General features: G+C 45.8%; 5 protein-coding genes across 11 annotated transcripts in view; all 5 read right to left on the reverse strand.

Annotated features, from left to right (window-relative positions):
• Window positions 1-3,352, reverse strand: part of LOC136946267 (rho-related GTP-binding protein RhoA-C-like) — a 3,693-nt gene extending 341 nt beyond the window's left edge. The window contains exons 1-5 of the mRNA XM_067240558.1: window positions 3,309-3,352; window positions 2,296-2,451; window positions 2,015-2,135; window positions 1,588-1,718; window positions 1-1,492 (exon numbers count right to left, since the gene is read on the reverse strand). The exon at window positions 1-1,492 is cut by the window's left edge and continues 341 nt beyond it. Coding sequence (XP_067096659.1) covers window positions 1,319-1,492; window positions 1,588-1,718; window positions 2,015-2,135; window positions 2,296-2,451 — 582 coding nt within the window. The 5' untranslated portion in view covers window positions 3,309-3,352 and the 3' untranslated portion in view covers window positions 1-1,318. The remainder of the gene's footprint in view (window positions 1,493-1,587; window positions 1,719-2,014; window positions 2,136-2,295; window positions 2,452-3,308) is intronic.
• A 692-nt stretch (window positions 3,353-4,044) lies between these two features.
• usp21 (ubiquitin specific peptidase 21) lies at window positions 4,045-9,471 on the reverse strand. Of its 3 annotated transcripts, none has more exons than XM_067240555.1 (12): window positions 9,246-9,471; window positions 8,160-8,216; window positions 7,837-7,954; window positions 7,403-7,517; window positions 6,587-6,706; window positions 6,417-6,481; window positions 5,990-6,177; window positions 5,596-5,674; window positions 5,295-5,402; window positions 5,014-5,128; window positions 4,810-4,893; window positions 4,045-4,657 (listed from the first exon to the last, which is right to left on the reverse strand). In XM_067240555.1, exons 1-12 carry the CDS (start codon window positions 9,399-9,401, stop codon window positions 4,459-4,461), a joined length of 1,404 nt encoding a protein of 467 aa, XP_067096656.1. In that variant the 5' UTR covers window positions 9,402-9,471; the 3' UTR covers window positions 4,045-4,458. The 3 variants fall into 3 exon arrangements, with proteins under 3 accessions (XP_067096656.1, XP_067096655.1, XP_067096657.1); XM_067240554.1 differs by having other exon boundaries at window positions 4,045-4,660; XM_067240556.1 differs by having other exon boundaries at window positions 4,538-4,893.
• A 1,961-nt stretch (window positions 9,472-11,432) lies between these two features.
• arhgef3l (Rho guanine nucleotide exchange factor (GEF) 3, like) lies at window positions 11,433-17,822 on the reverse strand. 2 transcript variants are annotated; one of them, XM_067240552.1, is made up of 13 exons: window positions 17,635-17,822; window positions 17,183-17,234; window positions 17,020-17,055; window positions 16,054-16,116; window positions 15,753-15,860; window positions 15,419-15,577; window positions 14,693-14,755; window positions 14,414-14,510; window positions 13,328-13,404; window positions 12,881-13,138; window positions 12,634-12,804; window positions 12,268-12,460; window positions 11,433-12,016 (listed from the first exon to the last, which is right to left on the reverse strand). In XM_067240552.1, exons 1-13 carry the CDS (start codon window positions 17,673-17,675, stop codon window positions 11,769-11,771), a joined length of 1,566 nt encoding a protein of 521 aa, XP_067096653.1. In that variant the 5' UTR covers window positions 17,676-17,822; the 3' UTR covers window positions 11,433-11,768. The 2 variants fall into 2 exon arrangements, with proteins under 2 accessions (XP_067096653.1, XP_067096654.1); XM_067240553.1 differs by lacking the exon at window positions 17,020-17,055.
• A 575-nt stretch (window positions 17,823-18,397) lies between these two features.
• On the reverse strand, window positions 18,398-34,741 carry uba1 (ubiquitin-like modifier activating enzyme 1). Of its 4 annotated transcripts, none has more exons than XM_067239724.1 (26): window positions 34,548-34,741; window positions 30,862-30,978; window positions 30,513-30,571; window positions 30,137-30,305; window positions 29,116-29,250; window positions 28,123-28,229; window positions 27,945-28,035; window positions 27,666-27,798; window positions 26,526-26,623; window positions 26,256-26,402; window positions 25,891-26,067; window positions 25,384-25,491; window positions 25,210-25,290; window positions 24,806-24,958; window positions 23,812-23,977; window positions 23,339-23,535; window positions 23,191-23,255; window positions 22,828-23,023; window positions 22,632-22,706; window positions 22,321-22,522; window positions 22,100-22,188; window positions 21,914-22,006; window positions 21,594-21,785; window positions 20,066-20,167; window positions 19,829-19,929; window positions 18,398-19,662 (listed from the first exon to the last, which is right to left on the reverse strand). In XM_067239724.1, the coding sequence occupies exons 2-26, from the start codon at window positions 30,976-30,978 to the stop codon at window positions 19,527-19,529; spliced, it is 3,189 nt and encodes a 1,062-aa protein (XP_067095825.1). In that variant the 5' UTR covers window positions 34,548-34,741; the 3' UTR covers window positions 18,398-19,526. The 4 variants fall into 4 exon arrangements, with proteins under 4 accessions (XP_067095825.1, XP_067095826.1, XP_067095827.1 ...); XM_067239725.1 differs by lacking the exon at window positions 34,548-34,741 and adding an exon at window positions 34,321-34,339; XM_067239726.1 differs by lacking the exon at window positions 34,548-34,741 and adding an exon at window positions 32,734-32,914 and having other exon boundaries at window positions 22,333-22,522.
• Window positions 34,742-36,666: 1,925 nt separating this feature from the next.
• camkvl (CaM kinase-like vesicle-associated, like) lies at window positions 36,667-46,165 on the reverse strand. Its single transcript, XM_067240940.1, has 10 exons — window positions 46,068-46,165; window positions 44,617-44,748; window positions 43,812-43,886; window positions 42,926-43,064; window positions 40,927-41,047; window positions 40,439-40,514; window positions 40,012-40,148; window positions 39,691-39,769; window positions 39,492-39,579; window positions 36,667-38,196 (listed from the first exon to the last, which is right to left on the reverse strand). The coding sequence occupies exons 1-10, from the start codon at window positions 46,163-46,165 to the stop codon at window positions 36,667-36,669; spliced, it is 2,475 nt and encodes an 824-aa protein (XP_067097041.1).
• Between the last annotated feature and the right edge of the window lie 23,573 nt (window positions 46,166-69,738).

The following is a 69,738-nucleotide window of genomic DNA, read 5'->3' on the forward strand; positions in this document are numbered from 1 at the left end:
AGGCACTTTAATACAAGCCTGTGGAGATGTGACAACCAGATACTATCACCTCCTCAACTTCGCCCACTTACCCCACATATAGACTCACCTGATCAAAATGCATCGCAAAACCTTTACACAATACAGTCAACTTAAAAATGAAAAATAAAGGTGGGGGGGAAAGGATTCTCAATGTTAACTTGCAACAAGCAAAAGAAAATGCTTTGAAGATGACAAATTCACTATGTGGTTGAGTCTTGTTACCCGTTTGAGCCCTATGCCAGACTGTGGCTGTGTAAAGGGGGGCTTTGGCATGGGGCCAGGGTCTGGGAGACAAAATAGGTTGTGTGTGTGTGTGTACAGTACATGGACGATCAAGTGTATCACAACAACAACAAAAAAACACATGGATATCATGGATACAAACATACACTAAAACACACATGCATCCACATGGACGAACATGCAGACTCTCTCTCAAACAGACACACGCTGGAGTTACAAAATATAGGCACACGTACAGAACTAAGAATCTCAAGCGGGTTATTTTGTTGTGGGGGAACACACCTCCGTACAATCTGGTCTATAGACAAACTGAGCACAGTGCCTGAGTTCAGTACATGGGGCCTGAGGAAACTGAGCCAATGATGAGACAGGATTCACTGAAGTGGCACATACGCAAAGGGAAACACCTAAAGATCTGTGATGACAGCAGAAGAGTCCACCCCCCCACCCCCGTCCCCCCCCCCCCGACACACCCCGCGACACAGACTCTTGACCCACCTCCCCGCTCCAGGCTCTTCCAAGCCACTGTTCTGAAGGCACAACGTTTAGGCTATATAAGATCACTTAGATATGGCCTTTATTTTACCCATCTAACCTGTATTCTAGCCTTGACATTGTCTTTGTCTATCTCTCAAATTTACCAATTCCATGTCCCCCCCTCCCCCTCCCTCCCATGTATGAACCTTTGGCCCGGCAGGGATCACTTGTGTCTTCATTTTCTGCTTGACACAGTTCTATATTATACGTCCTGGCCCAATTCCAATTCAACCATTTGTCCCTAGCTTACGTAACTTTACACCTGAAGGGAATTGAGAGATGTTAACGCTGTGTCGAAAAGGAGGACTTACAGCTATAATGTGGATGCCAATCTAATCTTTGCAGATCTACAGGAGTGTTCAAGAGGACAGGGGACGATTTGGAATTGGGCAGTCCTGCACCTGTTCCTGGCTCTAACCACCCTCCCCATTCCCCCTCAAACCCCAAGCCTCTAGAAAAGGGCAGAGGGACGAAGCTGTCCGAGATCTGTGCTTGAGGACAGCTTCCCAGCCAGAGCTTATAGGAGCAGACAGCCGCTCTTCCTGCTGCGCTTCTTGGCCTGCAGCGCTGCCCTGGTGGCCATCTCAAACACTTCCCTCACGCCATCTTTGGTTTTAGCAGAGCACTCTTGGTAACCATAGGCACTGATGCGGTTCGCCATGTCCCGGCCTTCCTCTGGCTTCACAGGCTCCTGGGCAGAGACGAGCAGAAAGGGACAGGGTTGAGGCAAGGACAGACACGCCAACACGCCATGCTTCTTCAGACACCAAGGCACCGCGGCGTTACCTGTTTCATTTTGGCGAGTTCCCGCCTCGTGTGCTCGTCGTTGCGCAGATCCTTCTTGTTGCCCACGAGGATGATGGGAACGTTGGGGCAGAAGTGTTTCACCTCAGGGGTCCACTTCTCTGGAATGTTCTCTGTAAAGAGTGTTTTCAAGATCCACATCGATCATTTTAAACCGCAATGGAAATGTTCATTTATTGACAAAGAAGATAATAACTGATTTTAAAGTTATACTGTAGAGTAAAGTATTTAACCTGATAAGTGAAACTTTTAAATGTCTCTTTTTTTGGCAATTGGTAAAGCCGCTCACTTACAGTAAACATACATTTGGAGGTAAAACAAAATAACTGCCTCATTGGCATATATACTCTTTGATGTACCAAGGCAAAATGTGTGTGTGTGCAAGAGAGAGAGATTCAGTGTGCAGTACCTAAGCTGTCGGGGCTGTCTACGGAAAAGCACATGAGGATGACATCTGTGTCCGGATAGGAGAGAGGCCTCAGCCTGTCATAGTCCTCCTGACCTGCAGTGTCCCATAACGCCAGCTCCACCTGAGAGACACAGAGACAGGGAGAGAGAGAGAGATAGATAAGAAGTGAGAGCGAGGCATGAGGAAGGATCCTTTGTCATTAAGGGTGACCAGTATGAAGCGAGGGCAATGTGGTGAATATTTGGGTATTATAATCCAGTCACTGGCTGGCGTAAACTCACCTGTTTGCTGTCCACCTCGATGTCGGCCACGTAGTTCTCAAACACGGTGGGCACGTAGACCTCGGGGAACTGGTCTTTACTGAAGACGATGAGCAGACAGGTCTTCCCGCACGCTCCATCCCCCACAATCACCAGCTTCTTTCTAATGGCTGCCATCTTCAGAGAACAGAATGACAGGCAAAATTAAGAGTTCTCAAGTTAATATTATTGTGATGAATACATTACATACTTTATGTATGGCACACAAAACAGGCCTTAAGAAAAACTATAATAAACCCCAAATTGGCCTACTTATCACACCTGTTTAAAGTTTAAATACTTAGGACTACGTTTCCTGACGTGGACCAAAAGAAAAGGACTTTCTAGTACTCATTGCTTAATCTATCAATGGAAATGCGTGTATATGATTTGCTATTTAAAAATAAATTATTTCCTTTACTTGAACATTGCATTTGGCCATCACAGTAAGATAAATGACCATGGCAGTGTCCTAGAATTACCTCCAGCTGCCTGCTGCTTTTTAAAACAAAATAACTAACTAGTGTTAGATGTTCGCTACTTGTTGGCAACTAGACCATACTGTAGGGCAGCAACAAAAAATGTTGGCTAATCTCTATTGTACCCCAAGTCGTTAACGACTTAACGTTACCCCACCTAGCACTACCTAGCTCACTGAGAACAGTGTTGTAAGAATAAAATATATTTTGTCTGTGAGTAATGATGAAGTTACCCATGCTAACGTTTACTGCTACGTGTAGTTAGCTAGCCAGGATAAAGTCGCTATTAAATTAGCTAGCAAAACTAGCCTAGCTTATGTTAGCTAGCGGTGTGCTAGCTAACTTGGCTGTCAAAACCTTTCACTATTACTTGGTTTGGCTAGGTAGTTAGCGCTCATTCTACGTCAGAATTTGGGTTTGCCAAACAATTACATACTATTCCTGATCTAGGAGTCCTAAATGTGTAAGCAGAATTTCTTTAAACGTATAAAATTAACGAAAAACATAGCAAGCTACCGTATGTGTCCGCTTTCCTCTTCTTCCTGATTTACGAAGACTCCACCTACTTCTCCACTCGGCGTGATGACGATGACGTCGACTAAACCCATCAACTAAACTGAATATTTTGTTAACTAGACTAGAGGGTTTAACAACAACAACAAAATATCCCTTCAGTTGCATGGACTTGGATATCAACTGTGCTTCTCATGTAAATAATCCGAAACTTTAATGCATTGGTTTTCGATTTTGGACTGAATTGAGCCCACATACTTCATCTTCGTCTCAAGAGAAATGTATTGAATGTGAATAGATACTACGTTATTTCTCAAATGGGAAAAAAGCTAGGAAATAAATAATGTGAAACAATTATAATAACAGATTGTTTTTTTCATGAAAACAAATATTTGATTTATGTATTATGTATAAAATGTATTTTTTTCATTAATGTTTAATTCATTACAGTGTATGAATAATGACCAAATGTTAACTATTTTAAATGTACTATTGTGATGTATGTCTTTTTTTCTTAACTGTGTAGTGACCTTTTTATTTTTGAAAAATGTATGTTTGGATAGATATATCATTACTGTTGTGTTTCTGAACATTTGATATGATTGCTAAAAATGTAACGAAAGAGTGTTGTTGAAAAGGGCCAAACAATGAACACAGTATCTATATTTTTATTCAACATTTAACAGATTACAGTTTTATTCCAACCAGTATCATGATAGCAAACATTAAGAAAGCATTGCATTCTACTGAGTAGAAGCCACATCATCTGCAAGTACATTTCTTCCTTTAATAATCTTATCAGGAGCTGTTAGTAGAAAATAAAGAATACTGCTTTGTATAAAATCATATTTTAAAACCATCTTATGATGGATTTGTACAAATTCGCAACCTCACACAGAGGGAAAAGAATCAAAGCAAAGAAAAGATACAGAGGTGTCAAATAATTACGAGATTTGAAACTGTGAATTATTCAAACTCCTGAGGCTTTGGACAACAAATTTCTTAGAAAAATATGCCTTCAAGTGTAGCTACTCTCTTTCTACAATGTATATTTGCCTGCTTCGCTGTATAAGCCTACTTAATCCAAATATTTGCATCGATTAATAATGTTGTTATGATTTTCCATGACTGTGTGGACACAAAATCTATAGCTTTATGAAGTCTGCCAAGACAATAACAGTCTGCAAGTCTCTGTAAGTGCACTCTCACAATTGTTTGTTCTCATCCTTTTCTTGAACCCTTTCCAACCGAGTCCAACGCGTTTCTTCTCTTGCTTCCTCCATTTTCTTCTTCTATCTGGACTAAGTCCCACAATGCCATTATAGCCAAAGAGTTCCAACTCTTTGAGTGAACTGCTGAGACAATGAGATACATTAGCTGGGGTTTTGCTGTAAGTAACATCCCAGCTGACAGGTAAAGACATTTTAATACAGCTTCCCCAATTTGCTGAAACGTTGCATGTTTGATCTGATATGGTCGATCTGATTGGCTGGCTGAGTCTCACTTCCTGACTGTGCTGTTTTTGCGCTGGTAGAAGAGTACATAGGCCTGGTTGGACTGCAGCTGGTTCTCCGACACTGGGTAGACACTGAGAGATGGGGGAAGGTTATTTCATCAGACATATTTTTAGAATGCGACAACAATAAGTGTGTGAGGGAAAAGTGTGTGTGTGTGTTCTGTCAGTGTCGTAATGTAATCCAGGTCTCACCTGGAGTCATTGTAGCAGCACCATCCGTTGTCTTCCAAACAGGAAGCAGTGTAATGGCCCATGTTCACTGTCCCCGAGTGGTTACACATAGCATACAAGTCATAAAGAATAGGACCTGTGGACGGACAGACAGCAACTTTATCATTCTGGTTGTGCACTCACACACGCACTCGAACACACCCACACTTGCAACACATCCTTGCGACACTCTTTTACGCACGGCGTAAAAAACACCCCCACTCACATTTGAACACACTCGGTAAGTAAGAGAAATATTTTACCGCAGTCAGCAGGTCCGTAGGGACCCAGGTTCAGGTTGGTGAGCGGGAAGGAAACACACACTGTGCTCTTACAGATGGAGTATCTAGACATGGCGAAGCGATTCAGATCTGGAAGCGTCTGTTAAGTCTTCATCATCATCACCATCATCATCATCCCCCCAAACCCCTGCACCACCATCATTATCATCACGCTCCTAATTATCGGCCTCATCATAATTACCATCATCATTACACTGGACAAAGAAGCCACTGTCATTAGTCACAATGTAATGAGTTACTGGTCGTTTGCTGGTGAGGATACGGATGACGATGACCTGCGGGAATCTCTGGATGGACAGTCTCTTGGTGCTCTCCGTGCGCTTCTTACACCTCTCGCACATCTGGACACACACACACATACATAACGTTTATATTAAAACTGTTTATATTTAACCTATAGATTCTGGTCTTGAAAATGTACTTGCAGTATCTCTTACACACTACTACACATGCACATACATACGTACACCCACCCACAAACATACAAATAACGGTCGGATGCCCAGCGGTCTGTAATGTTTGAACTAAACACCTGCTGGAGGTGGGTCCGACTTCTGAAATTTCCAACGTCCCCCAAGACAATCTTCCACTCCCTCCCCCCTGAACATGTCTTTTCATGCATCTCCAACAACCCATGTCAATGCTGACACACTTACGGGGGCGTTCTCTTTGTCGAGCTTCTCCTCCTGGGAGAAGAGGTCCAGGCACTCCTTCAGGGAGACCCCCCCAGCCGTGCTCCTCTTGGGGATGGGCAGCGACAGGTCACAGAAGACGTCGAACGTGGTGGAGTAGTGAGAACACACAGAGCAGTGTAGGGAGCTGCGTAGTTGACCAGCGAACAGGTCTGGAGTGTGTGTGTGTGTGTGGTGGAAGGGTGTGGAATTATTAAGTAAATGGGGATAAGAGAGAAAGGGAATTCGATGGAGAAAGATGGGGGGTGAGAGAGGTAGCAGAGATAAAGTGCAACAGAGAGAGAGGACAGGAAAATGGAGAAAGGGAGACTGAGGTTATTAAAAAATAATTGTATGTAAGACGAAGAAAAACAAATGCGGAGAGGCCCAGACATAGTTTCACCGTCCTCACCCACAATTCTGCTGTCGTCCCTCTCCAAGTGTCGCTTCCACATGGCAGAGGCCTCCTCTTCCATCCTGATGGAGAGAACGGGAGAAAAGAGGGATCAACAATGAACTACAGGTCGCTGTAGGCCCAAGTCTTCCCACTGTGACAATGACGAAACAAAAACACACATGCACCTGATTTTGGCATATTTTTGTTCGGGCTCCAGGCCGTTTCTGCGGACATACGGTCGTCGGTTTATTTCAGTGTGCAGCCTGTCCAATAGGAACCTCAGAAACTCCTGGGCATCCTGCTGACTGAGAGAGAGAAACAGAGAGACAGAGAGACAGAGAGACAGAGAGACAGAGAAACAGAGAAACAGAGAGACAGAGAGACAGAGAGACAGAGAGACAGAGAGAGAGAGAGAGAGAGAGAGAGAGAGAGAGAGAGAGAGAGAGAGAGAGAGAGAGAGAGAGAGAGAGAGAGAGAGAGAGAGAGAGAGAGAGAGAGAGAGAGAGGTCAGACTTCTCCCTGACTTTGATGGTGAGATCACACCTCAGGAAAATCATAGAGAGGGTGTGGAGAGAAAGAAAGCACTTTTAACTGTGTCTTTTGGGGTATACATGATAATCATGAGTATATTAACTCTCCAACTTTTTGGCTGGTATCTTGATTCACCGCCTGCAACGAGCTAACAGCAAACAAATCTGACGCTAGATATTTGACATGCCACCTCCAGTACGTTTTGTGTAGCCTCATAGTAAGTGAGCATGCTATAGGAGTGTCAGAAGGAGTTTGAACATAGTTCTTATTAAAACTTAAAATTATCCTTGCTATGAGATTGATCGTTGTCTCCCTCTATATTAGCCAAACACAACTGCTAATAACTGTGAACATGGGCTGAGACAATCTCCCAAAATCTATTTCTGCCAACTTTGACAGCATTAGTCACGTGAGGCATTGTCAGCTGCGGGTCTTGTCACCGAGACAGAGTCGCCCTCGCCCACACACACCTGTAGCCGCTGAAATAAGGCACGGCGTCTTTGAAGAGGGTGTAAAATCTCCCGGGATTCACCACGGTGTCCCCTCCGTTGATGTCCCACAGGCCTGCCAAGACCTTGGAGAAGGCTGAAACCGAAGGAGAGCATGTGAGTGGACGGCGAGAGGGAGAGATGGAGGGAGAGGGAAATATGAGGAGGGCAGGGGGAGGGAAGGGTGTGTGGACAGAGAGAGCTGAGGACATACCAGAAGGACAGAACAGACTGGGACAGATGATAGAGGGGGGGGAGAGGAGAGGAGATATGACGAGGATCAGGCAGGACTGACGAGGAGACGTGGAGGACAGAAGCTGTGTCGTCTGCATGTTAATATTGTCAGGGTGCACTTGTGTGCAAGACTACGTTCAATGTCATGACACACATGAAGGAGTGTGGTGATTGGATCGTACCCTCCATGAGTTCTGGCTCCTCTCTGGAGTGCTTCTCCTGGACGTAGGCCCTGAGCAGGCAGTAGTCCCTCAGTCCTCGCGTGTGGGACAGACACTGCACCACCGAGTTGAGAAAGCACTTGAGAGAGACAAGATGGAGAGATGGGGGGGGGGGGGAGAAAACGTATGTAATAAAGGAAAGAAAAAATTGTGTATAGGCTATGTGTGTGGCCCCCTCCCTTTAATATATGCACGTGTACAGGATAGGTGCATGTTCACACATGTAGGATGCACGTGGGTACAAATGTAAATACAGACACACACACACAAACCCACAGACTCACTGTGTTCCCCACGTTACGCAGACCAACTTGTCCGTTTCCTATGTTCAGCTGCTCTTTCTGTCGGAAAAAAGGAATTCAAATAGTTGATCTACCAAGGGCATGTTACATCATGACACCACATCCATCCATCCGTCAACAGTTTTTCAAAACATTGTATTTCTACCTTTTTCTTTTCTTTCTGTGGGCCATGGACACATCCTCCTTACCCTTTTCACCCGTGTTTAGTACTTGACATTTGAGTCTCATTGCCGGTGTATGTTCCGACCCCTGCATGTCACGCCTGTGTTCATGTGTGTGTCCACTGTCTGCTGTACAGATTTAGCATGTTTATCCAATTAGCCTGGCAAGGGAGGATTAAAGGAGGTCAACACCAAATGCTGATCCTATTAGATACGGGGACTGCTGACAGGTGCTGTAGCATGTGTGTTGATGTGCATTTGTGAAATGATTATGCATAATGAAAATGTAATAATAAATACGTGTTTTTTACGTCACGCCTAAACGCACAATAACACAGAGCATGCTGGGTAGGCCTTCATTCTAGACAACCGCTGACAATTGTGATGGACCTATGTTGAGCCTTGATGACATGAGGCAAGGAAATTAGGCGTACTGGTGTTTGTTGGTGCTGTTCAGTGATAAAAAAAAAACATAAGTGGTAGAAAAGATTTAAATAGAATAGAATATGTATCTCTACTGTGCACACAGGGGATGGTTTCCTTTGGTTGTCGTGGCATGTAAATCAGTTATAACTCACTTATCCACCTAAAGACCTCATTGGAGGATCTGAAGACACTTCTGGTTTACTCTATAGCACATGCTTACTACATGTTCATGTTACCTTTTGATATAGTGGATGGTTAGATTTGCTATTCGTTTTAAGTGTGTACTGATAGAGTCATTTTTCATTCTTCGGAGCTCTGTTGATAATCTAGAGACAACTACTATCACCTATGATACGATGGATGAATGCATAATATGCCACACCATTGCTACATTGAGAGCTAGTTGTCTCCAGTGACAGATTGCTGAGTAGACAATATCTCAAATGGGCCCTTCAAAAGACATTGAGAGGTGCTTCCCCACCTCTTTATCGGCTACCAGCAGCAGCCCCATGAGGGAGGTGTAGAGCACCGACTGTGAGATGTCCGCCGTCTCCCTCTGAATGGCCTTCTGGGATACCAGGGTCCGGCAAAGGGCCTGGCACGTTCCCTCCATGGTGGCGCGGGTCGCTCCTGGCATCGGGACGATGGAGCGCTGCGTCTTCGACCAATTAGCCTTGACGTTACTGGTGAGCTTACACGGTCACTGGCCGGTGTCCGTTTCTGGTTTAAAGTCCAATAGGTTTAACTCGTTTTTCTACCCCAGGATCAGTTATGTAATGCAGGATCCGGGATGGGAGGAGGTAGAGCCTCTTCAGGTTTGCACTCGGTACCTGTAAAAGAGCAATCCTGCTTGAATACGATGGAAGCCTGCTGTCATTATCTTTAGGCTACTTCTTTCATTAGCCCTACTTTTCTTTTGGACAATTTGATATAGGCCTGAAAGTGACTGTTGAATGCCGATTAGAAATCTACAGGTTTAAACCTATCCAGTCGTGTTACATCTCTTCTAGGAAGTTTGATTACAGAAATTATGCCTGCCTGGGACACACTGGCTACGAATGGCGCGAGGCTGTTCACACCAGACGCACATTTCTCCGCGCCGGTCACCAAGCCAATCACCTTCTCTAAGCTGTCATTTTCACATGTAACGCTGACATGGTACAACAACTTGACATAGGCCGTGTTCACACTTGACTTCTTTTTTCAACTGCCAGCGCGCTGAAACCGCTCAAAAGGCGCTGAAGGCAGCGCTTAAAATATAAAAAAAGGAGTCAAGTGTTAACATGTCCATAGCTAGGCAATATTTAGGAAACGTGTTATTCCAACAGCCGTTGCAACAGCATCCCAACATAACGTGTTAGCCAAACATTTGTCTTTTTTGCCGTCGTCTTTGTAAAATACGTGCTGTGGTCCATGTAGGCCTAGGCTAGGCTACTTCTCCACCTCGACGATTAAGTTTGTGTCGTCAATCTTCCCAAATTTCTCCGTTGGTTTGTGGTGTAGCCTGGGGTTCTGTGTCTCTTCTGCTTGATGTTCAGGCTAAATTTTGAGAATTGATCGGATATTGTTTTTATCGGCGTAGCCTTGGCCGTTTGTTACCAACGTAGTGAAGTTGAGTGTTAATGGGCTATAGCCTACAACTAACGTAGTAAAATCTTAACATGTTTTTTTTATTCACATATATCAAATAATATGGTGTGTTTTATCATCCTGCAGCCGATTTCGCAAGCGTCTCGCTGAAAAATTTGACCAGCTGCCGTAACGCCACTAGGTCTGCGAGCAAGGCAGCCCTGGTTCGCTCACCTGTGAAGGTCTGCTTTCACACTGACTTGGATGTGTCTGTGTCGTTTACCAACCTCTTCTAACCACATCCAACTCATAAGGATAACGTGGCATCTTATGTGCAAATGCTGTCAAATCCTAGATTCAGTTTAACTTTTGAAATAAAAACCTTGGGAAATAAACTATTACAGCCTACCCCAAAATGCAGGGCATGGCAACAAAATACTTCCACCTGCTTAACAGTAATAATAAACCAACAGATTTACAGATGCTTGGAATGCAACACTTAGACTGACCTGTCCCCAAAGGAAGGACACTTACATAACAGGACAGCGCGAAAGGTTAACTTTGGCACGCAAAACACACATTCTTAGTCTTTGCTTGCACGAATGACTTGGTTCACCAAGCTAAACCAAAGCAAAATAAAGTCTAAAAGAACTAAATGACCACCCTGAATAACCAAATGGTGTCATTAGCCAAACGGTGAACGAGCACAGCCAAGGAAACAGACTCACCTTGTTGACTGGTCCAGTCTGTCTGTCCTCTCCAACAGAAGGAGCGAGCTGTTCCCATCCCCTGCTGAGCTGTTAAAAATGCATTAGAGCAAACCATCTATGGTTTCACTGTCAGTGTCTGTTGGGCTGCCTCTGTAAGGCTAGCTCCCTTTCTCTCGTGTCCTCTCACTGAAGAGAGAAAGATAGTGAGGGACAGAGGGGGAGAGTAAGAGAGAGGGAGGGGGGAGAGAGGGACGGAGATAGACACCTGAAAAGAGTGTGAGAGGGTGAAAGAGAGAGAGAGTGAAAGAGAGACGTAATCAGCACTAATCTTTTCCTCTAGATCTGGTTGACTATACTTAGCCCCTACCCTGCGAAGTAGTGACGCATAGGACTTTCAATGTCAGTTTATTAAGAAAAACCAAAACAATAACATCAAATTGTTACATTCATTAACACTGTTTTCTGTACATAAAACCCATAATGTATAGTTCACTTTAAAGTGGAATGGCTCAAGTGTAAAAATAGGCACACCCTTCTGGTGCATGTGTGTAGGTGTGTGTGTTTGTGTAAATATATGTAGGTGTGTTTGTGTGTACACATATGTATATTTACACGTGTAAGTGTGTGTGTGTGTGTGTGAGAGAAAACATTTTCTTCAAGTCGATGGAATTAGTCCTTAAGGTGAGACACTGAATGCTACTGTGCTGTCATCTGTCGTTGTTCGGTCATTGATTGCTTCTGTCTGTCATCTCTGTGTCTGAGCTGAGGCTCAGCCCAGCGATGTGAGCCAGGTCAGGGGAGAAGCGGGATGACGGCTGCGATTGGCTGGTCTGGGCTCCCCTGTCTCGTGATTGGACCATGGCCTGGCGCAGGCAGGATAGCCACTGCTGCTTGTTGAAGGAGTCGTTGGCCTGCAGGCTGTGAGACTGGGCCTTGCTGCGCCCTCCCACACTTACACGGAAACAGTTCCTCACTGTGTGTGTGTGTGTGAGAGAGAGAGAGAGAGAGAGAGAGAGAGAGAGAGAGAGAGGGATAGAGGGAGAGTTTGGGTAAAAGTGGAAGAGGGCAATAGGTAACGAGATGAGAGGACGTTGAGCCAGCATGAGTTTCCAGGTACAAACATTCGCCTCTCCCCTTTCATCTATTCTCGTTTCTTTCGAAGAGGGCGAACCACCCAACCATGACGTTCATGAACCCACACACAAAAGAAAATGGCAAGGATACCTTTGTCGTTCCCGGACGAAAAGGCTCCCCTGAAGGCTCCGCCTCCGCCCCCCTCGCTGTCGGGCAGGTCCTCCACGTACAGCTGGGCGGCTGGGAGGGGCTGGCGGTAGACCTGGAAGGCCTCGACCCCCTCCTTGTCCTCTATTGGTCGAGTCACCACCAGGGCCAGCTCAAACAGGAAGACGTGCAGCCGCTACATGCATGCACACACAGACAATGTTAAAGATCCGTACAATAGCTGTCATAAACACACAAATCAGAGACATTCGTGAGAAGAGAGGAGAGGGGAAGAAAAGAGAGGAGAACAGAGAAGAGGAGAGGAGAGGGGATGAGAGGAGAGGGAAGGGGAGGGGAGGAGAGGCGAACCTGTCCCTTGTTGTTTTTCAGCTCTCCGTGACAGTAGAGGAAGCGAGACAGCTGGATCTCCGAGAGTCTCTGGCCGTCCTCCAGGTAGATCAGGCCTCGTCTGTAGAACTGACACTCTGCCTCCCCAGTCTTCCTGTCCACCTCAGACACTATACTTTGAATCATCTCCAACTGAAACCACAAATTAAAGCGTGAGAAGATGTGTGTGTGTGTGCATGCAGGTGTGTATTCCTTTTTGAGGACTCACCGCATCGGGCAGTGTGTCTTCGTCCGGGTGCTCAGATGGAGTGCTCTTCAGGATCTCCCGCAGCAGCAGGGGGTACTTGACCAGGCGGCTCCGAGGGCGATCCAGGAAGTTCCACAGGTCTAACTTCCTGCTGAAGGAGGACTCTTGACAGAGGCGCAGGAACTGCTCCACACGCTTTTCCTGTTTCTTCTGGTCGAGCAGGGCCTTGGCCCCCACCTGGTTACAGCAGTAGGTCACATAGGCCTCTAGACAAGGGAACTGTGGAGAGAAAGGGATGGAGAGAGAAAGGGATGGAGAGAAAGAGATGGAAGCAGAGAGAGACAGAGAGAAAAAGTTACAATTTGACATTATAGGTACAGAGATGAGAGAGAGAAAGTGACAGATATGCTCTCTGTCACACTCACACACCAGCTCACCTGAGGTCTAGACTAGAATGGTGGTACTCACCCAGTCCATCAGAGTGGGCCCCACCTCACCAACAGTCTTCTCTGATCCTCTCAGCCCCTCCAGCCGGGTCAAGAGGTCTGGAGAACAGACACGGAACAGAGTAGAACAATTATTTAGACTAATATAGAATAGAGAAACATTATAAGAAAACAAGAATAAGCAATAAAATAAATAATATAATTTACAGCAAATTCCAGAAAATATAGAATTAAATGAATATCCTAGTCCATAAATATTACATCTGGTAAGGAGTAGGAAGCAAAAACTTTCCACAAATACACAAACACTGATTCTATGATCCAACTATGGATTGTCAACAGAAGGATTTTTGGAGGCAAGTGTTTCATTGTTTTGATCTCAAAAGACTATTATTTTCGCCTCCGCAGTAGGGAGGAGGAAATAACGCAGGCTCAGAAGGTAGAAGAACTACCACGGGTGAGTCCTCTTAGTCATAACGTCCCCCCTGTCCTCAAACACTAGACTTGCTTCCTCCGCACGTACAGAACGAGTGCAAAAGTCGTTCTGCATATCGATGCTGCAGTCTCTGTACAGGAGAGACGTAGCTGGTTTCGTGGCTGATAAGTCTTCTTCCTCGGTCATTCCCCTCCACTCCTCTCCTTCCATCGTATCCCCTCAAATGTTTATCATTATTTCTGAGAAGCGATCGGGTGCTAGGGATCGAAGGGAAGAGTAGCAAGAAAACTTTTTGGGGATGTGCCCTAAGTGTTTTGTTCTACCCGTGCACCATAATGATATACTATTACTGCCCGCTGATGTCATTGTTCTACTGTGTGCTAATCAGCAGAGGTGACGGGCTCAGCTCCATGGGTGGAACAAACACACGACAGCACTTCTACTTTCCGGACCGGCACTTCTCCACTTGCGCTCATTCTGTCACTTGGAATCTTCTGGAACGGCTTGTGTCTGCGTGCGTGTGTGTGTGTGTGTGTGGGGGCGAGGAGGTTGACGGGGGAAGCTGAAATTCGCAGAGGTTTCATAAACCGTGGGTGGGAGGTGCTGAAAGCTGCCACCTGAAGTTTTTCGGAGGAGACTTTTCTAGACGTTTTCTCCGGAGCGGTAGCATACCTTCGTGGAGGGGTAGGAGCGAGTCAAGAGTCCCAAAGATTTGCCCCAGCTCGCTCTCTGTCATGATGTGTAGAGTCAGCATCGGCTCATAGTACACCTGTAGCACCGCACACACACACACGAGTGCAAAAGAGAGGACGAAAAGGAGGCGACTCGTTTTGGATTAAGGAATCATCACAATATTCTGTTTTATTTGCACCAAATAACTGGAAGCACTGTTTGTTTGGTTTAGAATGGTTGCCAATACTGCCCCCTGTTGTTCACAGGGAGGAGTCGTACCTTCTTGACAAGTTTGAAGTCGTCGATCAGCTGCCTCTCTCCCTCAGTCAGCTCATAGATCACCTGGAGGAGGGAACACAAGAACTGCTGACATCTTCCTTCTGCAAAACACTGCATAGCCTTTCTACCAGCCTCTCTTCCTTCTACAATATCATGCCAGTGTTTTGGATTCAGTCCCAAACTAGGTCCAAACACCTTTCCCCAGACAACCACACCGCCTGCACATTTTGCACTCCACACTTACACACACTTAGTGAAGCAAGTATAAACACACACACATACAAAGTATGTACAGCTGATTGTTCAAAAACAGGAAGTACATGGCCTCTGTGTGCCAGCTCACATCCTCTTTCGAAATCCAAAGCTTTAGAGAATTATGACAGACAATCACTGATTACAGTAAATCATCAGTCATCAGAGATTAAGACCCAAACCCCACCTCACGTACCCTAGACCCAACCACATCCTGACCCACTACACCCACACAGCCAATAAAAAACACTCTGAAAAACCTCAGAACTCATCGGCCTACTATTCCATATGCTACAGACCTGCAGCTTTTTGTCCTCACAAACCTCACAAAACCCAACACAGCGAACGGAGACCACACAGACCTGATCCTATGGCCAGCTGATCACCTTTCCTCCTCTGGGATTTCTAGAGAATATGGGTCTGGAGTTCAACACATGACTCTTAGTCGACCTATGACCCTTCACACCACAGTACCTCCTGCCGTTTGATCTCCTTGGCCGTGAGGTCGTGGCTCTGCACCGTGTCGCTCCAGCACTGGCTGCTACGTCGCCTCGGGAACGAGGCCGCCTTCTGCCGCGAGCGGAGGGGGACCGGGGTCAAGGGTCGCGCCTCTGTGCGGAAACTTATGGAGCGCTAGGGGAGGTGGATTATGAGCGTGTTACAAACACAATGAAGCACACACACACACACGTCTGTGCGTTTGAAGGCACACAACACAGACCGAATAGCTGTCGTAGTATTATCGAGGTTTGACTGGGACTGGGATTGTATGGGTCTGGACGCGTGTGTCTTTGTGAAAGGGTCTTACTGTGATGGACTGTCCCAGGCGTTTAAGGGCCGGGGTCTTCACTGGGGTGATGATGCCTGTCATGCTGTTGGACTTCCCCACTGGTTTAACCCTTTTGTTGCTGGGCTCCTGCAGTGTAAACAAATAAACACCACTAACACTACTGCTGTAGGACCTTTCATGTAGATCGGAAAGGTTGAGATGAGGTGGAGGAACCGTTTCCGTTTGCGTGTGCACAGGTGAGAAACGTAGATTTGATGTCCTGCAAAGTAGTGCTAGAGAGAAAGGACCTTGGGGGTCCGTGGATGGGGCGGAGTCTCACCTCAGAGTCCTTGATCATTGGAGATGTCTTCTCGTCGTCGTCGTCGTCGTACTCTTCGTCATCCTACAGGGAAGAGGAGGAGCAAAAAAAAACAAAAAAGGGTTATCAGGGAAACCTGCTAGAAAAACTGAAGGGAGGGAGAAACGAGACAGAGTAAAAAAAAATAAAAAAAAGGGGGGGGGGGGGGGGGGTTATCAAGGAAATAGGTGCCACTGCTGTGGTACTCTCGTTTCCTGCGTGATGTCTATAAGAGGAAGTAGAATGTTGTGTGTTGTAAAATGTCTGCTGCAATCCTGCTTACGCTTGGCCAACTATTAGAAGCCATGTGCTCTTGGGTTTACATGTCCTCTATGCTCCATGTGCATACAAACAATTTGCATTTAATTATTAAATCAAATAAAAAGCTGTCAATAAACTCAGTTTGGGGAAACTGGATGTCAGTTTCATTCATTTTTGCATCCTTTCCACGAGAATTTGTAACTGTGAAAGCAAGTGAACGTACAGTGAGTGGACAACATGTTAGTTCAAAACATTAGAAATAATTAGTCAACCGAGTTGATTGCTTCACAGGGACGAGGAAGTACACAGCATGATGATTGCACGCGGTGTTTGTTTCCTAATCTATGCAACAGTAGTTTCTCTCCTGCCACTTATGGCAGCTCCGAAACAGCATTTGACTGCAAACATGGGGACGGTTATCATTTACTCAGCTTCAACAGACGTAAACCGAAATGATTTACAAATAACGTTGAACACATTTGGGATTTATGCATTTCATTCTATGGATTTGGCCCGCTTCTTGCGTGTACCCAGTTTTTGCATGTGCGCTCGCTCACGGTTTTCCTGTGCTCTGCACTGAGCTGCGGCTACAGAGGTGAGGTGGAGCTTCCGCTTGATGCTGAGACAGAGAGCCAGAAAAAAGAAGAGAGGAAGAAGGTAATGTCTGAGAACAAACATGAAAATCACCTCAATCAGGGGGCCAGGATCCTGCTTTCTCTTTTTCTGGAAAAGCCACAAAAAAAACCTCACTGAACAGCTGGCAAACCAGTCAAATCATTAGCTGATGTGACAGTTTAAGTGAGGGAGAAACCAGGTGGGGGGGTGGGGATTGAAAGATGGAGGGACTTACACCAGGATGGTCAAGAGAGTTGGAGTACATGATGTCCCTAGGCACTGGAGAACTGGAAAAACACCAAGAAGAGACTGTTACAATAAGAAGCAGTCACAGCCATGTTGGGTATTTGGCTGTAGGTCAAAATAGTCAAATAATGATGGTACTATCATTGATGGACAGTTCATGAACAAAACCTAAGGCTTTTGTGCCCTTTAGAGAAGCAAGGTTGAGATATGACTAGTCTTGGTTTAGATAGAAGTGTGGAGAGCAGCCAAACTAGGAGAGGAAGGAAGGGTGGCAGATGGGTGCATAAAGACGAGCCATACTAAAACATTGAAATGGTGACGAGTCCAAGTCTCTCTCTGTTGGCATCCCAACATATCCAGTGACTAAGTGAGGGACATAAAGATGAATGGAGAGAGAAATAAGCCACAGAAAGACATGAAGAGAACACTGAAAGTTGTTACCAGGAAGTCCACGGGTCACCAGTAGTCTCATCGGTCTCCATAATCGTCCACCTTTTGTCATCAAAGGGTCTTCATCGGAACATAAGCCATTCCACAAGGGCCAGCAAACACCTCAAAAACCTTTTTACCACAGCCGCGAGCCCCCAATACTTCACCTGCCGATTGGACTTGGAAACTTGAAACTGTCAAAACGCGCACTGCACAGCACAGCCCTCCTCCCCCTTCTGCTCTGTCAACCAAACCACATCCTCTAGTCAGGCTTCACGTATCTGCTCTCCGGTTTTGCTGGGGTGGCCAGCAAACTAAACTGAGTGCAGTCTCTTGCATCCTCAAACTCGCCGCATTCGGAGATGACTGGTCAAAAGGTCCCTTTCATCTTGAAGGGCTTGTCACCAACGGTAACACATTAAAGCACAGCAAAGCACGGTTAGCCGAAAGAGGAAGTGAAATGGCATTAACTTCATTATTTTATTCTGAATACTGAGGCCAACTCAGAGTGACTCATCGAGGTTAGAAAATATGCAAATTGCAGTAAGACGAGACAAAAGGAACATTTATTTGAAACAAGGGTATAGGAGTGAAATAAAAGTGTATAGGTGAATTTTTTTTTTTTTACTTCCTAGAGACTGAGTAGAATTTGTTCATAACTACAGCTACCATCAATGCAAACCCTCACATTTTGTTAAATGAAGGGCTTTAACCATATTCACCCAATGTCTGTGTGCAGAATATGTCCAAATAGTAAATGTGACCAACCCAAAGATAAATGTATTAAAAGGAACAGTTATTATTATTAGTTATTAAGAGGCAATACACTTACAGGAGGATGCAATACATCTGCTTCAGTTCCAAACTCATTTGAAAAATAATTCAAAGAAGACCGGAGACATCTTTTACATTTTTATTCACTATCATCACACTAAGTACTCCCATCACAGGATATAAGTCATTGCCTTTGCTCTTACACTGTAATGTAATCTGGAGTTGAACAAAGTAGAAAGAAGACAGTTTATGTTCTACAAGGTTGTTTGTGTGTGTGATCCACAAGTCTGTCTCAAAATAAAATAGAAAATTAACAATAAAACATGGAAGAAAAAAAGGGAGGGGGGGGGGGGATGAGATAAGATGAAAACTCAAGTCATGTGCAAGTCCCCATTGTGGGCCCGACCCACCCAAAGAGTCAACTGACAGGTTGGGGAGGGGCGGTCGTGGAGGGATAGTGGGCGTTTAAACAACTGACTGCCACCTTTGGCAGGGTCCTGGGTGGGTGAGACTAATGTACCAGCCCTGGGTGGGTGAATTTACTCCCGCATGTGGATTTTCACTTCGAGGATCCAATTTAGGCGTCCACCTCGAATTAAAAGGCAGTGAATTATTGTTTTGATGAGGGCGAGGCAAGTTGTTTTTGGCATTACGGGGGTCTCCCTTCATGACTTGTGTTTATAAAAAATAAAAAAAGGGTGGTGGTGGGGGGGGGGGGAGTTCTTGAAGACAAGGATGGAGGGAGGAGGGGCAGCGACAAAAGGAGAGAGAACAAGGAGGTGGGGGAGCGAGGAACCCTTACTGAGGAGGAGGGAGCAGAGTGTGACCAGGGGGGGAGGCAGCTGGCCTGTCAGGGGTGGGGGTGGAGGGGACGAGGGTGAGTGCAGTAAGACCAAAGCTCAGCATTAAAAAAAAGAGAAAGAGCAGAGGTTCGGGTACAGAGATAAGTCACAGGTCAGGTACACATGCTCTACCCCCCTCCAAGCCCGCCCGCCCCACCCCAAATAACCACCAAGTCTGAGAAGGATGGATCTCAGAGAGCACGGCCCCCCCTCTCCCCGGGATGAGGGTCCCCGTCTCCTCCACCCCCCCCCCGCCCCCGCTCTGTCTGTAGATGGGGGGGTGGGGGATCAGCGGATGGTGTATCTAACGTAGGGCACCTCCACATCCTCGTCCGTCAGGTCGTTGCAGCACAGCTCAAACACCAGAGCCCGCACGTGCTTGCCCAGCTTCTTCTTGGACACCTTGGTAACGATCTCCGTCATCCTGTGTGGGAGAAGGAGAGGGCGCCAAGTGAGCAGATTGTTGTACGAACGCTCAACTATCAAGTCTTCCTGCTCGTATCATATGTACACAAACAATTTGGATATTGGCCAGAGTTAACCTCGGTGTTAGTAGGTTAAATGTTGGTGTGTGTGAGAGAGAGACTTACGGCAGCTCCAGTCTCTCCTTGAGCTTGGCGGCAGGCATGAAGAAGGAGTAGAGCATGGACACTCCCTGAGAGAGCATGGTGATCTCCAGTTTATGCTCGTTCTGAAGGGAGAGAGGGAGGGAGGGACAACCACAGTGAGAAGCAGGAGGAGGTCCCTCGTCCCTGAAAACAAACCTCCAGGTTTCCCCCAAAGCCCTGAAGGAGGCTACGACACTTGCACGCGCACACACTGGGTACCTTGAAGTAGTCGAGGAACTGTCGTAGTGTCATCTCCTCTCCGCTAGCCTGCAGGCCCTTCACCTCGAAACGGTCCCACAGCGTCCAGTCTATCTCATAGTACTGAGGAGAGACACGAGTTAGGAGACAGACACTGCTAACACGTGTGTGTGTGTGTGTGGGTTGCACGATATTGACAAAATGTGATATTGCGATATTGAGCATGAATATTGCGATATCGATATTCATTTCGATATTTTTAAACGTGTGGCGGTCTGCAAGAACCCGTCGGATGTCGCGGCCGCTCATTGTTGGCTAAGCCAAAAAAGATCGAAAATCAGTTCTACGTCAAAATTTTGATTTTTGATGTTTTGTATAATTAACACCCTAAATGTAATTGTAATGTACAAAAAATATATGATTACTTATGAAAAACAGTTAATTTCAACGGTTTTTGGACATGTTAGCTAGCAAGATTTCCAAGCCATGTCAAATCAAATGCTCAGTTTGACTGCTCTTTTGAGTGCTGCAGCAGCCCCAAACAACTGATCAATGAAATCAGGATGTTAACCTTAAAATAACTTGCTGAGAAGTTATTAACTTAGCCTAGTAGTTAAACTGACATTTGCATTCACAATGTGATTATGAACAAAAGGATTTCCTTTCCATATTCGCCACAGTAAAGTAGAATGAAACGGAGTGGAGTCTTTGAATGCAGTTTTCAGTATAACAAATATCGGGATGGGATTTGTTATCTTTTATCCAGTACATTCAGAAGCCTCTTTATCGACTGTATAAATGGGCATCATGTCTTTGGCCAAATAGTATGTCACAGCATTGGTGATTTTGGTATGTCTCTTGGAGCTCTTGTCGTAGTTAGTACCACTCGCTAGCGATGTTTGCTTTGCTAGCTCTGGCGTATTAACTGTGGCAGATTTTTATGGGATATTACTGTGCACTCAGACAGTGTCTTCTGGTGTTTTTTGAGTTGAGAAAAAAGGTTGTACTGCGTCTTACACGCTGTACCACCATACGGCACGTTTTACATAGTGCATTAGCCTGAGCAACATCTGTTGGCTTAAAGCCCAAGTATTTCTACGCTGGCAAGGAGGCATTATTTTTGGATTCTAACGTTTCCTCTTCAATCTCCATAATTTAGCCTCCCTGAGCCACACTCATATTCGTACTTTTCTGTCTCTTTCCTTTCGCTCCACACACTCGATTCGCACTCTGTCCTTTCACTTCTTTATTTCGCTGTCTATCTCCCTCTTCACTTGCGCTGTCGAAGTGTGCATGTGTGACAGGGCAACTGGCCAATGAAATAGGCAGGATTTAAATTTATCACACACAGCCCCCGCCGCATCGCTCCACAAAATATCGCATACTTTTTGGGACATTTTCAATATTAATATTGCACAACCTGATATCGCAAAAACGATATTGAGGCGATATATCGTTCACCCCTAATATACACACACACATATATATAGTATATTCACCGTATGTACTTTATCTCGCATGCTGGGAACGTGAACACACACACACACACCTTGTGGCTGGGGGCAGCGATGGGCTCGGAGTAGGCGAAGAAGGGCAGGGCGAGGTTCATGAAGCCGTTCTTGAAGGACTCCAGCTTCTTGTGGCCCTGGACGATCTTGAGCAGCTCCAGACACACCAGGCCCACCACGGAGGCGGTGGTGGTGGCGATGGCTGGGATGATCTTCCCGGCAATCAGCTTGCTCTGCGCCCAGCACACACGGGGAAGGGGTGGGGGGAGGGTTAGGTTGGCTGGAGGAGCGTGCCAGGGGGGTTTGGAGGCAACATGGTGCTTGGTTTTTAGAAATGGAGAGATGTGTGTGTGTTGCCCACCTTGTGTCTGTCTGCGGGGGGGATGTCGTAGTTCTCCGCCCTCGAGTTGGATGCCGCCACGATGAAGTCCATGTGAAAGTTGCTGTCGTCGTCCTGGGGGGGGGCGACCGAGACGTTAGCAAGACGTGAAGGCAACAAGGTGATGGGGTTGAGAAACGGGGGAGACGGGAAGGGTCGACGGGTTACCTTCTCAAAGTCGATGGCAGCCAGTTTGAACTTGGAAGATGCCTCTGGGCCGGGAAGTATCGTCTTCAGTTCCTCCAGTCTGGAGTCATCTACACACACACACGCGCGTGAGGTCCAAACACGCCCAACCTCAAAAAGAGGCACCGCGTGCTAGATTCAGCCCTTCCCCCGAAACGAGTGAATGTGCGCTGCGGGAGCAGGCGGTGGATGTTGCTGCTTACAGTCACTCTTACCCACAGAGGCGTTGGCGCTCTGCAGCTCCTGGTCCGACACGTGGATCTTGACGCCCGAGCGCGGCGTGAACACGGGCACGTTCATGCTCTCCAGCAGCTTGGCCATGGCGGCGCGGTCCCGGCTGCCTGGCAACCCGTAGCTCTGGGCAAACAGGTTGGCGCCGGCCAGAACGTAGTCCATGTGGAGGTCCTGGAGGGAGGGGGCAGAGGGAGATTGGTCAAGTAGTAGAAGGGACATGGTGAAAAGTAAGTTCTTCCTCTATTAGCCTGTGAGAGGACGCTCAGATCAGCCGCCTCACGTTGCTGGTGCTGAACTCCAGGGGATGAGGACATCTTTTAGGACCAGACCAGAAGGGGGCGCCAGAGCTGGTGAGCTGAGGAGGAAGGGTTGAGACAAAGACATTGTGATCCAACGCAGGATGCAGTTGTATTTATAAACCCACTGTGTGTGTGTGTGTGTGTGTGTGTGTGTGTGTGTGTGTGTGCGCGTGGTACCTGTTCCGGGGGGAAGTTGTGGAGGAGCTGGCGGATGTTGTTGCTGTACTGGACCTGCCAGTGGTTGCGGGCCCAGGCCACGCAGTCGGCCCAGTTGCGGGGGCAGTCTGCCACCAGGCTCTTGTAGACGGCCTCCAGCACCTCCAGAGGCTGGGCCCCAGGGAGCTTTAGGGTGCGCTCCAGGAACTTGGGGTCTCTGGAGGGTGGGGGGGTGGAGGTTAGTTACTCACATAATGACGGACATGTCTCTCGTGAAATACACAAGCATTTTAGATAGTGAAGGTGATGGTGCACTCATGTGGGGAAAAGGGGGACTCTCTCCCCCTTTTACTGGAATCTTCCATGGCAACAGCACCAACTCACGTTAGATACTGCATGGCGTTCTCTGATGGCTGCTTGAACAGCCCCTCAAACTCATCACGAGCCCACTGGGGGGAGAGAGAGAATCAGTCAAGCACGTTCCAGCTGTGTGTGTGTGTGCGCACGCGCAAGCGTCAATGCGAGGTCCTACCTGCAGGGTGTGTTCTATGGCGTTGGGGAAGTTCTTGAGGGTGCAGATGGGGATGGACTTCTCCGGGGGGTCCTGGCTGGAGCTGTAGGACTCTGTGAGGAAGGGGATGACCACCTGCACGTTGCCCTTGGTGCCCAGGGTGCCAGACTCCAGCAGGGGCTTCCGGTAGTACACACAGCGCCTGTCCATGTACATACCTGAGGAGGAGCACAGCACAGCAGGTGAGGAGAGAAGGAGAGATGAAGTTATAGAGAGTAGGATGAAAGGTGGAGGAGAGAGAGAAGGATGAAAGGAAGAGGAGAGAGAGAAGGATGAATGGAAGGAAAAAAGGAAGGAGGAAAAAAATTTGGAAAGAAAAGATGGGAGCAGGATGCTCATGGGTGAAATTAACAATTAATCAATATGACTGAGCATCATCAAATAGCGTGCCATCTTCCTGTTGAAGTGATGGCTCTCCCATGGCTGGTTCTTACGTGCGTCGACGTTGTCTAGCGCGTTGGCCACGCCGTCCAGGCTCTCGAAGAACTCGTCGTCATAGAATCTCTCGGTGTCGGGGCCGACCCGGTTCTGGTGGCCCGTGATCCTGAAGGAGGGGTTCATCTGCTTCACCGCCGCGGCTGCAGTATCGCTCTTCATTTTCTGCTCAGACACACAGACAGACACACACAATTACCCACCGTTACCAACCCACACGCCACCCCAAGCAGGTTTGCTGTCACTGTGCGTTTTGTGGTGATCCATTTTCCTTATCTAATAGCTCTTATTTAACAATGGTTTGAAAATATTTCACACACAATCTACTGATGTTGGATAATCTTAATGGCTTCATCGTAACATTTTAGATTAGCTTTTTTCTTGTTTTTTTTTTTACTTCAATTTTGCTTCCTCCCCACAACAACATTTTGCTTTCATAATCATCGCCTCCAGGTGTCTTAGTATTAGATCTCTCACACAAGGAGCATTATTAACCATCACATTTCCTCAGATTCTCTATCGCAATCCTCTAATCAGAACACGCAGAACAGACCACTGGCAGAAACGCAACATGATTGGCTCTCTCTTCCTGTGTAATTTTGTTGAGCTAGAGCCCTGTTAGAGCTGACAGGAGGGTCTACAGACTCCAGCCATTAAAGACACCTCCACTCACTTCTTACAACCCATTAACAGAACCTTTAGCCATACATGCTGAACCTACATCCATAATGCTACACAAGAGGTTTCTGTGCTGCGGTTCATTAGCCATAGATGCTAACATATTAGCCAACTCATTAGTTCCAGATATTTACACATTAGCCACCAATGCTAATCCATTAGAGATGGAAACCCAGTAGCCAAACATGCTAACTAGTTAGCTACAAATACAACCCACCGCTTTAGCCATATTTGCTAACCCATTAGCTACAGACATTAACTCATTAGCCACAGATGGAAACCCCCATTAGCAATGAATGCTTCATGCTGACTGACCGTGACGTCCCAGGGTCTGAAGAGGAACTGTCTGTTCAGGTTAGACTTCTCGATGGTGTCCATGTCCGTCACAATGACCTCGCCCTCTCCGCTGGCCAGGCCCATCATGGCGAAGTTCTTCATCAGCTCGCACCCGATGGCACCGGCACCGACCTGGAAGGGGTCAAAGGGTCACGTAAAAAGGTTTTCACTCGCTGATTTTTTTGGGGGGGGGAGAATGGATTCTCAGGATGGAACAATGCCATGCTTAGTCACTGACATGGAATCATCTCTCAAGCAGTGATAGAATGTTGAGATCCTCGTAGGGATGCTATCGTTGGAGGTTCCATGGGCTCCAAAGCCCCATGGGTCCTAGCTCCCTCCTCTAAAAGACGCACAGCAGGGGTTCTCGGGAGGAAACTCACCAGGAAGTAGCGCTGCTTGCCCAGCAGGTCCTGCAGCTTGGTGCCAAACACGGCAAGCTGGCCGTCGTAACGACAGTTCCTCTGGAGACAAAGACACACAAGGGGTCATCGTCTAGGATTCACCAGGTGGTGCATGTCTGAAGGCATTTTGGGTTTGCGCTCTTGCTCACTCACAGGGGCGCACTCTTCCTCTGTGAGCACCACGTCCTTGTCTTCAGGGAGACACTCCAGGGCGTCAAAGTACAGCCACTGCATGATTGGCATGAACTTCCCTGTGCAAGCCTGAGGAGAGGAAAACAAGGACCGTTATTGGAGATCACGCGTACACAAAACGATAGGTGACGGGAATGTTCTAGCAAGAAGCGTGTTTACAACCCTGGGACCAAACTAACAGGCTGTGACAGCAGTCCTCAGAAACGGGGGGCCATGCAAATAATCATCGCAGCAAGTCCGAGCATGCTGACTGCTTAGAGATAAACCATTCCTAACAACACAATGATAACAGACTGGGACACTGAGCCTGCATGAAGCACCGTCAAGTAAACAAAAGCTTTCAGGTCAGGTATAAAGCAAACAGACTGGAGCATTGATTTCCCTCCATACAGCAATACACGCGTCTGCTCGTACAGCTCCATCAAACATAAGGCTAATTTGTCGCTGACAGGGCGGTTTTTGTTTGACCTTCATGACTTCTTGTGCAGCCAGTCCACCGATGAACGCATTGATGGGGGCCAGGTCGCCGTTGGAGATGAAGGCCAGCTGTTTGATGAGGGCTTCGTCCAGCTCCTCCACTTTAGCCACGCCCGTCTGGGCAGCGTTCACCTCCTTGGCCAACGCTACCAGCTCATCTCCGTCAGCCTGGCACACACACACACACACGTCGAGTCACCAAACACCCAATTTAACAGTGAGCTAACGGAGGGAGAATAACTTCCCCGTAATCCTCTCAGGGAAAGACTCGCGTGAGAAAGGGAGGGAGAAAGAGATGGAAAGCGAAAGTGTTGGAGCACGTGAGTGTATATGGAGCTGAGCGTCCCGAGGCTGACCTGGTTCCAGGGCTTGGGCAGGCGGCTGTGTTTCTTCTGGAAGGCGTGGACGGCCTGGAAGCCAATGTGCAGCTGTCCCGGACGGTCAAACTTGGCAAAGTCTGTCAGCACAAACTCGGGCTCCGCCATGGAGGAAGAGAGGGATTTCTGCGGAGGTAATGGGAGAGGCGGATTAAGAGAGAGCAGAGGGGGAGATGGAGGGAGCAAGACTGACGCCACGATAACAGCCAGACGGGGGAGGAGAGAGAGAGGAAGATGGCAGCCACTTACGAAAGCTATTTTCTTTGGCATCTTGACCTGGGAGACAATGCCCCCCCTCACGTAGTCAGAGAAGCCAGTGGTGTCGCAGATGCTGAAGGTGTAGGGACCTGGGGAAGAAGTAGGATTTAGAACACATTATTACTCACACACAATAAACGTTTGAAAAGGGAAGTCCGGAATTCAGACTTTTCCTGTACTTTCTCCCTTGAAGGAAAACGATTTACTCCCGACACGCCCAACTTTGGTTACTGACATGAGTATTGTGTAAAGATACTTCCTCTACAGAGAATACAGTCCTTTTAATACGCAAAATATAAATCACACTTTCTACATTTTGTAATAAACCCTCATTTAAATTGGAACAGTGTCCTTGTGGGCTTGGCCACCCAGGGACATTCAGACACTCTTCCTGCTGTCATGGCAACATAGCCCTGGCAGTGAGCTCTGGGTTGTCTTCATGCTGTAAGGTTAACCATTGCCCCAGTCTGCCGTTGTGCAACTCTAAAGCAGGATTTCTTCAGCATCTCTCTCCATTTCTGGCTGTCCATCAGCCCCTCCATCCTGACCATCCCTCCACTCCGCACCACTAAAAGACTTCCCCATCGCATGACGTTGGGGCACTGAGTTACAATCTGTTCCTTAGGCCGCCAGTTATTTATTTAGGTGGCAATTAATTTTCTTTGGTTGGGCAATATGCCTCAGTAGCGGCCTCTGTATGTTCTCCCATAGAGAGATCTACAGAGGAACTTAAAAAGCGAGAGTAAAGATGATCTTTCACACAACGGTGGAGCTCACAGAGTTTCTGGGAACTTCCCAAGATCTATGTGTTGACACATTTCGGAAGTATACAGAGAGTTGCTAAGACTTAATGGCTTGGTTTTTTTTCATTCTTGCAAGCGCCGTGAACCATTTAACCTTTTACGATGCTTTCTAAACACTGTCCAATCCCATTGCCACACAGATTCCAATCTAGTTCTAAAAACATTAAGACCATTACAGGAAACCGGATGCAGTTTAAAGATATGGATAATGACATATATAAAATATAGATTATAATAAAAAGGCCCTGGATATTGTTTGACTAATGACTTGGGACCAATATGCTGAATGTAATGTTCGGAAGGTGGGTTCAGAGACAGGAAGTCTTACCCAGAACCTTGATTTCCACTGGCTGGCAGCCGTTGAGCTCCGTGGTGCCCTGGACCTCGGTGAAGCTCACGTGGTCGCCACTCTCAAACCCATGACGGGCTTCATCCAGACACGTCACCACGCCAGCTGTGTCCTGACCCAGAGACGAGGCGGAGTGAGAAGCCATCGCACATCAGACTTTAGGAGCGCTAACCTCAGTCCATCGCCAATAGGTAAATGAGGATGAAGCAGCGATGCTAGGGCTAAGCTGAGAGGTGTTCAGGGGGGTTGGAGACGAACCTTGGTGATCATGGAGATCATGGCGCTCAAGGGCTGCTCTCCGTTGGTGTCTAGCACCAACATGTCATCGCCAAAGTCGCAGAACAACTGCCTGCGAGACCAGAGGGGCAACATGCGTTACAGACACACAAAACCGCTGGCATGGCTGGGATGGTGTCAGGAGGAAAGGGGAAGGTACCCGAAGAGGCCCCGTGTGTCCGCGATGACCAGTTTGATGTTCCTGCTGTGGCAGAACTCTCCCACACGCTGCTGCTCCTCGATGCTGGAGTTTGTCAACACGATGACCTAGGACACAAACCGAATTAACACACACCTGCCGAATCCTAGACATTCACCTGAATTCGAGGCTGACACCTGAAATGGTTGTGCTTGTATGTGAAATATTGATTAGGTGGCTAATTTGTAAGCACAGCGTGTTTGTAAATGTGTGTTCACACACCTTCTTAACATGAGTCATGGACTTTAAGGTCTTTCCGGGGACCCAGACCAAGGTTAATGACTGTTTTAACGCTGAGAACTTTTATAATGAGGACTAGGGAGGCTTTACAGAAGCTCACAGACAATTAAAACGAGGGAGAGGCTTGAATGTGTTTCAGTATTGGCAGGCTGGGGTCTCTTGCCATCTCCAACACATAGCACTTTAATTTCTATTCTCTTTGATGTACTTTTATATTTATAAATATATCAATTCAAGCTATTTCAAAGGCAATTTATGTCTATATTCAAAAAGCTTCAAGATCTTGATTTTTTCCCCCCCTTCTCCCTCTTCTTGAATTCATTAACTTTAAAGGACCTGTGGGAACCCTGAATGTACTTTTAAAATAAAAAATGTACACCAATTTCTTCAAAAAGCCCCCAACTCTGTCTTAACTTTCACTGTTCGGCTTACATCCTAGCACTATACCTCTGCATCAGTGTGTGAAACAGATATCTGTCCAGTCTGTTCTGTGAGCGACAGTCAGGGGATGGAATCTTGACTACAAAAGTGATATTACAATAAGTCGACCTTTCATATCTTGAATGCTTGTTGGCACTGGCTGGGTCAATTGAGACCAAGTGCGCACAACACTAATGCTACGCAACATGCATACAAGTTGGCAGGACTGCCGCTGAGAAACCCTGTTTGCTTTAGTTCTTTCACTCACACCCCTCTCTCTCCACCAAACAGTACCTGGAACTGGGTGAGGTACTCGTCGTCCAGGGATCCGGTGTAGGCGGCTACGGGGACGTAGCTGTTGAGCTCGGCCAGGCGGAGCTGGCTCACCTCAGCCCTGTTCTTACCCAGGTCCTCTTCACGCAGGTAGAACTAGAAACACACGCAGCGTTAACACACACACACACACACGTTGTTAACAAACAAAGCGTTGACTAAACACAGCGCTAGGGCTGGGCGATATATCGAATATTAGCGATAATATCGCGATAATGTTTACGACGATGTAAAATGTGAAAATATTGTGAATATCCAATATTTCAAATTCAATCATACTTTCCAAAAGAACACGCCCAACATCCAATATTACATCCCCTTTTCGTCTTGTTGCATATTCCCGAGCAAGAGACGTGAGGTTAGCGAGGTTTTTTTTACTGCTTAAATTTGCACGACACATTTTGTACTTTGTAACAATAGCTGTTCTATTGAAATAGTTTTTCTAAAGGGGGCAAAAGAAAATCATGTTTTTTTATTATTCAAAAGCAAATGCAAACAAATCGAGATGTATCGCATATTGAGATATCGAAAAATTTATATATCGCCCAGCCCTACACAGCAAGGTTGTTGGGTCCCTAGACTACTTTTAAAATCACCATGAACAAATAAGCAAATAAGCAAACACAGAAATGCCCTGAAGCAAAAACAGTCTCCAAATAAGTGGGTGGGTGTATTTATTTGCGGCACGGTTGGACCCAGTGGAAACCACATTAATCCAAAACTGCAGTACAGGCGTCACATGGGTCAACCTGAGAGCACTGCAATACAAACTTGCTGCTAGGTAACATTGGAGCCTTCAGCATAAACTCTTAAGCCATTTAACAAGAGTCTTCTACAACTGCTACTGAATCAGAGCTATGGTCTGGCCTTTTTCATCAGTTACATTCCCACTACGTCACTAGGTTCCACTCAGGGAGTTAAGTATGTGTAGTTGTAAGTATAGTGAAACTAGGAAACTGTTGTATAAAACACAGACACACACCTGTGAGGAGAGGTCCCTCCACTCGGCTGCTCCCTGGTCGTGCAGGGTGACACTCTTGACTCCTCCCAGGATGACGTTCTTGGCTATCTCCACGCCAAGCCCCCGCAGTCCTGACACCAGGACATTGGAGCTCTGCATGCGCTTCATGGCGTCATGGCCCAGCACGTAGCTAAACAGCAGCAGGAGACATGGGGACTTAGCAGGGGGCGGGGCTCCCGCTAACGGGAGTACATACAGAACATATAGCCGACCATGTTTTAGGGAGGCAAACAAAGGGAGGTGTTCTAAAGCCAGGTTTGTGTGTAGAAGAGGTGAGACAACCAGTGTGTGTGTGCGGTGACGGTGTGAGTGCATATGTATTGAATTTAAGACTTACAGCTGTCTGGAGTACAGGCCTTCATCGATCTCAGCATCATTGCCATTCTTAGCCATGCCCTGGAGAGAAACAGCAGGAGTCAAAACCAGCTATTTTTCATGACATTTATTAGCTTACCACGTCTTTTTTGTTTTTTTTAACGATTGCGTAGCTTTTAGCTTGCAGATGTAGGCTGGTTCCTAGCTAGCAGGCATCACCTTAAAAGCGGGAAAAATTGCTGTGTGCAAGTGTGTTATCAAATTGACACAACGTGTGTGCGCGCGAGTCTGCGTATCTATAGAATTGTGTGTGTGAGTGAACTGACGTTGGCAGGTGTGTGGGGCAGTTCAGTTGTGACAGTTAGACTCACGTTGGCGGGTGTGTGGGGCAGTTCAGTTGTGACAGAGTTGGAGGAGGAGCAGTGGGATCCCGTCTTCGTCTCTGATCCTGACACGCGACGCTTCTTGGACAGCGGCGAGCTGGACATCTGGAACACACACACGCGTCTCAATACTTGACCTGTTATCATAGCTCACCACACACCACCCCCATACACATGCAGAGGGATGGAAAATCCCCAAGGAATTTATTGAAAGTTAAGTGATTTGTAACAAATTCAAAATGGTCCAATGCTCTAACTTCCAGAAAAAAACTCAAACCCGTCCCTGCAATGTTTCCATTATTGTAACTCCACACACAAGCAATCAAGTCATCTCACAGTATGTTCCATAACCTTCTGAATAGCAGCACTGGACAACTCTACGAAGGCCTCCATTTAACCAATGGCAACAAAAAAAAACTGATAGGAATTATATAGACCGTGCCAAGCTGAGTCTCCGCATTAACATAAGACTGATTTGATTGGAAGACACTCACTGTACCAATTTTGCCAGTTTGGCAAGAAACAAGGCAGGGTTCTCTTAAGCAGAAATTTAAATCATTACTGTCGTCTACCAGGGACATGAATTATGTGAAAGCCACGGACACGTTTTGTTAAATGCATCTATGTCAGCATTATACTTCTACGACAAAGCGTAACCGTATTCATTTTAGTGAAGAACGAAAGTGATTTTTAGGTTAGGGGGCAGCTGCGCTGGCGCCACGCCAAGCACAGATCTGGTAGAAAACGAAACGAGGGCTGGAAAAACATGAATAGAAGCATTATCGGCTCCTTTAGACTAATAGGGGCGGTTTGTTTATGAGCCGGTATTGTTTTTTCACGGAACAGCGCTTGAAGAAAAAAGGCTGAATCATTAAAACTTCACTGCAGTAAAGGGTGCAACACTTGACAATGCCTCGCTAGGTGAAGCGGTAAGGCCGCATAGAAACCAGGGGGACACAAGTAGCCTAGTACAAGGCATTAGCGGTTGTATATTAACACAGAAACGTAGTATATTACAGCTGGCCCGACAATAATAAAGATTTAAATATTATATATGGAACGTTTTTCTAGTAAATCAACAGCGCAGTCACACCGAGGACACAATAATTAAAATGAGGCCGCACTGTAGATTTGTGTCAGTAAGCTAGTCACTGAGCAAGCATAGCCGGTATTTCCGCATCCAATGCGGCTTGTGCTTACTTGCTACTAATTAATTGGGAAAGCCACAAGCTTAAGACAGCCAAGTAGTTCTTACTATTAAACACAATATTTTAATTAAGTTGTTCAAATGTACGTACAGACACTCAAATCTTGCAGATCCGGTTTTGCTGAATGATAACAACGAAAATATCCCTAACACGATGTTGCTAGCCAAGCTTCATATGACTGTCTTCTCTGTTCACCAAGTTCATTTGACGTTTGGTGTGCTGATGACAATGGCATCAACCATCGGTTAACAAAACTCGGGACACAAAAGCTATATAGGTCATGTGCCGCTAATCAGATAAGTGATTTGCCGACAGGATCACTGCGGGGTTCACTAGGAACATGAATAACTTATAAGCTTGCTAGCAAGCTAGCACTACCAACACTGGACAGGTAGCCTATCCGCGAGCAGGCCTAGGCCTAACACCCACTAGTGCCGTACACAAGTTACAGCTGTATCGCTAGCTAGATAAATTAAATAGCTGGCTGGCATACATTGGGATGTAAGTAGCTACATATAAACACGTAAGGTATGTAGCTAACAACAACCCTGCGGGTCTCGACACCTGCCATAAAGAGGTTGCACTCTAAAATTCATTTGTTTTCATGAAAGGCTAACATAACACTCGTGCTTCATTGATTTGTCTGTCTTACCAATAATTCTTCTCTGTCCCTTCTCAATGCAAACCGCTCCTTGTTGTGTGTGCCTCAATGTTAAAACAACGACTATCGTAATTCACAGATTTTAAAAAGAAAAGTTGTGCGGTTAAAGGCGCCTTTGACTATATTGTCGAGTCACTATGTCGTTACGCTGGAAGTCCAGTGTGATCGTGTTGATGGCTTTCAGACTGCATCCAGGTTCAGGAACAAAACCAAAATGGCAGATCGGTAGAATGGGCGGAGGGTTGTGACGCAGGAGCTGAGAGCGGCGGCTCTCAGCATGCTTTCTACTAACTCCGCCACTCATTGGCTAATGAAGTCTGGACAGCACTACGTCCCGCCCCTTGCCAGAAAATGTGCGTTACAATGAAGCACTAGAAGTATCAAACTTGAATGATCTCACTTAATAACTCGCTTGATTAAGCCAACTTCACGTACAGATGCAAAGGGATGATAATGAAAAGTGTTGCAAGAGAAAGCTTAGACCATATACTATGGATTACCTAGCTCGTCATGCAAGATTGGCCTCGTACTAAAATATAGACCTATGTGTATACCTGACATCTATCCTTTTGCGGAAAAAAATGTATAGTAAATGTTGTTTGTTTTTAGGTGTGAAATAGGTGTTGGTTTGCTATTAATTGCATATGGTAACTGAATCAATTGTAGGACTACGTAAAAAGATGCTGAGAATCAGTTCCACCAAGAAAAGACAATGGTTGAACTCCATCATATCGCTCTTCCTCGTGGCAACGTTGCATATCACAAATATAACATGCATTATGCACCAAATACTGTGGATCAGTTACAGGTAAATTACTATAATAACGTTAAACCGGCAAGGACATAAAAAATACACTGAAAACCGGGAAGCCCAAGCCTGTCCAAGTTTGCATGCGGCACACGTTCTAACAATGGACAGAACTGACAAGATCCCGTACCTAGTGTATCTAGTGCATTTGATTGTTATATGGACCTATGGCTTATAATGCTAACGTTCAAATGGAGGATCTTGAACAAAATGAGGAAATTGAGCTGGGGGAGGGGGTGTTTGGAAAATGACAAAGGCCCGTGTGGGCCGTCTATCTAGGGTGCACATGCCGAGAAAAGAGGCCGGTGCTAGGGTCTATGAATCCCTGCTGTTGCCACTGACATTTGCCATCAAGCTTGCAGCCCAGCTACATTTACTGTGTACAAATCAGATATTGTTAACTAGACTGTTGTCAACCGTCACCCTCTCTTGGTACTTTGGGTGCTGAAAGTGCTTTTCCTTGAAAGCCAACAGAGGTTTACATTATCTACCCATAAGCACGAGCATCCTCATTAAGCTACAACGGGGTAGCCAGTCAATATAACGTTTGTAGGCTACTCGCTACTAGCATTTAAAAACAACTAGCTAGCAGTGCTTGTCTTCACACATTTATCTTGCGTTTGTTTCTACCAAGCTAGGTAGTCTAGTCTCTTCAATCAACGAGACAATAACGTGACATCATTTTCTGTAAATCCGTGTAGTTTAAGCCATCTTTCTGGATATTTGGCTAACGTTATAGACAGCTAGCTAGATGACATTCACTAGCTTACCCTTTATTTATTTAAAAACGAGTGCGTAGTTCTTAGCTCGCAGATGTAGGCTGGTCGCTTGCTGGCTAGGTCGCCAGCACCACCGTAAAAGTGGACGAAATTGAATTCCAATCCAACGACTTTTCCAGGTCGCGAGGAAGTAAGCTTGCCAACGTTAGCCGAATCGCCAAGTTTGCTAGCTAACTAGCAAAACTCTAACATTCGCCACACAAGTATGCAGAACTCACCACATCCGATATTGCTCGGGCCTGGTCCTTAGTATCAAAACAAATAAACCTGATATGTAGGTAACAGCTTTCACAGCAAACTTAGCGATTACAGTTTCGAAGATGGCAAACTTGTAATATAAAGAGAGTGGCGGGATCTGCGTGACTTTCCGAGAAGAGCTGGACTGTTGCCTGCCCGGCTAATCCAGCACTGCAAGGGTCTCCTGCACGCTCGCAAGGATTTCTTCAGTTGAAAGCTAAGCAAAGAACCAACATGTGCATAGTGCAGTAATAACCACCCATTCCAAAATAAGGATGACAGAAACATAATATTTTATTTCGGTTGAACGTATCTCAGGTAAGTATAAGCAGTAAATAATCAAATGAAATCGGTTTACTAAACTACAACCCAATTAACAACTGTAATGCATTTCAAAAGCGTGATTTTAAATAACAATGCATTGTAAATTATTTGCTGCACCCCTTTGCCTAGCAAGCGGTAGACTGATCCTTGCCCAAAGGCCGATGGGAGATGTAGGCATAGTATATAGACTAAATAGAAAAAAGGTAGCCTATTCTATTGACGACCCACCTTTCTGTCAACCATAATATTTTGGACTTAATTGTCGAAATGTGCTCATGCTAAAGTTCTGTTATTTGACACTTCGGCATCTTGAATAATTTCTTAATTATGGTGGGTCTACCGTTTTATTTTTTTAAATTGTGGTTAAATTCGGTGAAACAAAAAACCATAACCACATGCTTTAATTATAGACTTTTATTCAAAGAAGAATGTGTCAAGACTTGAAGAGAAATAAGAATAAGGGGAAAACCAAAAGACTGGTAAGAACCACAATATTTGCCGTGTTATGAAACATTGAATAGAAATTAGGGGGTAAATACAGTTTAGAAAGACCAGACATTATTCACATTAGACTCAGGAACATAAATAAAGCCATATACAGCATAGTTCAGTGAATAACATCAAATGTATTGACAAAATAAGATAAATGAACAAGCTTCTGTTTTTGGGGGAGGGAATGGTGAGAGGTTTGTGTGCGTGTATGTGTATGTGTGTGCGTGTGTGTGTGTGTGTGTTAAATAGAAGCTGTGATGTACATAATACGTCCTTGTATCTAAATGTCATTATCAAACACACACACACACACTTCCTTCATTCTGAAAACTGAAGAGTCTACATCTCATATGGAGAAATGACCACAAGAACAAATGCACAAAGAGGAAAAGTAGAGAACAGGTGGAGATAAACATTGATGTGGAGCAAGAATAAACAATCTAGTCACTTTAGGTTTATTTACAGATAATGAAAACAACACCTCTCCGTTGATGGACGTAGAAAAATACTAACTGTAGCCCTGACTTCCTTCTGGCAATTACATTAACAATTGCAGCCAATTTGGTGGGACGTTTTCTTTTGAAAATCCCATCTCACCAACATTTGGACAAAACCATTCCAATGTAAAGTTGTGTGTGTTTGTATGTGCATGTAACTATGTATTGTATGGTGTGCACATGTGCATGTGTATTATGTGTTACTTTTAAGAAAAACAGTGTTGAGACCATCCACATAGTAACTATTGTGCCCTAACAGGAAGTCAATCTGTTTCCGTTTTCAGATCCTAAACGTGAGACACACCTCTCTCATCTTAGTGTTGGAATTTAATAAAGAAATACCAAGATGGTTCAGTCATTTCATAAAGAATACATCTTTATATTATTGTTACTGTTTATCTAGTTGTTGGAAAGTTAGAATGGTAGAAATGACGACTGGTCCATCTCATTTAACCCTTGTGTTATCTTCGGGTCATTGTGACCCTTCAGTCATTGTGATCCCCCATGTGTTGCGACAACTTTACCTCATACAAAAATAAAATAAAAATAAAAATAAAATTTTCTTTTAACCGTCGGGCTGTCTCACACCCCCCACAGCGCGAAGGTTAAAATATTTTTTTTAAATTTGTTTTTGTACTGGGTAAAGTTGTTGCAGCACAATGATGGGTCGTTGTGAACCTTCGGGTCACAATGACCCGAAGGCAGCACAAGTGTTAAGCTTCTAAATGCAGCAGTGTCTTTTCCTTGTCCCTCTGTTCTGTAATCCAGACATACTCTCAATGCTGCCTCACGGGCCCCTTCCTCCCATACTGGCGCTCGGGGACTGACTGGAGAGCGTAGCCCCCCGCTGCCCATCTCTCTCCTCCTGTTCCCCTGACTGGCCCGGGGACTGGGTGGGCGGGGAGGGCGGGGGGTATGAAGGAGGGGGGATGGTGAGGTGGGGAAGGGAGGGCAGGGGGGGCCTGGGGGAGGTAGGGAGGGGCGGGGGAGTTGCGGCGGCGGAACCTGCGCGGGTCACCATGGGTGAGGTGTGGGTGCTCCGGGCACGGGGCGGCTCGTGGGGGCAGTCACTGATCTGCTCCATCAGCGAGGGCATGTCGCCCTCTATCTTCTCCAGCACGGCCGCCATCTGCTTCTCGATCTGCTCGATCACGCTGTCCATCTGCCAGTCGCTGCTGCTGCCAATCCCTCCCACCCCTCCCTGGGGCTGACCCCGGTACATCCCCATCCCCGCCCCGCCCGTGTACAGAGAGCAGTAAGGACTCCCGTAACCCCCCGTCATGCTCATCCCCATGGCCCCCACCTCGGGGTTGTACGGGGTGGCGTTGCGGCCCAGACTAGCGGAGCTCCCTACACTGTAGGAGCCAGGGGCCGGGGTAGGCCCACCCCTTGCCATGCTGAACTCCGCACTGTGCCTCTCCACCCTCACTCCTGTCCCCCGCCTCGTCACAGGGCTGACATCGCCCCTAACCCTCACGCCTAACACCGCCTCGGCTGCCACTCCCACCACTGTCTCCGCCCCCACCCCGACCGCCACTGGTTTTTCAGCCACTTCCTCCGGGAGCTGGGTTTGACACCAGCTGGCCTCGTTCTCATCCTTATCCCCGTCCTGCACCACTGGCCTCCTCTCTGTTGAGGGCGCTGTGGCCGGGACAGTAGTAGCGGTGGTGCCCGAGACTGAGCCATGGAGTGTAGCGGCCATCTTGCGTCGGTTGTGGGTGTCAGGGGAGGTGGACGTGTGTTTCTTGCCAGCCTTGCTAAGCAGCGTTGAGGCGTCTGCCTCTGGGACTGCCCCTTTGGTCACAAGGGAGTCTGGGAGTTCAGTGGGGTCAGGGGTAACGGCGGGAGGTGTTTTGGTGTCCGGTACCATTTTGTTCTGCCCCAAAACAGCCGCCATTTTTCTGCCGCCGTCCACGGCGCCTCTCTTTGCCCCGCCCTTGTCTGATTCCACTCCGGATGGCGCCGTTTGCAATTGGCCAGGCTGAGAGAGAGGGTCGCTGGTGGCCGAGGGGGATATCCCTACTGAGGGGCTGAGGGGGATTCCCTTCTTCACCCCTCCTCCCCCGTTTCTCTCCCCCTCCGGCCCTTCCCCTGTGGGGGTGCTCTCCACTGTCACCTCCGGAGACCCGGCGCTCGGTACAACCCTTCCCTCGCCCTCCCCTCCCTTCCCTCCCGGGCCCTCACTAGGTGGCGCCCCCTGGTCTTCCTTTCCTCCTCCTCCTCCTCCACCTTTCCCCTTCCCAACCACCGCCGCTCCGTCATTCTGGGCCTCCGAGTTCCGCAGGCGCTGCATGAAAGTCGTGACACGTATCGCTTTCTACGAGGGGGAGAAATGCAGCAGAGAGAGAAAAAGATAGAAAGCGAGAGAGAGAAAAGAGGTCATTAGGGACATCATTGTTTAGGCACTGGATCACACACAACAGTGTTTACGTATTTACATCAGAGCTGAGTGATAACAGGATTGAGGCATTTCAGGCAGTCTGATCGTACAAGATCAAACTTGGCACTCTGCAAACCCATCTCTCAGGGGAGTGAAGCTCTAGTGAAGTGAGCGCTGCAGACATAGAGCCAACTACTTCCTTATGAGAGGTTGTGGCCTATTTCAGAAGCTACCCAAATTCCCTGCTGTACCGCCTACACGTTAGCAGATATGCTAAACGCGAAAAGGTAGAAGCAATGCGGTGCGAGAGCTCAGCCATGTTGCTGACACCGATCTGTGTTCCAACAGATCTTCAAAGACTGTCGGAACACGAGATGTTTGATTTGATGCTGGTTTGTTGCAGACCGTTATGGCTGGCGTTCAGCTTTAATACGGTACCAAGGCACAGTATGGTGTCAATGAGAGAGCCAGGAATCACTTCAAAGGGATGATAAGAGGGTCCAAATACTCAATCACTGCATCTCTCTAGTCCAGACTGGCTTCCTCTTGTCCTCTCCTTATCTCACCTCCTTCCCTTCATCTCCACCCACCTCTAAATATCTGGATGGGTAGATAGCTAAGCGTACCGCCCTCCGTCAGAGGAAGTTGTCCTCTGGGAGCAGCACAGATGAAGGGAAGCAAAGGACAAGAGAAGTGGCAGCCATTTTGGGCAGTTGAGATGCACCCAACGAAGGGCGGAGGTGGGGCGGATGGAACTCTGTTGGGATAGGCTGAGTGACAGGAGGACCAGAGACGGAACACGCCCATGATGACATTTACCGGGGGGGGAACCGGACCAAAAACCTTTCTGTACGCTCCACAGAACATGGACTTTTCACGTCAACAAAATGCTTACATCTGGATGGAAATGGGGGAATGTCCAGTTCTATTTACTATTTGAAATTGGTTGATTATGCTGCTGTATTGAGCTGGAAACAGCATGTAGGATATGTATGGGAGTCTCTCTGCCCCAACCCCCCCACTCTCCTCACGGAGAACTACAATACCTTCAGCTCCTGGGACACATGCAAGGAGAAAGAATCAAGACTGTTAGGGCTGTTACCGTGGCGGTCCAGCCATAGGCAAAATCTGACCATCATCATCATCACTGTCATCATCATTTTAATCATCATTGCGTTCATCATTATCATCATCATTAATCATCAGCATTAATATCATCATTATGATCTTACCCTCCACTTGGCTTTGGCAAAGTTCTTCTCAAACTGGGCACACACTCCTGCCTTCAGATTCTTCTCTGAGGCCCCATTCCCTGCAATCCTGACACACACGCACACGCACACACACACATACACAACAACTATCAGTTTAAGACAGATTTTTTTTATTTGAACTGATCGATTGAATGTGTGTGTGTGTGTTTATGCGTACCACTCATGCCACAGTGCATCCTGGGCCGTAATCCTAAGCATCTGGTCTACCTCCATCAGCCTGCACACCAGCTCCTTGGCTGAGATAGAGAGGGAGACAGAGAGAGGGAGACAGAGAGAGGGAGACAGAGGAAGAGAGAAAAATACATTTACTAGCACAAACAAATCTTAAACTTGACTCTTTCAAACGCTTATATTGTGTCTGTGGCTAATCAAATGGTTGGTTGAGTATTCTTGAACAGCCTTGATCACGATCGTTATGATGCAGGGCTACTGTTAAAAAGTATGTATTTTTCTCCCCTCTAGTGGTGAAAGACTGTACCTGCAGGAGAGATGTCGTCCCAGTACGGGGAGTCGAACTCAAACTCTCCGCCGACGATGCGACAGAAGATGATTCGATTGTGTAAATCAGTGTTTTCCTCCTCCGTTTCATCGTAAAACGGAGGATTACCCGATAGACTGGCAGAAGATAAAGACCGCGAAAAAGAGAGGGGGAGGGGGGGTAGAAATTGTTTTATTTTTATGTTTGCTTTGAAATGTAAAACATTTAAAACAATGCCGAGAAAACACTTGAACTGAAATAAACAGTGGAGGGAGAGGAAAAGAGAGAGGAAAAGCCAAAGTGAAAGAGAGAGGGATAGAGTTCTCAATATGACCATAAATGCCCAGATGCATATTACACAACAAATGTTCTGATTTGTCTGCAAGGTGATCAAAGCTGTCAATGTGTGGCTGTCGTGGTCACTTACAGTATGTACATGATGACCCCCACAGCCCAGCAGTCCACTGGCCGACCATACCGGTGACGAGCTACTACTTCAGGAGCTGAGAGAGAGAGAGAGAGAGAAGGAGAGCAGAACTTTTTCGAACTATTTGTTTGCTACTGTAAAGTTCATGGTGACACTTCTATCACAAAATCTAATTTAAAAGTATAGTTGCTCTCTCTGTCGTTCAATCCCCTCCTCTCTCTCTTGATTCATCTTTCTAATTACGTTGTGGTGTGAGTGACTGCTCTGGCCTTTCACTGAGCACTGAGGCTGGGAATACAGTCCATAAGTCTCCTCTCAAATGAACCTTCTGGAAATAACCTGCGTGTGATGACTTTAAGAATAATAACCCTTAACTTCAGTCCCAACCAAAGAGAGAGAGTTTGAAACTGTAGAGCAGAGAGATTAACTGAAGGAGTTTAGGAGAACGTTGAGAGGATGCGGGCTTAAGGACGAGGGGGATTCCTTACCCAGGTATTCTGGTGTTCCACAGGGCTCTGTGATGGAACCGTTCTCGAACTTGGACAGGTAGAAGTCACGCAGAACGACTTTCTTGTGGTTGTTCTCAGTGTAGTACATCAGGTTCTCCAGCTGCGGAGTAGAACAACAACAATAAGCTGCAACCTCATGAAAAAGCATTCATGAGATGCACAATTATTATTTGGAGCTATTATATTTAGCTGGCTCTTTTCCTGGGCATGTCCAGAGTTTCCAGACCATTTAAGGCAAAACAATGCCGCCGGATGCCAACTATCTGCACCTATAACCCCTGAACCACATGTCCCAAATGTGTGGAGCTTGTGTACACACACATACCAATTCATACAAGCCTAAAGTACGCACACACACACACACACACACACACACACACACACACACACACACACACACACACACACACACACACACACACACACACACACACACACACACACACACAATCCAGAAGCCTTCTTCCAGAAGCTTTCTGGTGATTTGGGATTGATGCCTGCTGACCTTAATAATTCCTGTGAGGCAGAGGGATGCCTCAGGACTGATGTATGTATGAGACTGTGGATGTCAGGTCTCTTCTGAGTTTAAAAGACAAGTCCATCATTGCAGCAAGACCCGCAGTCGTCCAAACTTATCTGATCTGATTCGTCAAATCATGTCCCCGGGCAAATGACAATTAATCACAACGAACTCAAGTCAACTGTCTTCTGATTTGACCTACTCTTTAAATGAAGCAAACTGAATGAGCCACTTTTTCATTCAGTAGAGTCTCTGCCCTACTATAAATATGGTTTCAGTGGGTTTATCTAATGGTTTTGGTTTAGATGCTTGGCTAATGGAATTGTTTTGGTCTGCTGACCAGCAACAGTAGCTCGTCTATAACAGTAAAATCTGTCACTTTAGTTTGTTTATATTAAAGGCACATTCAATAAAAGTGACATTTAAGCTATGTTGCAAAGTTGTATTGCGAGTTGGCACAGGCCATCTTTAGAGGCAAATACCTGTTTGGTCTAATGGTAAATCATTTACATTTAGTCATTTAGCAGACGCTCTTATCCAGAGCAACTTACAGTAAATACAGGGACATTCCCCCGAGGCAAGTAGGGTGAAGTGCCTTGCCCAAGGACACAACGTCAGTTGGCATGACCAGGAATCGAACTGGCAACCTTCGGATTACTAGCCCGATTCCCTCACCGCTCAGCCACCTGACTCCCTATCATGTGGAAGGTTGGCAGTTTAAAGCCCAGCAGTCCTGACGGTGCCTACCTTTCCCTCAAGAATGGAATAATCTAGAACAAAGCCGAACCTGACTAGCTTTAATAGCAGAGTTATATGGTGTTCATTCTTTCAGAGGACAGTCATACCCAGTGTGCAGTTCATACTTTCCACCACTAGAGGCTATCCAAGGTCTACAAGAAGTCATTCCTCCATCTAAGTTCTGTGTGATGTTAACGACTTGTGATGAAAATATTAAATTATGTTGTGTGTGGGGGTGTGTGTGGGGGGGTTATTTTTCACTGGAGACTGCATTAAGCCATAAAGACAGTGTTTACTCTGGCATTGAGAGCTGTTAGCAACATTAAAGTAGTAAGTGGAGATGTCAAAGCATTGCCTTGATGAGTCTACAGAGACATTTTACATTTAGTCATTTAGCAGACGCTCTTATCCAGAGCGACTTACAGTAAGTACAGGGACATTCTCCCGAGGCAAGTAGGGTGAAGTGCCTTGCCCAAGGACACAACGTCAGTTGGCATGACCGGGAATCGAACTGGCAACCTTCGGATTACTAGCCCGACTCCCTCACCGCTCAGCCAACTGACTCCCTGAGAGACATTCTGTTTACTAAATACGAAAAATTGCTTTCCAAGACGCACGACCAAGAGCCATTAGAAACTGTGGATCGTGCTTACACACACACACACACACACATGCGCGCGCACGCACACGTGCACACACTGCACACACCATACTAAATACCTTCAGGTTCCTATGCACAATGTTGAGGGAGTGCAGGTAAGCCACTGCTTCTAGAACTTGTCGGATGACGTTCGACGCATCCCTCTCTGTGTAGTTCCCTTGATCCAGGATCCAGTCAAACACATCTCCTCCCGTGGCCCTGAGACACACACACAAATGGACATACACAGACAGACAGATGCACACACACACACACAAACACACACACACATTAGATACACCATTGTAAGCCTTCATTAACAAACCGAACACCGTTTTCAAAGTGAACTGTTGAGTTTTTTAATACTTCTTGTGTAGCAATCAACTTGGCCCAGCCTGGAGCTAACCCAACTGTGCAGTTAGACTGCAGTCATTTCTCTAAACGACTTGATTAATTTGGGGGAGACAGCAGAACAGTGGTGTGATTATCATGGGGTGTGCAGAGCTGTTGAAGTACCATTTGTGTGTTGTAATATCAGGTCAGACACACACACACACCAACACACACACACACACACACACCGTGCCCAAGACACATAAGTAACTACAAGGGAAGGTAAGAAATGTATTGACCTGGTGACGTGAACAAGTGCATTAGAGAGCAACAATCCAGGGAGATCTCTATAGAGAACCGCTCAGAGCGAGCGAGCTTGAGAAAGCTACAGATAATGAAGAAGTTGTTACTGAGGACACATTGTCCTAACACTCCCTATCTATAACTGCCAGGGGAGAACAAAGTAGGGTATAAAAAGATCATCCCCTGCCAACACACACACACGCACGCACACATACACACACACACACACACACACACACACACACACACACACACACACACACACCACACATTAACTAACTTAGAAACATACAAGAAGGCCAGGAGTTTGGCAGAGAAGGCAACACTCACAGCTCCTGGATGATGAAGTACTCCTTCCGGGTCTCAAAGGTGTCGATCAGTTGTAAGATGTTAGGGTGGTTGACCCTGCAACCAACAGAAGTGATTCAGAAGCTGCAAGGTTAGAACCTTGCAGAGAACTCCACAGTTCGGGCACTTTGTCTTTTATACTTGCTTTTATAGCCAGGTTGACTGCGTCAGAAAGTCAGTGGCAAAACATTGACTAAATTCTCCACAGAAATAAATAGCGAAAGAGAAGGGTTGACAAGTACTTTGTTAGGTTTCCACAGTAAACTAAACAGACAGACTGAAAGGGTTTTAGACCAGAGGCTCAACCGAACCTGTAAACTCTCTACATCCCTCATTTGCTTCCTGCTTCTCTAGATTTATCTCAGCTTCTCTCTGAAACTCGTTTTCTCCTAGCTCTTTCTTTCTTTCTCTTTCTTTCTTTCTTTCTTTCTTTCTTTCTTTCTTTCTTTCTTTCTTTCTTTCTTTCTTTCTTTCTTTCTGGTTCTTCATAGGTTTTTCTTAAATGAGGGGTTAGGTAAACATAATACATGTTCCTCATTCTCTCTTGCTCATAGGCACCCCATAGGCAGGGATTGGGAACAATGTGGTTGGCGATTAACTTGTACACATTTCTTCATAAAAGAAGCCAAAATACTTTAGGGGGCATAACTGCGGTCTACGCAGACTTGTGGCATGGCTATTGCTCTTCTGGGCTCCTCCTAGCCCTTCTTAGCTCCGGCGTAGCGCCGTGTCTTACTCCCCCCCCAGACACCCATCTGTCCATGGTTCCACAGTGACCCCCACGTACATCTTCAGGATCATGATCTCGTTCTTGGCGGCCTTGCGTACTTTCCTGCCGTCCTTCTTCAGGAACTTCTTACAGACGAAGACCTTGTCTGTCTGTCTGTCCTTCGCCAGACATAGCTCGCAGAACTCCTTCCTGCGGGCCGAGACAAAGAAAACAAGAAACAGACAGAGAGAGGGAGAGAGAGGGGAGGGGGGGGGGAGAAGTTCACGAAAAGCAGAAGAAAGCAGAAGGGAGAAGAGGAATGGAATGAGAGGAGGGGCCGGAACACAACTCCATCACCTTGGTGAAATGGGCTCAGCACAGTGTTCTATTGACAAGTCATACTGCATCAGCAACCGCAGTAAAACATTTTAATTAGCCTGGAACTGTGGGCCGCAACAAACATCCCAAAATTAGAGCACTGATATGTGCGTAAGGCCTGCAATTGAAACAGAATTAGTCATGTAAATAATACAGTTCACAAAGTCAGAAGGATCGTAACAATTGTAATCGAGGGACAATCTCCTAGTTTTGGCTTAAAGGGGTAGCGCAGACAAACTGATTTCCCTAATCTTATAGGTCAGTTCTAAATCATTTGTTAGGCCCTGCGAGCAAGTGACTGTACATTTGGGTTAGTTTGACATCATGTTTAAACTACACCTACACACACACACGCACACACACATTCACACGTTCAACACTCAAACATTCATAGTATGTATGTTTTCTGTTCAGTGTGCTTCCAGACAAATTGCAAGGAACAAAAAAGACAGATGTTTCTCCCTCCATGTGCCAAAGGATATTATGCTCAGTGTTCAATTTGGAGAGAAAAAACGTATGGTATTACTCTACCATCAACCAATAGATGTTTGTGTGTGTGCATGTGTGTGTACGGGTGTCGGTGTGTTGGCCGGTGGGTGTTATATGAAACAGGAGCAAAAAGCTCTTCAGACAGATGTTGGTGCAGCCATATGGCTTTCTACAGTGATCTCTGTGAGTGTGTGTGTTCATGAGTATAAGTGTGTGTGTGTGTGTACATTGCTCTGGGAAGAACAGGACCAAAACTGGGTCAACGAGGCAGAACGAGCTCTTAAAGAATATGTCCCTGAGTGTTTTAAGACAAATAACAAAATCTGTTCGGTGACATCCAATCGCCCCCGTGGTGAGGCTAGCCTATACGATATTTTCAGGTGCGTATCAGATATCAGAGTAAATTATACCAGAGTATCTCTGAAAAGTTTCAGTCTAGTTTGAATAAATAAACAAATGAGATAACAAATGAGATGAATTTGTTGATAAATCAACGAGTGAATGACTAAATGACAGAGTGCATGAAGAAGGGTTAGGTAAATAATGCTATATTGATCCCAGAGGGGGAAAGGAAAGGAATGGGAAACACAGAAATGGACACGCCACAATAACCTAACAACACATGAAAGGACTACATTTCTAATTACTCGTGTCGTGGGTACTCACGCTTTGAGGACCTGTCAATCTCGTACTTGTCAGTGACATCAGATATGCTGCTGTAGCTCCGCCCATCTCGCAGGGCAAGGCACCCAAATGGCATGGCGGCATCCACCTATCAGGGGCAGTCATCAGTCAAAACACTTCACGTTCCACACAGACACATGCATGGCTGAGTCATGTCAGTCCACATCATCAACGGACACATCTCACATCTCAAAATAATCTTAAAATGAGGATAGTGGATGAGTAGAGCTCAGCGGGCCAACGTTTCACCGCAGATCAAGAGATTGCAGGTTTAAACCCTGCCTTATACGTCGCTTTGAATGAAAACATCTGCTAGATGAACACATCACATTATCTTGGATTCTTGTCCCAGGGGTTAGAGTGATGTGTTCAAAAGAAACACCTTTCAGTAAACCTTTACGGGATATATAGTGCAGTATAGTAAATACTGTATTTTGTTCATGTCCAATCTTCTGAATTCAAACATACTTCAGAGATTTGTCTGAAAGGAGGAAACTGACCGCAGACTTAGTTCTACATAGCAAGAAGTCGCTCGTCATAGTCAGTATGAGCAAAAATAGCCAGATATTCCTTCAAGTGGAAGATGATGACAGCACTTGGTTTAGTGCCAGGGATGTTAAAAGATAGCCTACTAAGTCTCTCTTGGGAAAATGCTCCTCTCTCTCACTCTCTCTCCGTCTCTCTCTCTCTCCTCTCTCTCCTCTCCTCTCTCTCTCTCTCTTCTCTCTCTCTCTCTCTCTCTCTCTCTCTCTCTCTCTGTCTCTCTCTCTCTCCTCTCTGTCTCTCTCTCTCCTCTCTCTCTCTCTCTCTCTCTCTCTCTCTCCTCTCTCTCTCTCTCTCTCTCTCTGTCTCTCTCTCTCTCTCTCTCTCTCTCTCGTCTCTCTGTCTCTCTCTCTCTCTCTCTCTCTCTCTCTCTCTCTCTCTCTCTCTCTCTCTCTCTCTCTCTCTCTCTCTCTCTCCCTCTCTCTCTCTCTCTTCTGCTACACTCCCTAAAGCAGATGGCATTACAAGCACCAGGAGATGATGATAATGTCACAACAGTGATAGGGCAGAAATTACTGCCAGTAAACAAAGAAAGTAGCCCCTCCTCGTAACAGGTTCACAGCTATCATGGTCTGTTTGGAGAGGCCAAACCATCCCACGATCCTTCTATCCTCCCCAACACAACATTCCATTGTGTCTCTTCATCCCCTGACTTTTAACAGCATGTCTTCTGTGTCTAGTTTGAGACATCCTTCAAATGAATCCGTCCTTCAGTTTGTTCAGCAGGTGAGGCCACAGCAGTGACTTCCCCTCAGACCAGACCAAAGTCATCTACCAGGAAGGACACTCATCCAGAATTCATGTGATTTGCTTCAGGTCAGTGCCCGATGTATCTTCTTGCAAAACTTGCAAAACATACACACATACACTTGTGTGTATGTGTGTGTTCATCAGTGAAGATGATGGGTCCAGAGGTGCTTCTGATCTGGGTTAGAGGCGGGGCTACAGAGGACTGTATAATCCCCACGCTGGCCCTAATCTCTAATCTCTATCTTTAATCCAGAGGGCTGGGATGTTGGGATGGTGTGTATCTGTGTGTATGTGTGTGTGTGTGTGTGAGAGAGAGTACAAGAGAGAGAGAACTGGTGAGTGACCAATCAATGTCTAATTCTGGTGTATAGAAGTGTGAGTATGGATGTTTATGTACGTATGTAAATATGTTTGAGTATTTGTGTAAGAGTGTGTGCCAGAGAGTGAGGTAGTTTAAGTGCAAGAAAGAGAGAGCGAAAGAAAGAGAGAGTGAGTGAAAGAGAGTGATTGAGAGCTAGAGAGAAAACAACAGGGAGTTTGAAAGAACTAGGGGAGGTGGAGGAGAGGGGGGGGGGGGCAGACTGAAGGAAAGCAGATTTCAGGTGACATTACGTAAGTACAGCATCCCATTACAGCTGGGAGGTTATGGCCTGGTCGTGATGTTGCATTCAGCCGCAGAACAGGAGAAGATGAGAGGAGGGAGGAGATGGAAGGAGGAGGAGGCAATGTAGGCAATGTAGAAGCGGGAGGGTGCTTAATATTGTTTCCTCTCAGTTTCAACTTCAATTCAATAAACTGCATGTAACTTTATTTCTCACATATATAGTTCCATTTGTAGTATGGTGCAGACTCACAAACATAACTCAGGATATCCAGAAAACTGAACAGGAAATAGGATAAAAAAAGACAGTGGATTACATTCTGTCTTCTGTCAGGATGTCATTGCTATGTCCTTTTAAACCAATTTGGACAAGCTCAAGCAACATTGTGTACCTGAACTCTTGCTGAACTCGGGGTAAAGTATGTTAGAGTATCAGAGGAGAGCAGAGGATAGGAGAACGGAGGAGAGGAGAGGGGAGGAAAGAAGAGGAGGAAGGGAGAGGAAAGGAGTGACAAGGAGAGGAAAGTAAAGCAAAGGAGCATCCTGACTTAGTGAGAACAAGCGAGAAGGAGTGGAAAAGACTGTATTACAAGAATCAGACATGTAGAGTAGGCTACTGCCCTTCCAGCTACTTGTGTGTGTACAGTGTGAGTGTCAGTCATACAGAAGTGTGCACAGTGTGAGTGTCAGTCATACAGAAGTGTGTACAGTGTGAGTGTCAGTCATACAGAAGTGTGCACAGTGTGAGTGTCAGTCATACAGAAGTGTGCACAGTGTGAGTGTCAGTCATACAGAAGTGTGCACAGTGTGAGTGTCAGTCATACAGAAGTGTGCACAGTGGTGAGTGTCAGTCATACAGAAGTGTGCACAGTGTGAGTGTCAGTGTGTAAAGTGTGAGTGTCAGTCATACAGAAGTGTGTAAAGTTGTGAGTGTCAGTCATACAGAAGTGTGCACAGTGTGAGTGTCAGTCATACAGAAGTGTGTACAGTGTGAGTGTCAGTCATACAGAAGTTTGACTGTGTGAACGTGTGTGTGGAGTATTGAGGGGAGCCCCAGATGCAGAAGAGTGTTGTGCGTGTTCAGTGTGCTCTCTGTAACACCCCCCCCCCCCCCGCCCCACACACACACACACACAAACACCTCCCCCCACCTGACACACACACACACACACACACAGGCAGACACACACACACACACACACAGGCAGACACACACTCACAGTCAGTGTGCGAGAGGCAGATATCACAGTTTCTTCCTCATCACTTGGATTCTCACAGGTTCTCACCTGTAGTCAAGTGTATGAGGGTGTGTGCGTGCACTTTTGGGTGTGTGTGAATGCATGGATGCCTGTTTGTGTATATGTGTGTGTGTATGCGTGTAATAAGAGTCACTGTGAGCTAACCAAAACTGTCTCGACATAACATGTCTCTGTGTGCCCTTCAGGATGTGTATGCTAGGATTCTGAACCCTAAAAGCAAGAACATCTGCCAGACTGTTTGGAAACAGAAAGAGATCAGACAGATTCGACTCTATGTTCTTAGTTTAGCTGATTTGAACCAGATGCTAAGCTTGAGCGTATCAGACACCTGCACCTTACAGATCTGTAATAAATACTTTTATTTTGTCTTGAACTTGTATTTGGCAACTGACTTCATCGACTTGGTACTTTCACAACAACAGGGTACAACAGAAGACAACGTCTGAAGTGACCTTGTCTCTAGTCAGCTCTGAAGAAAATCAATGTAAATATTTGATCAACATCTACAGCAAACCTTCTATTGAGGTCTCTGGAAAAGATGTTTGGAATTCCATGAACCAATCATCTCTTCTTTGCAATCAGCAAAGTGTGCCACATGTTTGGATGAAACCCTCTGTAGAAGTCCCATCCTAAACTGACACGGTGATAGTTCCGTACGCTGGCTGCAGATCCAGTCATTTTCAGAAGAACCGCAGACCAATACGGGAGAGCCACCGCACGTCATGAGTGAAACAATTCCCCCTCATCATCACCGCCATCATAATGTGAACCTTCCTCCTCCTCGTCTTCCTCCTCCTCTCTGACAGCCAAGCCACAGTGACAGCCCTAGGTAGGCTCATTATGTATTCACAGATATGACAGACGTGTTCCATCTCCCCGTGTCAGATAGAGAACATGCTGTTGACTGTTAATTCTGCCAGTGTGAAACTCGCATCACACGCTCAGGGTGTGGGGCCTCAAAGTGCATGGCTTGGTAAACACACACACACGAGCGAGGCATGTTTCAGTCCTGGTTGCTGTGTCACATGTCCCATGGTGTCATGGCAGGACAGACGCAGGTGCAGCGTCAAGCACACGGAAGGTTCCGTCTCCCCGAGCGGAACTGTCCCCATACTGCCCCCACAGGGAAACGCTCCCACCTCCAAATCACATTATCACACACACACACACACACACACAGGCACACACTCTTCCTGACAGACAGAGAGAGAGAGAGAGAGAGAGAGGGACAGAGAGAGAGAGAGAGAGAGAGAGAGAGAGAGAGAGAGAGAGAGAGAGAGAGAGAGGAGAGAGAGAGAGAGAGAGAAGAGAGCAGGAGAGAGAGCGATAGAGGGACAGAGAGAGAGAGAGAGAGGGAGAGGTGGAAGTGTGAGACACCCACACAGACACGTACACACTGGCGTGGGTATAAGCACACACGTGTAAGCACACGCACTCACACACACACTCCCGAACAGACACAGAACAAACACACACACACAGACACACACACAGACACACATACCATGCCATGTCTTCAACTGTGTGCATGTGTGAGTTTGTGGGCATGTGTGAGTGTGTGTGTGTGTGTGTGTGTGTGTGTGTGGGGGGGGGGGTCCCCAGCTGTGCATGCACTTGTTTCTAATGGGATGTGACAGGCCCTGTGCATGATCAATGATTCCACCTCACAGGCCTGGGAGTTAGCGTGCAACATACCTCAATGCACACGACATGACAATAATGATTGACTTTTGGGAATCCTAAACTCCCAAATAGAACCATTTTCAGCTCCCTAAGGTTTTGCCTGGAACATTACAACAGTTCCTGGTGGCCTGAAAATGGTTCTCTGTCTTTTCTAGAAGATTCTCCAACTGTTACAAAACGGTTTCATGCACTGTAGCTACAGAAGCACCTCTTTCACGCAGCGCATTGTTGCTCTGAACTCCCAAATAGCCGAAACCTTCCTTTCCAACAAACATTTTGCTCATGTTGATGGTTGCAAAAACCCATAGCTGCCATGCGGCGACTCTAGTTTTGCAAAGAAAAGTAGAGAGAAGAAAACTGGAGTAATGCCAGTGGGACCCCCACCATCGCATGTGACTCTGGCAGATGAAGGGAGAGCAAAATTAAAGAGAGTGGAGCCCACCCCAGTGGCAAAGGAAACTGAGAGGAGAGGGGGGGTGAATCTGACGATGTGGAAGAATGAACTCTGGGGAGAAAAAAGAAGGGAAAGAGAGGGAGTGTGTATGAGAGAGAGAGAGAGAGAGAGAGAGAGAGAGAGAGAGAGAGAGAGAGAGAGAGAGAGAAGGAGGGAGAGAGAAAGGGAGGCAGAAGGAGGGAGGAAGACAGAGAGAACAGAGGAGGTATAGATGAAGGGGACAGAGGAACACACAGTGTACTGTACAGACCTTCCCACACTGGCATGATAGGTACCACTAAAGTAATATTAAAAAGGAGAATTTACCTTCAGAAAACACTGCACACACACACACAGCAGGAAAGATTGTTCCACACATAGGTTTACCATCCTAGTGAGCACCCACAATGAACTCCCATTCAAAATGATGTTATGCCTAACCCCTAACCATCAAAACAGCACTTGAGGTTTTATTCTTAGTTTACTAAAAGAGACCCCACACGGGTAGTTACTGTAAACAAGACCACACTAACACACACAGAAAACACATCTTTGGTGGGTCTGATACTATTAAACCCAGGTCGCACCCAGACACACTCCAGACAATGCCCAAATCTATCTCTCTCTGCTCTTTTTTTTTTTGTCACTTCACCCTTCTCTTCATTAGTGTCGTCCTCTCTCTCTGTCTCTGTTTCTCTCTGTCTCCTTCCATTTATCTGTCTGTCTCTCACCCACCCTCTTCCTCACACCCTCTTTTCCTGTCTCCTGGCACTTTTGCTCGGTGAGTGTTTCTGGTCCTGGTACAGTAAGTGTGTCCCCAGAGAAATGAGGCAGTGAGTGACCAAATGTGTGAGTTTGGGTGCATGTGTGTATGTGTGTGTGTGTGTGTGCAGAATGCTCCAGATATCTACCTGGCAGGCACCATCTCTGCCCATCACATTAAGAATAGCCTTAGGCAAAGCCTGCAGCCACACACAAATACCTGCACAGAAACACACACACACACACACACACACTCATACACATGTGTACAATGAAGAGGTATAGAGCTCAACAGGCCACACACACACACTGAGTGGGATGTGCAGCAGAGACTTGCATCCCAAGCCGAGCTGAACCAAACATAAAATCAATCGCCCGCATGAGAGAGGGAGAGATGGAGAAAGGGAGAGAGGGATTTTACTCATTTGCAGATGGCGGAGGAGAAATGAGGGTGTCATGAACGCCACATTATATAAATGTGTTGCATAAAAGGTAGAGGTACAATAATAGATTTTTTCTTCCTACAGCACAACATGACTTTTCCCTTTCCATTCAAAGCGTATCTGATGGAGGGACTGGAAACAGTCGAAAGTGCTAATCCTCTAGTAACTTCTCTTTCTGTAGAGCACGCTCTCCGGTTTACAACTTCAGCATCCCCCCCCCCTCTCTTTTCTCTCACTCTCTCACTTTTTGTCTCTCACTCCTTCCCCCTCTCTCTCTATCTTCCTCTCACTCTTTCTCTCTTTCTCTCCCTTTCTCTGTGTGTGTGGGTGTGTGTGTGTTTTGGGGGGTGTCTTCTACACTCACATTCTAAATTCTCAATTCTCAATTCTAAAATGAGATCCAGCTTCACTGGCAGTTGGACGTGCAGCCATCATCTGAGTGGGAACCGGCATCAAATGGTGGAAGACAAAACAGTCTGCTGAGAGACACACACACTGGTACAGACACACACACATTATGCTCAGTACCATTGATCATAAATTCTTCTTTGCGTTCGGGCTCCATGTGTGTGCTGCATGTATGCGCCTCTGAGTTGTTTTGTGTGTGTGATTGTGTGCGTGTGCGTGTGATTGTGTGTGTAGATATGTGTGTGTGTGTGATTGTGTATGTGATTGTGTGTGTTTGGATTGGATTGTGCGTGTGGGCATGCGTGTGTGCTTGTGTGTTTGTGTTTGCGCGTGTATGATTGTGTGAGTGTGTTTGAGTGTGTATGATTGTGTGTGTGTGTTTGTGTGTGTAGGCGACCAATAAATGGATAACCTCCCACGTTCCGTAGCTCTACACATTAAGACTGATTAAGGTTTAATTCACCCCAACAAAGGGAAGATATGCTGGTGTGTTGTGAGTGTACATGAAAGTGTGTATTAGGTGTTTGTATGTGTGTGTATACGTGTTTGTGTGCTGCCTAATGGGTGTTTTGTATGTGTGTCCATGTGAGACAGTTTGTTTTGAAAGTATTGTTTCATTATTATTAATAACAGTATGTGTATCATTACCTACAACATAATTCAAAATGTCCCTGATCCTGTCAACAAGAGGAAATACTTTCCAACATGCTGTATTGACAGACACTGTATCAGTGTCAAATCAAAATATTACTGTTCACTAACAACCAACCGCTGTCCTTTAAAATCAGTAAATGCATGTGTGTGCATGTAGCTTATATGTGTGTTACTGAAACCAACAAAAAGGAGCAAACGTCAAGGTAAAACCTGGATGTCAGTGTGTGTGGGAAGTGCATGTGTTAACACCTCTTGGAACGAGGTAATGAGAGCACTAGGAATAGGGAGCTTGTTGGTGTCTGAACACACCCGTGCGTCTTGTGGGTCTTTACAACTGATAAAAAGAGACAGCACTGTCTCAGTGGGAGGCCTTTCTTTAGACAGCACACACACACACACACAACGGCATGCAGAGAAAGACGGATGAATCAAATCAGTGACTGAAAGCATAACTTCCCTCAGGGAACACGGCGTGCGTGCGTGTGTGACTGTATATGTGTTTATAAGTTTGCTTGTCTCTGCGTCTGCGTGTGTATGTGCATGTTTACGTGTATGAACATATCCATGGCTAGGTGTGTGTGTGAGCTTTTCCAACAGGGAGAGCATCCTCCAGCTCTGTTCTGAGTGCTCTCTCCAAGTCGGGCTTCTTAGTGCACCAGGTTTATACACTCTGAGGTGGACTGGGGTGCATTTCAATCCTTTAAACATGCATCCCCCCCCTCCTCCTTCAGGATAGATCTGATCTAGCATGACAGGATAACATTAAGGCTGATCTTCTCTACACAGATGACACCAATCCAGTTAAATCAGATCACTTTTCTTCTTTTTTTTCAGGGAAAGGAAGGATGTGAGAGCCATTTATAGACTGCTGAAACAGGGAGTAGCTTTAGAATCCACTTTTGCTTTGATGGAAGCGATTTGTTTGTGTTTATTATGTGGTGAAATAGATTTCCCTCTCTGTCTCTCTCTGTCTCTCCATTATGCCTATTACTCAATTTCAAACATGAAAGTCCACACACACACACACACCCACACACACACTCAAACAAATAGGTCCTCGTGACAGCATTGTCCTCATGAACACACACGTTCACGCACTCCAGTGTGGACATTGTTTTATAGCCCGGTTTGTTCTCCGTGGGATAAATGAAGCCTTCTCTTGGGTCCGGCCCTGCGTGAAGAGTGCGTCTGAGTGAGCGCACGTGTGCGTCTCTCGGAGTCCATCACGACCACATGTACTCCTGGCTTCTCCGAGGCAGAACGTGACACGACACACGCGGGTCTCTGGCTCTGTCTCTCCACGGCTGAGATGCTAAACTAACAGTCGGCAAATGCAGTCTGAGCCGTCGAACCCCCTCTGTTTCAACCTCGAAACCTAACCACGACCCTGCAGCCGTGGACCCCCATAACCCTGACCCTTGCACCCCCCCCCCCCCCCCACCCCCACCCCCCACAACACCGTTGCGTCCGCGGAACATGAGGGTTCTCACACAGACTGCTCTGCTCAGGTCAGCGCGTCTGCTGCCCCGCAGGGCCCTCGTAAAAGACACGCACACGCACACATTGATATGCTAATGAACCACAGTGTGTGTCCTAGCTGCAAGGACACGCACACACAAATACGCTCTCCGACTAACGGGCATCACGAGGAGAGACCTCTGTTAACGTCGGCGCTCCATCAATATATCATATTTATAACAAATTTCTGGAAAACCAGCGGGCCAACGATATCTGTGTGTGTGAGTGGGATCTCTGATTGATTCTAATGGACAATAATGGAGTCCATATTATGTACATAGTAATGGATCTGACTGTCTGTGTGTGCTGTGTGAGTATGAGTGTCTGTGCATGAGAGATACAAAGAGACAGGCACTGAAAGTGGGCTTTGTCTTAGTTCATAGCATGAATAAAATGGATTCTGCTTAAGCCGTTGTTGCTAGCTGAGCGAGATTTTATTCATAACCCCGCAGAAAACAGAAGGGAGAAAGAGTGAGACACAGCAATGTGACTGCTGCTTGACGTTCACTTATGCCAGACAAACCAAGAAATATACCCCTGAGGAGAATTGCTGCTATTCCATGTTGCATCACCACTAATTCCCCACTATGTGTGCGTGTGTGAGGGGTGAGAGAGGAAGAGGGAATAGAGGGGAGTGGGGGAGATGCACACCCTAAGAAGCTGTGAATTAGGTCAGTTGAACTCCAGGGAATTGAGGGAAAGGAAGGAGAGGAAGAGAAAAGCAACAGTAGTAAGACGAGTGACTGGAATAAGCAGAACATAAAAAAAAGAGAGTGATGACTGGTTTTAAAGGCCATTAGAGTAAGAACGTCAGTTTAGTACAGCCGGTAACACCCAGGATGTAGTGAAGGCATCCTGGGTGTATCATTGTATTGTAGAGCACTATGCTACACATCAGGTCAAAACCAGTGGAGATTCTAGACCTGGGGGGCAAGCTGGGGCCAGTTGTACTATTACAGGGGACAGCTCCATTAAACATTATTGTTGTCACATAGTTTTCTTAACTGCATTGCACACATTAACATAATTATTACACCACTTATTTGCATTTCCCTTCAATTTTTTACATTCACATTATATTATCAGTATCAGTCACATCAACTCTATTCTACAGATATTGTGGTTTCTTGCAAAAAGATCAAATGTTGGAAATCAAATGTGATCGGAAAAATGTTTTTTGTCACAAGGGGGTCCCTAGCCCCGCCCCCCTGCAACCTCCCCCCCCCCTCCCAGAACCACCCCCCTCCCACCCCCACCCCGCCCCCCCAGTCAAAACTAATGCATGTGACGAGGTTACAGAATACTGATGATGTTGTGCCAAACTTTTATCAGATTGCTACTTCGGGACAAATTATATATTATATATTCTAATTGCAACATTATCATCTTGGGAAACACAGCTAGCTAACATTAGGGCCTAATGTTTGCCAACCTCTTGTGTATAAAAAGAATAAAGGCTGCAGACACTTCTCTTTATTTAGATCCTTATTAGCTTGTGCCTTAGCGACCATTTGTGTTCTTAAGATCCACAAGCTAGCATAACAACCCAAGTACTAATAACGAGTTGGCTAATTAGCCTAGCGACTAAGGGCTGGTGTAATGTGCTGGGATCACCGTAGCCAGCGACCAGCCGGCTAGAGCTATGAAATATTCACCAGTCCCCAAATGGGACTCCACTTCAAATGAGTTTCTCCATGTCTGCATTTGTTGTATCAAACGTTTGTGCTTCTGTTGTCTCTTAAAAAGGGGGAGGAAGACGAGATGGAGAGGAGCCTCTGAAGTAGGCAATGAATTGTATCTGCTTGCATTAGTTTCCAATGGACATTTGAAGACATTTGTAAGGCTATTTTGTTGCAAAAGAGTAAACAAAATCCTGATAATATTTGATTTTCAGTAAATGACTTAGACTAAATGATATTTATTATCATTATTAATTATTAAATTATATCACAATGAACCTTGACTAATAATCAAGTTCAATTTCGGCATAGAAAGAGATTGTGTGAAACAAGACACAGGACATAACATACACACACTCCAAGCAGCTAATACGATAAATAATTCACTCTAAGCCGAGTCAGTTGGCTGAGCGGTGAGGGAACTGGGCTAGTAATCCGAAGGTTGCCAGTTCGATTCCCGGTCATGCCAACTGACGCTGTGTCCTTGGGCAAGACACTTCACCCTACTTGCCTCTTATCCAGACGCTCTGGATAAGAGTGTCTGCTAAATGACTAAATGTAAATGTAAGCTCAATCCTGGACTGTGCTATTTACAGTGACATGCCTGTCTGGATGTTTTCCACATGTTGCAGGTCTACCTGTGTGTTACAGTTACAGGAGAAAAACGCCTGAAGCGCTCCGGCTAATGAGATATTCATAAACCTTACTTGGGTGTTGTTTACTCTCTGGAGTGGGTTCCCCACAGACACACTCTTACACTCTCACTTCCCCCCACAGACACACTCTTACCCTCTCTCTCACTTCTACAATGCTCTCCTCTTTTCACCTTTCTTTACCGCTCTGTCTCTCTCTCTCTCTCTCTCTCTCTCTCTGCCTCTTTGTCACTGTCTCCCTCAACATCACACTCAACGTTTCTCGGTCTCTCTTTCACCTCACTCTCTCGCACCTCTCTCTCTCTCAGCCTCATTCTTTTATGTCGCTCATTGTGAATTTAACTGTGCAGCAACAGCCAGTGTACCAGTGGGTTCACTCAGCGGCCCTCCTTGAGAAAGCAGACCACATGTGCGTTTGGGGGAGCGAACGGGGGAACAGGAGGAGGGCAGAGGGTTACAAACATGAGGAACAAAGTGAAAGGAGACTGAGAGAGAAGTGATGGGAAACATAGGAAGCGATCCACAGACCGAAAGAGCGATAAGAGAGACAATGAGGGCGTGCGAGCGGACGCGCGTGGGAATGTCACCAAGACGTGCGCGTCTGTGTGCGTGCGCGAGATAGAGAGAGAGGAGCGCTGTGTGAAATGTTTCCGAAAGATAGCAGACTTATGAAAGTAAAAATCCCCTCCGTGGAGAGAGGGAGAAAAGAGAGGAGCGGAGGAACGGTGATTGAAGTTGAGATATCCGTGACTGGGCTGAAGCCCCTCTCTCCCAGATCCTACCTCGGAGACGGCCTGTCAAAAACCCACAGTGTCTGGCTCAGCACTAGCACTGCCAGCTGGAAGTCTATTTCGAAACACTGTGTGGGTATTCTCCTTTCACATCATATATAATATCCAACATTCTAGCTACCTGTGAAATTCGCTGGATGTGTCAGAAGAGAGACCCCCAGTTAGCACCAGGACATGATATACAGTACGTAGATGATGTGAGAAGCTCAGCCCCTGGCCCCATGTCAAAGTAACTAGGCAGTAAAAGAGATGCGTTTACCAGTGACAGTTTAGGGTTAAATGTGTTCAAATGTGTTTCACACTTTCATTGATATCAGGGTCAATCATTGATCTCAGACTCGAATTTTCAAATTGTATTCTATCCCCCGAAGCAAATCTGGAACAACGAATGCTCGTGTGTTTTTGCGGGCTTCGGGTTTTCCAGTCCACTGTGTCCAACTCCTGATCAGATTACTCTTCTCTCTGATGACCTTGAATGATGTGTCCGAATGGGTTTCTTGTCTAGTTGAAAGTCACGGGGACACACCAAAAAAGCCTCTATAAATACAGTGAGGAGGTAATGTTCGGCGTCTAAAGTAGGCGGATTATCTGGAACCAGGTCAGAGGAGAGGCAGAGCATGTTCTCTCTCTTCAGTTTCCTTTTTAGCTCGTTTCTTTGGTGAGGTGGGCTAAACATATCTCTCTTCACTCTTTATCCCTGTTCCTCTATCTCCTCATGTACTGTTTGCACAGTCTGTATAGACATATATACAGTATGTGTGTATGAGTGTTGTTTTACAGCCTCTGGAATACTGAGAGGACTACTGAAGGAACACCTGTGCACATGCATACTTTGGATATTTGCATTCTGGAGGAGTGTAGAACTGTCTGTGTGTCTGTCTGTGTGTGTGTGTGTGTGTGGTGTGTGTGGATGTGTCTTAGCACATCTTCCAAATACTACATCCCTCCTATTGACTGAATGAGTAGATACACATGCGTCCTACCAATGCTCAGTAGACCATCTCCATGTTTGGAAAAGAGGGACAGAGAATGAGAGAGAGGGACAGAGAGAGACAGAGGAGAGAGAGAGAGAGAGAGAGAGAGAGAGAGAGAGAGAGAGAGAGAGAGAGAGAGAGACGGTGGGAGCAGAGGCCAGAGGGTACAGAGTGAAGGAAAGCTGTAGGAGGACAGAAAGAAAGGATGAAAAAACAAGGACGTGATTCTCATTTTGTGAGTCAGGCTAACTGAGAAAGCACCTTTCCAACCAGCTCAGTATTAAAGCCATCCATCCTGAGTGTGAGCCAAAACAAGATAATGAGAGGGAAAGATAAATACATAGCTGAAAAGAGAGAGAGAGGGAACGAGTACAAGTCAAATATTTAGATAGATATGTCGATAGATAGAAAGAGAGACAAAAATAATAAATGAGAGAGAGAGAGATTATCCACTAACCACAATCTTTCACCTGAAGAAATCATGGACCTTGACTTGCAGAACATGTGATGAATGAAAAAGGCTTCCTTGTGGCCAGCTATGATTCTCTCCTGTTTCCAGTTCCACTCACCTCATATGCCTCTGTTGGACTGGAATTGTTTCCCAGATACAGCAGGTTGCTTTCCAACCAAGAAACCCACTTGTCTTCTAGTTCTCTTAACAGCTTCTTTTTCAGTGCCAATGAAAAACCTTGATACTGTGTCAGTCTACATCTTCAGGTATTTACCAGTCTGAGTGTGCGTTAGTTTACAGCTTTGCAGATAGCTTAATGAGACTGGCTTAAGTTACAAACCATTTAACACCTGAGTATTCTTGCTGAATTGAGTCAATTGCAAGTATTGTCAATTATTTTCTCAAAGCAATCCTGACTCAAGGTGAGCAACACATAAACTACAACAAAATGTTGTCAATCATATTTGAAAGTGTTGGACTTTACCATAATTAGGTTAGTGTATTGGTCAGTTGTGGTATTGCTAAACAGTGGTTTTTATGTTGAATGAAACCGGTGTTCATAGATTATTTAGAATTCTGCGTTTTCAAGCATGAAAGAAAATGCTCCATTCAAAACCCTTAAATAGGTTTTGGAGATACAATTGTTTCTGCCAACAGCCACCCAGAAAAGTCACTGAGGTAACATTCGTCTTTTAACGCTTCTTTCTCAAGGCTAACGTTACATGTTACAACATTACAAAAAAGACCGTGTTCTGCCAAGCTTCTTGCGTTTAGTTTCAGGGTATATCAGACAATGACTACAACGTGTCATGACAACGTGCTAATAGTTCTGGAAAATGTACGACCGTCCAAAACTGACGTGCGTGCAGCATATGTAAAGCATGGTGCGCCTACATACTGTGTGTCGTCTTCGCTTCAAAGGTCAGACGCAAACTGGCAACTGGTGATTCAAGACTGGCGGCGTGTACCGTCGTTCTTACCGCTGTGACAAATATGTTTGGACATATTACAGCGCTGTGTGTGCATGGCTTTCAGGCTTGTTAAAGTTACGTTATTGGCATAAAATTTAGGATATCTAGACTACTGCTTAGCCTTCTGCTTATTCCATATCTCGTGCGGGAGTTGTCAAACTCAGTCGAATAACCAGGATTAAAAAGTGACATTGTGCATTGTGAGTCAACCTTGCCAAACTCTATGGTTATGGGATTGTAACTCATGAAGCTAATATGTTATTGATGTAAAAGACATACAGCTGAATGGGCTTAAAACTCATTGTACATTTGTGAAGGGAACCTTCGTTTCCATCTATTGTTTCCATCTGTACAAGCCCTATGGGTCCGCTAAAGATAGCATGAGCTGCTTTGAGTGTTAATTTTCCTTTCTTAACTTTGTAAAGCACTTCATCTTACTTTCTTTGTAGCATGTATACTGAAGTCATGCATACGGAAAAAAGGGTGAAGGAGATATGGAGCCAGTTTTGTCCCTCCCCCCCCCAAAAAATACAAAATATATAAAATAAAACCATTGAAATTTCAATCAACATAGACATGCAAATGGACCAGATTGTTTTCTACATATACCTCGACTGGCTCCATATCTCCTTAACCATTTCTGCTTTTAAAAAGGGCAACAGTCACTTCACTCACAAAGTAATGAGAGAGATAAATAAAAGAAAGGCCAGACGAGACAGAGCGAGAGAGCAGAGGCAGAGTGAGGGATGGCCGAGGAAGGAAGGGTGACGCGAAGAACAGAAGAGAAGAAAGAGGGGCGAATGAAAGGAGCGAGAAACGAAGAGCAACCAAACGGATGGACAGAGAGGAACGAGTGTCACCCGGAGAAGCTGGAGAAAGATGGAGAAATGACAGGTGTGGACGGAGAGAGCATATTCCAAGAGATCCCCCCTGTAATGAAGTAGTTTGACTGTCTCTCCTCTGTCTCCCTGTGTTTTTCTCCTTTGCCCTGTCACTCTCTCTCTCTCCCCGTCTCCTCATACCCTCCATCTCTCTTTTCTCACAGCACCAATTCCATTGGGATAGTGAAAGAAACTCATCATTAATTCATTCTTTCTTCTCATGTGTTTACTGAGCTTTGTGTGTTCATCAAGCTGCTTTGCCTGCTACCCTACAACAAAACACATTTCTCCAACATGAAAACACTCTAACTCTTCTCTCTTTTATATAAGGTGTCCCCTTTTTGTTGTTGTTTTTTATATACTGTTTAGTTTCTGTAGAAGGGCTGTTGGACCGATTGCAACTATTACAATCCTCCCAGACTGACAAATAGTGCAACAAGCTTCCAGTAGCAGATGTCTGAGAATTGTAGCTCGTCTATATACAGAGGACAAAGTTTAACATATGAACTAGGTTACACGTTAGCTTTTGTATACGGGTCCTGATTGTTTGTGTAGGCATCTGTTTGTTTTTCACCTGCCTCCGTGTGTGTGCGTGTGTGGGTTCACTCGTGCGTTGCGTGTGTTGAGGGGGGGGGGAGAGGTAATGCGCTTCTACTTATTGCGCATTTCAGTGCTCAGCACCTGGAGTTTCTGTCTGATTAAAAGTAGCAATTGTTCTCTTTAGCAGGAGGCAATCCATCTCCACCTGATGATATACAACAATAATGAGGATTTTATTAGTTTAATTCAACCACCTCTGTGCAGGCGCAGGGAATGCATCGCTGCTTCCGGGTACCAAAGTCTGGGGTGGAATGTGATTCATTGCTTTAATCTGAATTTGCTACTCTTTCAATTGTTTCTGCCCTCACTTTTGAATGCATAGCCCACTGTAAAGCCATTCACTCAAGCACACTCCAGCATACAGAGCTGAGATGTTAATGTGTGTGTGTGCGCACGTGGTAGCTGTGGGGGTTTAGCACAGGGACATGGGCCTCAGCTGGAGTAGATGAGAACCAGATGGGGGTGAAGTAGAGGAGAGTGTTGGGGTGGGGAGGGGCTGGGGGTGGCAGGACTTAGGGGAACTTGTATCAAGGCCCACTAATCGTATTATACATTTGTGCAGTCCTGTAAACACACACATACACGTTTGTCCCCCGGCCGATCCTTATGTAACACAGCCAGGTGTGGGTTGTTCTCTGAGAGAGGTCTAGTTTTTGTGTCCGTGGACGTTTCTCTCCTGTGGGTGTCTGTACCTCACTGCTGTCTCTCCACACAGCCCTGACTAGACCGCCTGCCTTCCAGAAACATCTACCCACAAACTAGGTTTCTCCTAAATCACATCAGTCCACATAATATTATTAACAAATATGATCACAGTCGTATTAGATGTTGTGGAGAGTGGGAAAAGGCAAGAAAAACTGGACCAATAGTGAACCAACTGACTATGATTCACATTTGATCTCTTAGAATATATATATATTTTTTTTTACTCTGACATTGTCTCATGGACAGTAGGGTGACATATGTGCGTTGATACAAAGCTAGTGGCAGCTTTCTCTCAACACAGCTGCAGTCTGGTTTGTCTGGTAAATCTCTGAGGCAGTGAAGAGATATTTAAAGGCAGCATGTCTAATGCCAATGTAAATACAAAGCTAGTGGCAGCTTTCTCTCAACACAGCTGCAGTCTGGTTTGTCTGGTAAATCTCTGAGGCAGTGAAGAGATATTTAAAGGCAGCATGTCTAATGCCAATGTAAATATCTTTTGAGTTGAGCATTATCTCACTGGTAGAAACACATAAGTCCCAGAACAGAGTTATTTAATGACCCAATGTGGAATTCCATCAAACCGCCAATAAAGACCCTGCAGACTTTATTGACAAATATTGACCGCTATATTGACTAAATCATAAGGTCCTGTTGGATTCAGTTCCCTTGTTGATATACACAAGGCGCGCATCATGCATGGAGACCTATATAATTGATCTTGAAGTTGGATTTAAAAAATGTATGTACAGGGCAGAATCTATACATCAACAAACATTCAACTAAGTTGTGTCCTCAATTGCAACCAACCTGTTGTTGTCATATGCATTGTTGTCTACAGAGCTGTACAGTATTCAGCCCAACATTGCATAGTATTCCCTCAATAGATGACCATCTATTGAGCCACTAATTGGTTGTTTATTGTTTTAAAAACGGCACATTTATAGGGACTCCACAAACATTTCCATGCATATTGTAGAAGTATCGCTAAACTACAATATTACGTAATTCTGATGAAAAGACAATGCAACAGTAACAACATACTCTATCTCTAGTGCCACATAGTACAATGTACTAGGTGCAGTCTGTGCAACGTAGTGCCAGAACAAGATCTCAAATACAACATGCAACGTATTTATTTATGATCTTAAATATTTTGATTTAAGGCATTGGGCACAAAATCCTCAGTTTATAACTCATGTAACATGGGCAATAGCATTGATGCAACTGTAAATCTTACAATGGGTTCATTCATCATCACTCAGGTTCCTTTTCAGTTTTTCCATTGGAAAACAGTCTTGATCAATAATGTAATATCTGGGTCTGATGTGCAAACTGGCACATTGCAGAATGATCAACATGATTCATGGGGTTAAACATTTACTCAATAAATCACACACTTGCTTATGTCTGTGAACATCTGTTCTTGTCGCAACGCTAGAATTGACTTTACAGTCTAGTCAGGCTATCCTAGTTATTCAGCTATATATCATTTACATCCAAGATATCTGATGTTTGGGAGTTAGATTGAGCTGTGTTTCAGGAGAAGAGCACACCTCAACTCCTCTCATGAACACAGTATATCTACACACCTGAACTGGCATGTATTGACAATGGCTGTCCATAGATGCTAAAATGCTTTTAAAGACCATTTCATATTCTTTAAATTGAGCACTGGTAGTTCGACCACATATGGTCCATATTTAGCCTACCCAGTGAATCTTCTGGATATGACACTCTTAATAAATACAATTGGTAGAATTCCTGCTGATAAAAGTATTATTTTTTTAAATAATATTGGCCAAGGAAACACACATAAGCACAGCTAGTTCAGGCAGGGCAATCGGGCAGTGCGCGTCAGTCATCGGGGACGTAAGGCATCTTACTCCACCTTCCTTTCCTCCGCCCACAACCACACCCATGTTAGCAGCGCATATCCATTGGGCCACGTCCGATAAGGCGTCTTTAAAAGACGCGTGGATACGCACACACTCACCCCGGTTGTTGTATGATGAGTGCTGCTGCCCTCCACCATCCCCTTTCTCCCCCGTGCTGTCTGTCTGTTCGATCCCTCCGGAGGATTATATCTCTATTGCTCCCTGCCTCATATGTCATGTATGTATGTGTTGCATCGAGGAGGCAGGGAGCGCTTCCCTTAGATCATCCACTCCGCCAAAGTTAAATCTACATGTCCATGTCATGTAACAATAAATGCTCAAATCTAATACGTGATTGTCTTGACTGAACTAACTGTAATCCTAACCCCTAGCAGTGGTGTATTACTTTCTTGAGTTTGTATTTATATATACTGTATGTGTTTGAGACTCAGACAAAGGAGGTTGTTGCCGCAGTTCTGCTGATAAACTCCAGTGCAATAAAGATGCTAGAACATTCTACTCCAAGAGGTTTGCAGCAGATGCAGACAGTAGTAATCTGTTTATTTTAGATCCCAGCTCCCACTCCTCACAAAACATCAGACAGCTCATAATACTCATATTTTACACGCACGCAGGCACACACACACACACATCGAAAACATGCACATACTCGCACATTCATTGTTTATTTGTTCATCTTTAATCCTGAGTACCATGAGAGTTCTATCACCAGATTTATCAGACATGGCATATTTCCCATGAAGATTACCAGAAAAAACACGCAAACCAATTTAAACCATATTGTTTCCTGCAATCTGCCTTCCTCACTATGGAGTTAGATATGAGTTTTGGGAGGAGAAGACCACACGACGACGGCTGTGTCTTGAACAGCATACTTTTACTTATTACTTTAGTCATACAGCTGCCCTTAGAAAGCAGGTGTGTTGCACACAGATATTCTGCCTTGTGGTGCAGATAGGTTCATATCAGTCTGGTATTGTACAGTTGTCTCCGGTAGGTGGTAGGTCTTCCTAGTTTTTGGTGTGCTTTATTAGTCACACCAAAAAGTCACATTGTGTCAGAGGACATACTGATTTTGGGACATGCCCACAAGGGTGTGTGGGTATCGAGATGCAGCATCTCCCATCTGCCATCACATGACCACACGCCTCATGCCAACGAAACCAATCACCCGCTTGAATAACCCTCCTATCAGCCAATCACAGGATACATCTAAGACCGGTCAAAATGTGACCATAAATATGACATGCTCCAGTTGGGGTGGGGTGTGTGTGTGTGTGTGTGTGTGGGGGGGGGGGATCTGAGAAGCTCAGCTGAGACCACAGGACTCATCTGTAAAACCCACCTTCTTCTGCATGGATAACACTCATTCACTCACTCACTTGCTCATTAATTGCCAAACCCTCGAGAAAAACTGACAAGCAAACTTGGTTTAGTTAGAGTGGTCTCTGAACTCGTGGCATTGGAAGAGAGCTCTCATGAGACCCACCGTGCCCTGGACGAGCCTGGAGGCAGAACTGAGCTGGAAACCTCTGCGCTGCTCGACAGGTGTTTACACATGAAGAGGGAGACAGGTGGATGGGAGGACTGATGATGGATGGAGGCACACGGAAGCAGGCCGAGAAACAGCTGGAGGGACAGACAGCCGGAGACAGTCAGAGACGGAGAGCAGAAAGCAGGCCGTCGGGAAGGAAGAGCCGACCGGCTGTCTGCTGGTAAAGATGAGGACAGTGTGGTGTGCACATCAGCTGAAGCCCTGCAGTTGAAATGTCATGACTCATGACACAAAATACAGATGTAACAGATCAAAGATGTGCGTCCCTTGATTCCTGTTGTCTCGTTTTCTTCATTAACATGGTCTACGTTGGGTGGGAGTGGAGTTGGGGGGAGGGGGGGGGGTCGTTATAGTGTATAGCTGATCTCTTGCTCCCAGTTCACAGATATAAACCACATGCACATAGCACACACCAGTGCACCGATCTCTTCTCTGTCACTAGTCACTTTCTTTGCTCTCCATTTCTGCTCTCTCTTTCCCCTGCCCTGCCCCCCCTCCCATCTCTCCCCTCTCCGTGGGGAGAAGTAGAGTGGTAAGAGTATTGCCAGGAGATGTTTCCTGCTCTGTGTGTTTCCTCATTTCTCTGATTGGATAAATATGGATGAAGCCAGCGAGCAGCGGCTCTACAGGGACTGGGACTCGTTCTCGTAATGAGGTATATTCAGTCTCTCTGCAAATTTGCTGATCTCGCTATAGGGGAGCGATGAAAAATCCGACTTGGGATAGATCTCAAACTGTCTATCTATGATTACCATACCAGCCATTTCCAATACATACGACTACTACTACTACTACTACTGATATGATGGGGCTATTACGCTACCTTAACCATACGGTAAAATACAACGCTTTATGCGTTATATCTTTATCCTGTAGGCTTTTCATATTTCTCCATTGTGATTGTTATACCAGTAAATCGGCATGGACCCTACAGGTCCAGTAAACCTTTTGTCGGAGTCAAACACGCACAATTCAATTGAATTCAATGGATGTTGGGCACAAGGTAGGGTAATGGCATCGCAAACATTGTGAGATACTAGGTGAAAACTGAGAAAAAATTATTCCGCTCATAAGAATTTAAGAACAAGGAAAATCATTACTGGACGAAACATAATGCTTTTCTGTTTGATAATACACTTTTAACCGTCCGTATTTCACTGCAGTCATTATATACACGCGGCCACGCATCTGCAGCGCAACACAGGCTATCCATGCCCTCGCCAGATATATACCCCACTCAATAAACTGTCAAAGTTTTTTAAAAGAAAGACAAAAAATAAACTAGCGTCTCCTCTCAATTTACCTGCTGTTGTCGCAGTTGTGCCGGGATGTGGATGCGTGCTCGTGGCGCTATCCAAAAATAAACTTTTCCAGGAGCGTCAGAATCAAGTTTTCTGTTTAAGAAATGACTATGAACTGGACAAGTCAAGTAGTTAGTAGTATGATACTACGTTCAGCAAATGGCTGGTTAGCTTCTGCCCTCATACGACTAACTGTCAGCCTGTCTGTGGAAATAGGTTTTTGCGTGTTTCAGCCAGCGCGCGCAATGACTGCCGCCCTCTCTTCCCCTCCCCTCCCACTCACGCAGTCACTCTCTCCCCACGAGAGATAAATAATCTGGGCTTTCATCTCTCTCTCTCTCTCTCTCTCTCTCTCTCTCTCTCTCTCTCTCTCTCTCTCTCTCTCTCTCTCTCTCTCTCTCTCTCTCTCTCTCTCTCTCTCTCTCTCTCTCTCTCTCTCTCTCTCTCTCTCTCTCTCTCTCTCTCTCTCTCTCTCTCTCTCTCTCTCTCTCTCTCTCTCTCTCTCTCTCTCTCTCTCTATTTGTATCTCTCTGTCTCTCTATCTCTGGCTGGGTATTTTGCTTTTTGCTCCTGTCCTCCACGCCACCTGTGCAGGTTTAACCATTTATAATATGACATTATAAGATTTTACCAATTTCAACTGTTAACAATCTTCACATTCAAATATTCGTGTTCTGCAAACAAAGCAGTTGTAAACATTATTTGACATTATTATTTACAGTTCGAAAGGAATCAATAGAAATGAGGCAGAATTGATCAAATTTGTCCATCTGACAGGCTGGCTCCCGCATTGCTTCAGAGAGCAGCGTCTCTACAGACTTTCAGATTGAGAGTGGTTGGGATTAAACCATGGGATTATACCTCAACGTTCATCATTTCATCATGCTCTGGGAATACACTGATTCTTGTGACAATGACATCACCCACATGCAAATAAACTGCACTAGCAGGCATGTAGGTTACACACCAACGCCCCCACACTGACACACAAATTGATATCCTTAGTAAGGCTAACCTCATGAAAGTACATGGAGCTTGCCAGAAAAGATAATGGTGGTCAGAGAGCTTTCATGGGTGAATGTGTGCACTGGGTGCTAGTCAGTGTGTCCAAATGTGTGTGTTTGGGTAGTCTAACTCATGTAAGACAGGTAGTGTTACTCATGTAAGACTTAAGTAGTGTTACCCATGTGTGTTACCAGATGTCCTGCACTTTACTGGGTGTGTGTGCACTGTGTATGTGTGTGTGGAGTGTAAGATTTTGTGTGGGTAGAGAGTGTACGAGAGATCAAGAAAGAGTACTGTGTGGTTGTGTGTCTGTGAGGCCAACCATGTGTGTGTGTGTGAGTGTGTTCAAATGACAGATGGCTACTGTAATTACACAGGAACTAACCACTGTGTTTCTATGTGTGTGAGTGTGCGTAGTGATTTTGTGCATTGCACTGTGGAAGAATGCTTGGAGTAGTATGTCTATCTTACAGCAACACTTATTTCTAAGCTAAATTCTAACTGTAATGGTAACAACATATATTCCTATTTTCTTTTTTCCTCTATGTTCTTTCAGAAGTACACACACAAGCAGGTATGCACCCCCCCCCCCCCCCCCACACACACACACACACAGTGACATTGTCTTTTGTCCAGCAGCTGACGGCAGTCTTTGCCCACACACATTCACGAGGAAACCTTGAGTCTGTCGCTGGCTTCCGTTTCTTTGTGAGAACATGTTCATTAGCAATGTGTGCGTGTCTGCCTGACTTCTTCCCTTGTCTTTACGCTAGAAATAAGACTGTAACACATTTTCATTGTCCAATTAAGAAGTACAAAAAAAAAACCATTGTTTTTAGAGAACCTCCCTGTAAGATTCAGTCCAGCTATGCCTTTATTTTACCTTTCCAACACGTACAATCTGATTTTTCCTTTTTGATACAACACTGGCTGTGCTTGTACGATTCTCAAGGCTGAAATTCATTGGTAGAGCCTTCATGTCTGTTCCACCTCTTTCTCATATCCCTCCGTCCCCACTCCACTCATCCACACCCTGTTCTCTCTCTCTCTGTGCTAGCTGTTCTCACCCTTTCTCCTCCGGTTTCTCACCTTTTCCTCTGCTGTGGTTTTGAAAAAAAAATCATTACATTAGTG

Source organism: Osmerus mordax, chromosome 7, assembly GCF_038355195.1.
Source record: "Osmerus mordax isolate fOsmMor3 chromosome 7, fOsmMor3.pri, whole genome shotgun sequence".
NCBI classification, from domain to species: Eukaryota; Metazoa; Chordata; class Actinopteri; order Osmeriformes; family Osmeridae; genus Osmerus; species Osmerus mordax.

Coding starts and splice junctions, on each gene's coding strand:
- camkvl (XM_067240940.1), bottom strand. CDS start 46,165: ATGCCATTTGGGTGCCTTGCCCTGCGAGATGGGCGGAGCTACAGCAGC. Junction 39,770..40,011: donor GGACGACATCTCTCCTGCAG/GTACAGTCTTTC, acceptor TCTCTATCTCAG/CCAAGGAGCTGGTGTGCAGG. Junction 38,197..39,491: donor TTGCCAAAGCCAAGTGGAGG/GTAAGATCATAA, acceptor TCCCCCTCGTAG/AAAGCGATACGTGTCACGAC.
- uba1 (XM_067239724.1), bottom strand. CDS start 30,978: ATGTCCAGCTCGCCGCTGTCCAAGAAGCGTCGCGTGTCAGGATCAGAG. Junction 28,036..28,122: donor GACACACGGGGCCTCTTCGG/GTACCTTCCCCT, acceptor CTGGTCTCGCAG/GCAGTTGTTCTGCGACTTTG. Junction 25,291..25,383: donor CAGAGGAAGAGTGCGCCCCT/GTGAGTGAGCAA, acceptor CTTTGTCTCCAG/AGGAACTGTCGTTACGACGG.
- usp21 (XM_067240554.1), bottom strand. CDS start 9,401: ATGCCAGGAGCGACCCGCGCCACCATGGAGGGAACGTGCCAGGCCCTT. Junction 5,675..5,989: donor TCGACAAAGAGAACGCCCCC/GTAAGTGTGTCA, acceptor GTGTGTGTCCAG/ATGTGCGAGAGGTGTAAGAA. Junction 4,661..4,809: donor AAAAACAGCACAGTCAGGAA/GTGAGACTCAGC, acceptor TCATTGTCTCAG/CAGTTCACTCAAAGAGTTGG.
- arhgef3l (XM_067240552.1), bottom strand. CDS start 17,675: ATGGAGACCGATGAGACTACTGGTGACCCGTGGACTTCCTG. Junction 17,235..17,634: donor GGTGACCCGTGGACTTCCTG/GTAACAACTTTC, acceptor GTGTTTTTCCAG/TTCTCCAGTGCCTAGGGACA. Junction 14,756..15,418: donor AGGAGATCAAACGGCAGGAG/GTACTGTGGTGT, acceptor TCCCTCCTCCAG/GTGATCTATGAGCTGACTGA.